Source organism: Sitophilus oryzae, unplaced genomic scaffold (genome assembly GCF_002938485.1).
Source record: "Sitophilus oryzae breed Bouriz unplaced genomic scaffold, Soryzae_2.0 scaffold_1297_pilon_pilon, whole genome shotgun sequence".
Lineage (NCBI taxonomy): Eukaryota > Metazoa > Arthropoda > Insecta > Coleoptera > Curculionidae > Sitophilus > Sitophilus oryzae.
In genome coordinates, this window is record NW_022145945.1 from 12222499 (window position 1) to 12294587 (window position 72089).

At 32.2% G+C, this 72089-nt stretch overlaps 1 protein-coding gene and 1 long non-coding RNA gene across 2 annotated transcripts; one reads left to right on the forward strand and one right to left on the reverse strand.

The window, feature by feature from the left end:
- The first annotated feature begins 2273 nt into the window (after positions 1–2273).
- Positions 2274–4342, forward strand: LOC115874452. The gene is made up of 2 exons (XR_004048850.1): positions 2274–2648; positions 4216–4342. It is a non-coding gene; the product is annotated as an uncharacterized LOC115874452 (long non-coding RNA).
- A 3820-nt stretch (positions 4343–8162) lies between these two features.
- LOC115874487 (facilitated trehalose transporter Tret1-like) lies at positions 8163–27236 on the reverse strand. The gene is made up of 3 exons (XM_030889637.1): positions 27207–27236; positions 19532–19870; positions 8163–9194 (listed from the first exon to the last, which is right to left on the reverse strand). Exons 1-3 carry the CDS (start codon positions 27234–27236, stop codon positions 8163–8165), a joined length of 1401 nt encoding a protein of 466 aa, XP_030745497.1.
- Between the last annotated feature and the right edge of the window lie 44853 nt (positions 27237–72089).

The window sequence follows — 72089 nt, forward strand, 5'->3', positions numbered from 1 at the left end:
CTCCCATTAAAGAAATTTCGAAAAGTGTTTATAGCATCCGTTTTCAAAGTAATTATTGCTATCTTCTGAGTTTAATTCAAGTTTTATTTACTCCAACCGGTGATAATTGTGAAAAAGTGGCATTAAAAACTTAAAAAGCTGTGCTGTGGACTGTGAACTGCAAAAACCATCGTGGATCGTGGCTAACGTCGGTTTTCAATGTTTCATAGGTGTCTCATACATGCGTCCTTATATAAAATAAAGTTTCTTGTATGCAACACACTGTATTTTATTTATAAAATTAAACGAAAATAATAATAAATTTGAATAAACAATATTTGGCGATATAATTCCGGAAAATTCTCTTATCAGAGTCAGAATCTTCAAAAATCATAATAATCTTTCAAAATCCAAACCGCTCTCATTAAAGAAATTCCGAAAAGTGTTTATAGCATCCATTTTCAAAGTAATATTTGCTATCTTGTGAGTTTAATTCAAGTTTTATTTACTCCAACCGGTGATAATTGTGAAAAAGTGGCATTAAAAACTTAATAAGCTGTGCTGTGAAGTGTGAACTGCAAAAACCATCGTGGATCGTGGCATAACGTCGGTTTCTAACAAAGAGAAATTAATAACTAAAGTGAGAGGGCTTGTGGAATAGAGCATTTCGTAGACAAGTTTATTTTGTCACCGCGCATCCCAGACGCGCATAGCGTCAAAAACGGAAGTTTTCAACTTTGCAAGTTAAACATTTGACAGGATTAATTAGATTGTCAGTAGCTTTTTCTATTTCTTAGTTCTAGAAGGAGATAACTAAAATCTGTTGATAATCGGAGCAAATCGGAGCAATAAATTGTTTTTGACTGAATGTGCCTGTTCTTTTAGCTTGTCAGAAGAGAACATTATTGTCATTATTGATTATTTCAGATTCAACGATTATTCGGCATTTTTGTAATTTTTGTTTTGTGGTTGAGACCCAGACAAAACGTTTCCTTTAAAGGTAAGTTATATCTCGGTAATTATTTTAACATACCTAATAGTAATAGTGAATGCACATAATAATCGTACATTGCTAATTTAATTTTTTTAATTTAAAACATCACATTCTTTTTTGATACCTATGGAACGACTAGGTATTATACCTGGTATTATTTCCAGTAATACAAATTATTTTCTTCAACTGCTAGGTTCTTGTTATAGAATAAAGACTATCAAAAACATACCTACGGGATACCTACTGATACTCTGTGCGAGCTCCCAACCGTGCTTCCCTGTTCACTTCCAACCAAGTTAGATAAAAAAGATACTGAAGATTGCAGCCTTGATTTGGAGTATGGCAAGGAGTATGGAGGTAAATAAATTATTATGTTTCTACACAGTATTTTATTTATAAGTTTTAATGTTTTAAAGTCTAATAATAAATTTTCGCTGTCAACAAAATAATCTAAAAAAACTACGAAGATCTCTTACTATAAATTTGAAAGATTAAGATTCGGTTCAAATATACATTTAGATTTTCGGCGCCAGTATATAGGTATGAATGCAACCTACTATATCGATAATGCGCTCATAGTTCGGGTTAGACGCCAAAGGCCGCGCCACTAACACAGCCTTCAAAAATTAACGTTGATCGGTCTCTCTTACTTTAGTTATTAGTGTTCTCTCTGGTTTCCAATGTTTCATAGGTATTTCATACATGCGTCCTTATATAAAATAAAGTTTCTTGTATGCAACACACTGTCTTGTATTTATAAAATTAAACGAAAATAATAATACATTTGAATAAACAACATTTGGCGATATAATTCCGGAAAAAGCCGAACCGCTCCGAAATGTTCAAAAGTTTTGGGTCGCGACCGTTGCAATAATAGCGCCAAACAGTGTTTACCTTGTCCTTATGGACACTTTCCAATCTAAACTTGTTTTAAGCTTGGAAATGTTTACTAGCAGACCTTGCAGTCAAACATTGTTCTTTTTAGAATCTCTTATAGTGTGAAGTTTATAAGATGCCAAAGCAGTTTAACAGTCGTTAAAAACTCATCGCAACTTTATTAGAATATTTTGAACGGGAAAGCAGTATTAATGGCCCTTTACTACTACCCTTGATTATGTATAAATAGATGTACAATGAGGGCTTAGTACAAGCCCGTCTTCTAGGTGGCGCCTTGCCCGTTCTGAATTTTTGTATTCCCCTACGATTTTCTTTGAGGGGAATCCGTTAAACCCGCCCATCGTTCAAAAATGGAAGGGCGCGAGGTCACATCTATTGGGCCACTTATTAGCCGTTTCACCCATGTTTTACGAAAATAGCTTTATCCTTGTTTGTTTCAACTGTGACAAGAAAAAAGGAAAAAAAGTTATATTCGCTTCTAAATTCGGCAGTTTTGTTGATCTTTCTCGACTTGTAATTTCGTTTCGTTTAGGTTATGTCTTATAAAAATAAATATTTATAAGCTTTTGAATTGAAATATACCTTAATGCATATCTGAGTAATTAAAAAATTCAGTTTTTTCGTCCCTCGCGAAGAAACATAAACAGTATTTGTGAAATTTGGATTAGAAACTATTATTTTATTAGTTTATTTTGTTGTGTTTAAGTGTTGTGTATTTGTACCTACTGGATAATATTTTCCAACATATTTAATTAAGCAAAAAGCATCTGTTTTACAGGTAAGTAAATACTGTTCATATTTATTTCTAAATTCATATAAATTTGTTTTAAATCACTCTTGGGAAAAATGTTATAGAGTCTGAGATAAGTTTAATAATAAACATTTGATAGATTGATAGATAGATTAAACGATAATGCCCAGTTTGCTTAAAAGTTTAAAAAAATACTGATTTTATGCTATAAATTGTTTCATTTCTCACTTTGCTTTTTTGGAATTGTCAGATATATTGTGTATTTTATAATTTTTCCGAGAATTTTTCTTAATAACTTGATAACGTAAAATATTTTTTATCTACAGTCAACCCTGTGTTTAGATAAAGCTTCATATCAGATTTCCTATTTTATATTTTCACTCAAATCATATTTTTTGTAAAATATGCTTGCAAAAGTAGCGTAAATTTGACAGGGAGGTATTTTTATAGATATACAGGATGATTCAAATATATATTTACTTTTAAAGTTATTAGTTATGAGCAAAGGTTATGAGTTTGTGAAAAGAAAGGCTATATTTTGTATTTTTGCTTGGTGGATTTGTTATTAAATTGTCATTCCAAAAAATACCATAATGTCGTAGTCGTAAGAGTTCATTTTGACCAAAGAATATATTTTGACCCTTTTTGGATTGAATTTTATTGTTTATATAATAAAATATATATTTAAAGCCCTCTCTTTCTAAGTTAAGTTAAAAATAGGTAATATCGACGTTTTTTACTGGAACTAATTTAAGTTAATAATTAATAATTATATAATTCATATAATTATATTAAAATAGACTAAATTGTTTATTATATACAGGATGAGTCAAAACTAGATATTATATTTTTCTTTGCTATTTCAAATGAAACACTGTATTTTATATCATAAATCAACAAAGCTTTTATGCAACTTTTGTTTTATTAAGATCTATATCCCAAATTAATAGTTATTAAATTGTTTTCAATTGTCTCTTTGCGAATAAACATGATTTTTTACGCAATTTTTATTAGTAGGTTTGTCGACAAAAGTGATGTATCTATTTATCAGCGACAAAAATTAAGAATTAGATGTTTAAAATAATTTTCTAATTATTTTTTTACTTGGCATCAGTAAATATGATTTATTTTATCGATGCAGCTGAAAATAATTATGTATTCTAAAAGAGGACATTACTGTATATACATCGATTATGGATTTAAAAATTATTTTTCAAAACAAAGTTGGAAAAAATTTTTGAGAAAAAATTGGAGTTCTGTTCGAAATAATCGAGAAAAACCCAACATCTAGTTTTGACGCCCCTAGTATATATCATGCATTATAGTTGATTATACTGCAATTTATTATACATACGTAGTTTTGTTTGGTGAAAATGAAACTTTCTAAAAGTATTCCCAATTAAAACATATTAAGAATTTCCTACATTATAATTTTGAAGACGTTTGAGTGGGCAGACAATTTGGTCTAAAATAATATGTCTAAAAAATTTAGCCTAAAATAATCAAAAACCACTTAACACATATAACTCGCTTTTAAAAAATCTAAAAGAAATAAGTTTGTTTATTATATTCATATTTTATTAAATTATTATAGGTGTGACTGCTAAGTGGTCGTACTCGCCACTTTAACCAAGCATTGGTGGGACCTTCAGAGATCATAATGCGAATTTCTTCATACCATGTAAATCTATATACATGTATTAATAAATGCGTTTGCTTTATTAAATTTTTTTTCTTATACGGTATGAGCGAAAAAAAAACGGCGTCTATTTGTTTAGGTACAAATGACATCGATATTCATTTCCAAACCACCTCTGAGGCCGTTTTTTTATCGTATGGTATATATTTACATATCCTTTATCCTTTAATTCCGATTTATTTCTAATAATTATAAAAATAAGATACCTGATTAATTCTTCCGAAATATTATAAAATGAGATATCACGAAAGAAATAAAGTTAATTATCTCGTTTGTTTAGGGAATTCCAAAAAAATAAAAAAAGGGTATAGAGAATCTTTAGAGACACAGTTCAAATGTTATTTTTGAGTATACTGGTTGCTTCAAAAAATGTGGCGGATACATGTTTATTAATGCAAAACTCCATTTTTATTTTATTATCGATTCTGCCTAAAATTCTATAACTTTTTTTTATAAATAACGTTAGTAAGTATTTACAATTTAAAAAAAAAGTAAAATTTTATTCCTATGTTACTTAACTGTCAGTTGTTTCCGAAGTTGGACTACACAAATTTGGTAGGAGTGTTTTACAGAGATGAAAAAAATAGCTATTTATGTAACTAGTACCTAAAATGATGTTTTTTAGGACGAATCATTACTGTTTGCGGACGAGGCGTTAGCCGAGTCCGAAATAGTAGATGAGTCCTAAAAAACATAATTTAGGTACGTGTTACATACACTATTTTTTGTCATACGCTTTTTACAGTTTTTTAGAACGCATATTTGCAAATTTTCCATATTTGAAATTATAATGTTTGAAAAAAGTTGGCTTATAAATTCATATCTTAGTAACGAGTTTGTTTATTTCATCGCATTTTGACATGTCATTCGAAATTTGTCACAAAATCACACAAATTCATCAACAATTTTAAAATGTTCCAAAATCCCGAACATATTGCTAATAAGGCCAAAGAAATCGTGTTGGATTTACTTCCTGTGAAGTCTCGTGCCATTTACCAGAAAGAATATGATGTTTTTAATGAATGGAAAGACAAAAATGGCGTATTCGTTGTAAATGAAGATGTATTGCTAAATTATTTCCACGAAAAAGTAAGTACCTAGGTACTTACTTTAAACAAATAACTTAGCTTTTGATATTGTTAGTATTTAATAATTTAATTATAAATATATGTATAATTTTATGTGATTTTTGTGACAAATTTCGAATGACAAAATAAAACAACCAAATAACGAATTTAGACATTTTAGTCCATAAAGGTTGCCATGACGACCTTTACGGCCTAGGCCGAAAAAGAAACATTTTACGGACTGAAATGAGTCCGTAAAATAGCTGTTTTTGGGAGCGTATGACAAAAAATATATTTATATGTAAAAATACTTGCAGTTAGATGCTACACTGTGTTCAAACATTTTTTTTGGCTGATCCGATATATATATATTATTATTTTTTCTAGTGATTTTACAAAACCTTTCAACATTTGTTAAGAAAGTATATTAAGTACACCTATACTCAACAGCTTGCAATCTGTTCTGAATTTTATCCTTCTTTTAATTCATTTACATTATAACAAGTTGCCATATGACAAAACAAAAATTATTTATTATTAAACATTAAGTAAAGTGATTTATTTAGTTATATGACATTCTTAATAGAAGTTGAAGGATTTTGTAAAATCTATCAGAAAGAATTATAATATATCGGGTGTTTTTCAAAAGTAGCTTGATTGATGTATTCAATTAGTTTCGGTCATTTCTTGTTTCACCGGAAATGACTACAACTTTGGTTTTTAAATGGTACCGTCGGTATTTTTTTACTTTATTTTGCAGAATATGGCATTCTCAATAGAATAATTCAATGTCAACTTTTGACTCTTTTACTTAAAAAATAGTATTTTAAAGTTCAATCTAGTAGAGTGCCATGATAATAAACAACATGTAACCGGTCGTAAAGATAACGACAGTTTGACTCGACATACGGAGTGTGTGGTACCAAATTATTTACCAAAATTAGGTACCAAAATTTATTAGGTATCAAAAATGCTTTTCCAAATATGCTAATGAGCCACTCTCGTTTCATTAAAAAAAATTGAGTTATGATTAAAATACGAAATGGGCATATTTCAACTGACCAGGAAAAGACACAAAAAATATTAGACGACCAAATCAATTTTTCCAAAGCTCCTTGATTAATCCTTGATTAAAAAATAATGGTTTTAACACAGCCATGACACTAGATTGAATTTTAAAATGCTATTTTTGATTTAATTGAAAATGTCAAAAGTTGACATATGATTGTTGATGTCACAAGTTGTCATTCTATTCAGAATGTCATTTTCTATCAAATAAAGTACCGTATGATCGAATAAAAACGGCGTCAGCAATGGCTATGAAATGAAAAGCGCTGTCATTTTATATGTAAATTTATATGAGAAATGTCATCGATGTTCATTTCATAGCCATCGCTGACGCCGTTTTTATTCGATCTTACGGTATAAAAAATACCGAGGGTACCATTTAAAAATCAAATGTATACATTTCCGGTGAAACAGGAAGTGACCGAAACTAACTGAATACGAATCAATCTCGATTTATGTTATATACCTACTAACATTCCCAATTTAGTTTTTTTCTCGGAATCTGAAAAAATAAAAAAGTTATAGAGGTGAACCACTTTAAAAAAAAACACTCAGTATAGGCTGTGTCATAGAGTCTGTGTGAAAGAGTCTGCAGATATTTTTTTAATTTTAAATACGTAGAATTAACCATTAATATATGTTGAACACCCTGTAGCATCTGCCTTAAATATCTACATAGTATCTAATATTTTTTCTTCATCAACAAATTGAAATATTAGAAAACTAGTTTTAGGTTACACCATTATACAAGGATTATACATAAAAAAGTAATAATTTTACGCAGGATCTAAAATAAAATAGGATGTTACATTTAAAAAAAAACATTATGTTAAATCCGTCATACTTTTTACAAAGTTACAGAGGTAGGTAGGTATAGTTTCATATATTATTTTAATTATCCATCTAGAAATAAAATATATACATATATACCTAATATAATAATTTAGTATTTAACAAGGGGCCATGAAAATCAAAATAAATATAAATCCATATCCAAAAATAAAAAATGTAAATAACGCTTTGAGGTAAAAATTCGGTTCAAAGCAGATAAGATATTTTATTCTTTACCGAGAATTAAATTCGAAGAATTCCTAGTCCCTACTTCTTTGCCAAATTCAATAGTCTCCGCCCCTTTTTACGTTTTAATTTCTGCCACCAGTTGGCAGCATCGACTTATACAGGCACATTGACTAACTATTAATATATAAACAAGGCTACTACCTACTTTACTAACCGATATCCCTTAAGTGCTGTTAAGGAGGTGAGTTTTGTTGATGTAAATAATAACTGTTTATATATTTATAATTAATTTATTTTTGTTTCCTAAAATATTTTGATTAAAAGAATAAAAATGTAAAATTAAAAGAATAAATATGTAAAAGTGGGCAACGCTGCGCCGGTCAAGCTTAATCACGTGACTAAAAGTTTATTTGGTATGAACTGTATATGCATACGTATATTCTGTTCACTTTTGACATAACAACCCATTTTATAATATATTATTGTCATTTTTATGTTTTTTAATTTGTCAAAAAGGACACCTTTCTGTATAATTTATTATCAGATAAATATTTGAGCAGGTAAATATATTATCATTTTATTGTCATTTGTATATTTTCTCATTTGATTTGTAATATCTCAGCTACGCTAGCAATACCTCTCTACTACATTTACGGATACCTTCCGTAGCTGTTTTTTCGCGGCGGGTCAGCTTCCTGTGTCAATATCTGTCAAATCTCGACCTCTGGTTTCTGGTACGCAACAGACAACAAAGCAAAGTCCACAAACTGAAATAAAAGCGTATAACCAGAAAGCTCCACATAACCCTAAGAGCTCTTGGAAATCTATAAAGGTCTTTACGCTGACGAAAGCACAAAAATAACTGAAACAAGTTGCTAGCGCTGTGCCTAGCCCTCGGTGTTCTAAGGAGAACAATTCGCTGACTAGTAACCAAGATATTGGGCTAATGCCCAAGGAAAATGCTACGGTGAACACTAGAGCACACAGAAGAGGAATCCAGTCTAGGTTAGGTACTGAAATAGAACTCGCGTCCTCGTAGTATGCGAAAGATCCAAAAGAAGCTAAAGCCAAAGACATTAACACGCTAGAGGCTACTAATAGAGGTAACCTTCCAGCGCTGTCTACTAGAAGACCGGAAAGTAAAGACGAGAGTAGTTGAACTATCGCAACTGCAACTGCAGCACTATGAGGGTTAGTTCCTCCGAAAGTCTCCTTGAACACCATGACAACATAAAAGTTAAAAGCGTTTGCCCCAGAAAATCGTTGAAAGAACATTAAGCCGCATGTAATCAATGCCGGTGTCCTTAAAACTTGAAGAAATAGTCTGGGGTTAGTGGGAATCTTCCTCGATATCACGTGAGCTTGTAGAAGCGATAACTCTAATTGGAGATCGGCGTTATCGCCTCTTAACCATCTCAAAGCCTTTTCCGCCTCAAGATCTTGCCCCTGAAGTACTAACCAACCAGGGCTTTCTGGGATTCGCCACATAGCCAGAACCATGGTAGTTGTGGCGAAGAATATGAGGCCTGCCAGTTGTCTCCAGTCGAGGAAAGCGCCTGCAGCCGAAGAGACTAGCACGCCGACGTGGCCGGAGATTTTTAGGAGCGCGCTCAGTCCTCCTCTGATTGACGGGGCTGCTATTTCACTGACGTAGACTTGGGCTGCCAGTTGGATTATAGCCACGAGAAAACCACTGATGAAGGCAGCAAAACACATCACCTGGAAATAACGGACTAATTTTAGTTTTAAAATATTTTCGTTTCCAGCGTATTAAGGTTTGGTTTGGTTTGGAGAACTGTCGATTTGTAATATATAATGTAAATTTCTCCATACACATACAGGCCGTCGACAGGTCTGAATCTGTAGATCGCTTGAATAATCGTACGTTCCCATCTTTTGACAAGCTGGAAGTTTTGTACTATTATTGATTTGTATAGGCAATTGCCCTGGCTGTGGAAAATTAAAAGTAAAGTTTATTCATACATTTTTTGTTCGCATTCCTTTCATAGACATAGATCCAGTAGACGTACTTTATGTCAATGATCGGAATTTTTAAATTTCAACTTGTTATTAATACGTTTTTGAAAAACAGTATTGTGAAGTTTCTTTTTATCTTTTTTTTTATCTATATTTTAATTTTTTTTAATAAGTTACGCATTAAGTTATATTTATTATTGCGTATATTAAGGTTGGATTTCTTCAAAAACGTCTCACAACCGACTGTATACAGGGTGTCTGAGTATTCCGTGGACATATAACTATTTTTAGAATCAAAATAAGTTCATTGGATACAATTTACCTCTATATAAAAGCGCTTTGTTTGTCCGCTAGAGGACATCAAACTTTAATAAAATAAACACATTTTTTTTGGGTGTCAGGTTTTGGGTGTCTATGTTTTGCTAAGTGCTTTAACATTTGGCTTTCACAAAAAAACAAGAAAAAGTACGGGAAGATTAAAAACTACCCCCCCCCCCTACATAAATTTTAGTATACATATTTTCCAACAGAACCGACGATCCATTTTCTTTTCCTAAAATAGCCCCTCTAGTATTTACTACATTTTTTGACTTCTGTAAAAAAAACGTCACCCCACATATTTTTTGAGGAAAAAAAAATTTTCCAAAGCTGATTTAAAAAAAATGTGTTTTGTCGTATCTATCTATGTCTAATCTATTATGCTCTAATTTATCTATTTTTGAATTTTTTGATGGATGCCCTCTAACGGATAAACGAAGCACGTTTGTATAAAGATAAATTATGTACAATTAATGTATTTTGATTCAATGAAACTGCCTGTATATTTTGTAGGTCTGCTGCGGAAAAATAAATTCTCCAAAATTTCTTTTCTAAAAAATTATGTGATGTGGCGTTTTTTACAAGAAACAATTTTTTTTATAGATGGGAAACGCCTGTTTATATGGGAAACGCATGTTGGTCTTGTCTGTACCCAGATCTTGTTTTTTTCGTCCATCGCCTTTTTCTTCATAATGTTCCTTAACATGCCGCAAATCGCTTCGGTATTTTCATTCGATGATGTTAGAAGGTTTCCGACGTTTACTCTAGAAATCTTCGTACCACACACTGTTTCTGCGTTTTCCCGTAAATCTTCGTGCGCGTGACACTCAAATAGTGTGTGGTTAGCCGAGTCTGACACCTCGCAATACCAGCATTAGGAAAGTCAGCCTTGCGGATCCTGTGCAGATACTCGCCAAATACTCCATGGCCAGTCATGGCTTGCGTGATGTAGTAGTCCGTGTTTGCTTGGTCGCATTTTATCCAATCTTTAATATTGGGTATGAAAGTCTTTGTCCATCCGCTATATGCTTCCCATCGTGTCTGCCATTGCTCTATGTTTCTGGCCTCTTTCCGGAAGGAAGTTCCATTTTTATATATTTGATTTCTTTCCAGGATCAGTAGACTGACTGGAGGTATCTTAGCAAGACACAGTACTGCTACTGTTGGACATGTGCAGTATGCCGATGCAACCCTGAGTGCTAACTTCCTATTTATCCTTTCTAGCATGTTTTCGTAATGCTTGAAGCGCATGGATCTGTCCTAGATCGGCGATGCGTAGAGTATGGTCGAATGAACTACCTAAGCGAGAAGTCTTCTTTTTTCCGCGCGAGGTCCTCCGATATTGGGAGTTATTCTCGTCAGATGCTGGATGATGCCAGTCGTTTTATCCCTGATTTCTGTGACGTGTGAAGTCATTTGCATGCCCGAGTCGAACCAAACCCCCATGTATTTAACCTTCTTTTGAGGTTTTATAACTAAATTATCCAGCTTTATGTTTAGATCTTTTGCCTTGCGTTGTCCAACGAGAATGACCAGCTCAGTTTTTTCGGGGGCCAGTTTGACGCCCATGCTTTCCAACTTATTTTTAATCGCTAGCGCAGCCGTCTGAATCTTTTCTTCGAGGATCGTGTAGGTGGATGCAGTTATTAAGAGGGCTGGATCGTCCGCGTAAGCTAAGATCGTGTTGCCCAGGCCTGTATCGGTTCTAAGTATCTGATCGTAAAATATATTCCAGAGGGTGGGTCCGAGGATCGAACCTTGAGGGACTCCACACGTCATTCTGTGTTTCCCGCCGTACTCTGTAATGACATATCTATGTGACAGGAACGACTGTACCATGCGTACAAGGTATGGGCTAATTCTCTTATGCTCTAATTGAGTTGCATTGCCGAGCCATGGAGCCGAATTGAACGCGTGCCTTATATCAAGGGTGAATAATGCCAAAAATCCTCTATGTCGGTAACTTTTGGTTTTAATTCGATCTACTTCGTTGACCACCATGTTTAATGCGTCAATGGTGGACTTCCCTTTCCTAAAGCCGAATTGATTAGGGTGAAGTTTGTTGCCTTCTTCTAGTTCTGATTCCAGTCTATCTCTTAATAGGCATTCTAGTAACTTTCCGCTGGAGTTGAGTAAACAGATTGGTCTATATTTTTTGGTATGGTCGTTCTCCCTTTTCGGTTTTTGGATAAGGACCAGCTTTGCAACTTTCCAAGGTTTTGGGAATTGGCCAAGCATAAGGCATTTATTCATGACTTCAGCTACGGCAGGCGTATCGTGCATGGTAGCGATTTTAATAATTTCTATCGGGATGGTGTCCGGACCAGGTGCTTTCCGATTTTTAAGCTTGCAGGCGGCTGTAAGTACTTCTTCCTGGAAGAACAAAGGAAGCACGTCTGTTGGTGGATTAACTGGCCATTTCATATTCGGCATACTCGGGAACAGCGTCGCAATCTGTTCTTCTATGATCCTTATAGCAAGAGGTGCTTGATAGTTTTTGCAGAATCTTTTCATCGTTAGTTGGTATGCTTTGCCCCACACGTCGGTGTCTAGCTCATCACATAGCTCTCGCCATTTTTGCTTTTTGCTTCTAAGAATTTCTAATTTTAGAGCTTTCTTAGCTAGTCTATACTCTTTTCTGGCACTTTCCACTTTAGCTGGGTCGTGTGCTTTAAGTCTTGTGAGAGTACGTCTACGCCTAATACTGCAGTCGTTCCTTTTGGTGATAATATCGTGGTTCCACCAGTATACCTGTTTTCTGCTTGGTTGCCTTTTATTTAGCAGAAATGTGTTTCCTAATTTTCTGAAACATTTATCCAGTCCTTCCGGCGAGGGACACTTCATCTTGAGGCCGTGTTCCAGGCTAATAATGTTGTATATTTAGTAGTCCGTTAGTGGTTATTCGCCAACCGTGCTTAGAGGTGTTGGTTTTAGTTCCCTGTGTATTTAGGACTACATCGAATCTAATGTATCGATGGAGAGAAAGGTTCTCGATGTTTTCGACTACACGCCAGTTTGTGATCTGATTACTAATTTTATTAGTAGCGATGGTAATATCTATAAGGGACTCTCCGTTTGCGTTCATAAATGTGGGGGTATGGCCTCGATTAATGACCACGAGGTCATTACTGGCTAACCATTCTTCCATTATTCTTCCTTTTTCATTTTCAACCCGAGAGCCAAAAAACAGAGACTTGGCGTTAAAATCGCCCGCAATGATGGCTTCTTTGTTCTTTGTTCGGACGATTGTTTCTATCTCGGTCAGTAGCTCTTTTATAAGTTCACTAGGCTTATTGGGCGAAAAGTAACATGAGAACATTAACATGTTAGTAAATTCAATACATACATACCCAGGACCAGGGATATAGTCCAAGAGGGAACACTTATTATCTAGGTTTGCCCGTAGAAAGCTATCACCGTTTTTGTCACAGATGTTGTTCTTTTTTGCAGTCACATTGGGTTCTTGTCCCACTATCAGATTAATGTTTTCGGAGTGCGCGTATTGGAGCAGCAGGTCGTATGCAGCTCCACGTCTGTCGATGTTTATTTCTAAGACCGAGAGAATATTGGATATGCTGGCTTCTTCACCGGCTTTGATGGTTGCGGCTTCAGAGGCGAAGCATTTGTTACAGATCTTGGCATTGTAGCCTTTTTACAAGAAACAAGAAATGTAGTAAATACTAGAGGGACCATTTTACGAAAAGAAAATCTAATGTCCGTGGAGTTGAAAAATATTTATACTAAAATTAATGTAAGGGTGGGGGTAGTTTTCACACTTTCCGTGCTTTATATTGATTTTTGTGTAAGCCAAATGTCAAAGCACTTAGCAAAACATAGACACCCAAAATTTCATTCAAATCGGAATAACGGTTCTTAAAATATCTGAAAAAATGTGTTTATTTTTTTTAAAGTTTGATGTCCTAGCGGATAAACGAAGCGCTTTTATATAGAGATAAATTGTGTCCGATGATCTTATTTTGATTCCAAAAATATCTAGTACTTCTATGTTCACGGAATATTGGGACACCCTATATAATTACACAACTAAATTTAATTCTCTATGAAGCAGTAAAATGGGCGAGCTTTTAGCCTCCAAATTTAATATTTCCCTTCTATATACGGGTACGTATATGAATAGCAATATATTCAATATCGGGTTATAAGTTAAATCAATAAATAGCATGCATGTAAATGAAGTTGTATATGAATGTATAATAATGATAATAATATTTTAAACATTATATTGTGAGTTAAAAGATCTGACCTGCTTTAATCCTTTTAAAGGAATTAACTTTATTTACATTTAATTGTACTCTGAAAACAAAATTAATTTCGTTATACTTAAATTTACTTAATAAGTTTATAATTCGTAATCCACCTTATCTACAGTCTACAGAGTAATCCATGGTCACGGTACGTTTATGGAGAACCGGTGATAATTTTTTGTTTAAATTTGGATTTTCGCATAAAGGTCTTCCCCTGCTCCATCTGTCTAAATTATTAGCAGCATTACCGCTTCATACTAAAAGTGGTAGCATCTTTGTTACTTTAAATGGGACACCCGGTATATTATTACATTTTTCGAAACTACTTTCATATCTCATCATTTTTCTATAGTACTAACCTATACTTATCTCTAATAGTATTCGAGACAAAAAATAAAACGTGAAAAATTCATAAAAACATGATGTTGAATGAATTGGTCATAGATAAATGAAACAAGTTTAGATTGGAAAGTGCCCATAAGGACAATGTAAACACTATTTGGCGCTATTCTTGCAACGGTCGCGACCCAAAACTTTTGAAAATTTCGGAGCGGTTCGGCTTTTTCCGGAATTATATCGCCAAATATTGTTTATTCAAATTTATTATTATTTTCGTTTAATTTTATAAATAAAATACAGTGTGTTGCATACAAGAAACTTTATTTTATATAAGGACGCATGTATGAGACACCTATGAAACATTGAAAACCGACGTTAGCCACGATCCACGATGGTTTTGCAGTTCACAGTCCACAGCACAGCTTTTTAAGTTTTTAATGCCACTTTTTCACAATTATCACCGGTTGGAGTAAATAAAACTTGAATTAAACTCAGAAGATAGCAATAATTACTTTGAAAATGGATGCTATAAACACTTTTCGAAATTTCTTTAATGGGAGCGGTTTAGATTTTGAAAGATTATTATGATTTTTGAAGATTCTGACTTTGATAAGAGAAAATTATTTTTGTTTTTGTTTGCCGTTGTTCTTAGCGACCGCTATAGCAGCGCCAGATCGCGTATAACGGTCGCGACCCAAAATAATTTCGCCACCCAAAATTTTTACGGGCTTTCCAATCTAAACTTGTTGCATTTATCTATGAAATTGGTTAAATAATAAATTTGTCATATTGAAGGCTGAAATTTGTTTTATAGGTTATGGAAAGTCGACATATTCATAAATAAATGCAACAAGTTTAGATTGGAAACCCCGTAAAAATTTTAGGTCGCGAAATTATTTTGGGTCGCGACCGTTATACGCGATCTGGCGCTGCTATAGCGGTCGCTAAGAACAACGGCAAACAAAAACAGAAATAATTTTCTCTTGTCAAAGTCAGAATCTTCAAAAATCATAATAATCTTTCAAAATCCAAACCGCTCTCATTAAAGAAATTCCGAAAAGTGTTTATAGCGTCCAAAAGTAATAATTGCTATCTTGTGAGTTTAATTCAAGTTTTATTTACTCCAACCGGTGATAATTGTGAAAAAGTGGCATTAAAAACTTAAAAAGCTGTGCTGTGAACTGTGAACTGCAAAAACCATCGTGGATCGTGGCATAACGTCGGTTTCCAATGTTTCATAGGTATTTCATATATGCGTCCTTATATAAAATAAAGTTTCTTGTATGCAACACACTGTCTTTTATTTATAAAATTAAACGAAAATAATAATAAACTTGAATAAACAATATTTGGCAATATAATTCCGGAAAAAGCGGAACTGCTCCGAAATTTTCAAAAGTTTTGGGTCGCGACCGTTGCAAGGATAGTGCCAAATAGTGTTTACATTGTCCTTATGGGCACTTTCCAATCTGAACTTGTTTCATTTATCTATGGACATATTCGATCTGTCTAAATCAACCGATTGGATATCAAGCAGAGAGATAAAAAAAATAGTTATTTCTGTTTGTTATAAAATTGCTCAAATTATTGTTATTTTAAATTCAAGCTTATGTATATTATCTAGAAAATTAAAACACAAATAAAATTGCTTATCAACGATATATCATGCTCCTATAACTAACTAAACTTTCTGGATTTTTCAGTTGGTTTGGTCTATTATGGTTGTTTCGTTTAAAGAAAATCGTTAACATAAAACATATTCAAACTTTATAAGTATCAATTAGACTTTACTTGCTAAATGTCTACAATTGTCATGATAACGACATTTTTAATAAATGAGATTATAATAATAGAATTATTAACTTCTTAGACCCTTCCGGATTCTTAAGTAGCGCTATTTAAAAATTACTTAATAATAACACAATAGGAACACAATATATCGTTCAAAAGCAATTTTTTAGTCTTTTGATTTTTTAAAATATATTTATATACAGGGTGCTACAAATTCGAGGTACGAGCATTGGTATCTCGGAAACCGTAAGAAATACGAAGATGGTTAAATTGGGGCAAAGTTGCGCTTTAGGATGTTCACCAAGATGCTATCAAAAAAGTTTTAAAAATTTCAAGGATTGCGGAGTTTTTTGGAAAAAACGGAATTTTTTGAAAATCAATTTTATTTTTTCCTGGCGTTACTTTTTAGAAAATCAAAAAACTAATTGCACATTCTCATGGCTACTTTATTAGGGCTATCTGATAGTATTTTTAGATTTTCAAATTAGCTGATAATTTGTGAGATACAGAGGCCAACTTAATTTTTTCAATACGGACCTGCATTTTTTATTTGAAGTTTTGAAAGAACTCGATATCCTGAGTACAATGAGATGCTACACTATCTTCGGCAATCTACGGTATCTTGGTAAACATCCTAAAGGGCAACTTTGCCCCAATTTAACCATCTGCGTATCTCTTACGGTTTCCGAGATACCAATGCTCGTACCTCGAATTTGTAGCGCCCTGTATAAGGTTGAATTTAAAATAAAAAGATTTGAGAGAGAGAGCAATTTTATAACAAACGGAAAGAAATATGTTTTTTGCTTTCCCTGTGTAATGTGTAATATATCAACTTTCTTTAACTCATAACCCAAATTTCAACTTTTAAACTGTTCAAATCATGATTTTACCAACGCTTATTCAAGATCATATTTTTGTCAATTTTACACATGTTTTATTTTTTATCTTATAAACTATTAAAGATATTAAATTGTGATGTATGAAAATAGTTTCTAAAAATGTAACAATATGCAGGGTGGTCTATTTAGAATAAGAAAGATGCTACAACTTTTCATATATGATGTGGCAACGTTGTAACACTGAAATTATTTTAGATATACCGGGTGTTGCATCGTCGAGCGGGACATAGAAAATCCCATATAAATTTTAATGGGGTGAGTTATTGGCTTCCCTAGTTATTTTAGAGAATAATTCTATTTAGGTTTATTGAAGAGCACTAAAACCCACATTCAAAAGAATAACTTTAGATATTTTTGATTAGCCCGTTTACGAGTTATCGCCGACTTCTTTTTAAATATTTCTTTCTCCTTTCTTATGGCCCTGTATTTACTTATGAGAACCTGTCAAGGAAAAAGATAACTGTCAAATGAAGTTGTCATTTCAGAAATTTATCTATTTAGTGCTTTATTATTATTATTAAAAACTCATACCTACATCGAAAATATTAGCCATGAATTACACTACCGAAGAAAAAGTATTGATGATTAAATGGTATTATCAAGGAAATAGTTATCAAAAGGTGTCGGACATGTTTGCTGCTCTGTATCCGAATAGACCGATACCTGGAAAATCTAGAATCGCAAGGAATATCCAGAGATTTGAGACCAAAAAGGTACCCTAATAAATAACTGCAGATGTGAAGCAAGGCAGGAACAAAGAGAAGATGCAAGAAATGATACCGACTTGGAAGTTTTATTGTGCCTGGAAGAGAACGATGGAAAGATCAGCACAAGGAAACTTGAGGATGAAATAGGAATAGATCACACTACAGCGTTTCGAATTTTGAAACGACATAAATACTATTCCTTCAAATATGAAAAGCACCAAGAGCTACGAGATGGGGACGAAATACGGCGGCAGGCGTTTTGTTTTGATATGATGGAAAGAGCAAACACGGATAGGGAATTTTTAAAAAACATATGTTTTACTGACGAATGCATGTTTACCTTAAATAATGAACCCAATGTTCAAAATTATCGATATTGGAACAAAGAAAACCAACACAGGTTTGTCGAAACAAGGATGCAATATCCACAGAAAGTAAATGTTTGGGCAGGGATATTCGGACACAATATTATCGGGCCATTATTTCTTACGCGAGATTTAAATACAGAATATTATTTGGAACTACTCGAAAATCATATTTTACCTGCTTTACATGATGACGCTAGGGAAAATCAGGAAGTTTGGTACCAAATGGATGGCTGCCCGGCACATAGTACCCTGGCTGTTCGGGAATATTTAGACAATAGTTTTAACGGAAACGTTATTGGCCTAAATCATACAGTAAATTGGCCAGCAAGGTTTCCTGATATTTCGCCAAATGATTTCTCTCTCTGGGCCATTTAAAAAACAGGATATACAAGGATAAAAAATACCCAAATCTAGACGAGTTAAAAAATGCTATTTCTGCCGAATGCAATAGAATTTCAGTTTACCAGCGAATGTAAGAAGAGAATTTTATAATCGCCTGGGTCATTGTCTAGCAGTCGATGGAGGAATATTTGAACATCTTCTTAAATCCTAAAGTTCTAACAATTTAATAGTACTTAAATTACTAAGTTATTGAATATTGTAATAATACTATAATTAACCTTGTAATTGATTACTTTATTTTATTTTAATTCATATTAATTTGTATTTATAAATACATCTTTAAGATTTCCGATGTAGGAATGAGTTTTCAATAATAATAAAGCACTAAATAGGTAAATTTCTGAAATGACGACTTCATTTGACAGTTATCTTTTACCTTGACTGGTGCTCATAAGTAAATACAGGGCCATAAAAAAGGAGAAATATTTAAAAATAAATCGGCGATAACTCATAAACGAGCTAATCAAAAATATCTAAAGTTATTCTTTTGGATGTGGGTTTTAGTGCTCTTCAATAAACTTAAATAGAATTATTCTCTAAAATAATTAGGGAAGCCAATAACGGACCCCATTAAAATTTACATGGAATTTCCTATGTCCCGTCCGACGATGCAACACCCGGTATGGAGCAGGTGCCTTTATGTAAAAATATAGGATTAGGAATTAGGATTAGAAAATTAAGGATTAGGGAAGAAAAATATAAAATTTGCCCTAGAACTATGAAATTTTGCACATAGTTCCGTTAAATCGCGTAATTGAACACTAAAAACAATTTTTGTTATTTACCCTAAAAACAAGTTTGTATATTTTTTCTAAAAATCAGTTCGAAGCGTATGAAATTTTCGCACCGACTCCACCGAAATAACTTAGTTTCGATAGTTCCTGTCGCACAGTGGAGCAACAGTCAATACGCAACCAGCAACACACTACTTGTTTTCTTAGACCATGTTTCTAGGTGAAAAAATGTATACTATAAAAAGTGCTACTTTACCTCAATGCTTACGGCAAATACCGTCATGATCCAACACAACGACAAGGGAAACCCAGCAATCAACAAGGTCCTCTTCCTACCCCATTTGACGGCTAACCCTCCGCATGGGGCTCCGAATAGTGCTCCTAGAAGGCTCAAAGATGCTAGCCAGCTGGCTTGCTGACCATTAACGCTAAAAGCGTCTGATTCTCGTTGCTGTAACGAAGCAATGGCCGGGGAACTGTAGCCCTTACCCAGCCCTGAGGCCAATGGTCCTAGAGAAACGGCAAGGGAGGCCAATATTTGGCCTAGGTATTCTGGTTGGCCGGTAATGAAGAGTTGACGACTGGGGCCCGCCAGCTGAAAAAGAAAAGAATAAGTTCGTGAAAAGAAAAAACAGTGTTTTATCGTTGATTGGAACAATTGAGAAGATACGCAATATAATGGGCAAATTTGTGACAAGGCTGATATGATTTCCCCTTACGTCTTCAGTGCAACAGGGTATTTCCCATCCTCCTCTGTCACCAGTTCTTCCTCCGAGGGTACACACCCTTCCACGGTTGGAGTTTGGCCCTCCGTGCCGCTCTTCACAGTCGAGGAGGTTGCCTCCGGCTTAGGAACCCGTGAGGTGGAGGCTGCAGGATCTGTCTCCATTTTCTCCGCGTCTTTAACTTGGTCTCTCCTTAGACCTGATACCGGTGTTGTCCCGTATCTATAATAGAGGATATGTCTTTCTTTATCTATTGCCTCCTTGGATTTGAGGTCAATTCCTATTGTGAGGACCTGACCATTACCCTCCTCCCTCGAGTTGATGACTCGCCAACTCGATGTCCTTACATTGAAGTTCTGACCTTGGATAAGGCTCAGCAGGTAGATGGTGTCTTTCCCTTTGCTCCTCGGCAGAAAGACCGTTATTGCCGCCCCTTTAGAGATGTTTTCTCCCTTCACTGCAACCAGTTCCGGCCCTTGCCAATTTTTAAGCTTAGGTGCGATTTCCACCAACCAATTCGTCGATTCTTGAGATACACAATCTATGAGGATCATGCCCACCCGAAAGTGTATCCCCGCAAAACGCAGCTGACCCACATTTTGTAGATCGTTGTGTTGCGATCCGGTCGCCATTACTTCGTCTAGTATAGCCTCTTCTAGAGTCGTTTGCTGGTCGGTGGTCAGAGCAACCTCTGGGAAATCCTTTGGCAGCACCGCCATTTTCACTTGTCCAGCCATAGCGGCAAAGCTGGTGATACGACCCTGCTTGCCTCCCGGTTTTGGACGGTTTGGTTTGCTCGCTCCCTCTCTTGCCCTTTGATGGAGATGAATCAGATTGTTTCTTGGTTTCTTTATTTTCCCCTTTTCGGAGGAGTGTTTTCGCTTTTGTTTCCTCTGGAGCAAGTCCTTCGTGGAGCAGTCTGCTCCCAAGTTATATTAAACATATGAACCATCTGAGAATCCTTTAAGACCACCTTTAATTTAGCTAATTTTCCTACAACTGAGAACTCTGCAAAATTCCATTTACTCAGGACATAATTTCAGGTAACTGTAAAGATATGGAATTGTTATAAGTTGTTGTTGTCTTTTTTAGATTCATGAATGGATTGGTAACAAGTTAGATCCTTTACAATATGGATGGAAGAAAGATCAAAAATGCAATCTAACACCTATTCAATCAACAGAAGATGTTGCGCCTCCTGACCTACCAAAATTATTTGAATGCAATTGCAAAGAGAGTCAGTGTTCTAAAAATTGCTCTTGTAGAAAACTGGGTTTTGCTTGTTCTTGAAAGTGTGGTCAGTGCTACGGAATCAGTTGCACAAACTTTTGTATTTTAGTTGACGCTAAAATGACGTCCAAGATGACGTTATAGTAGATTTTATTTAATAACTTTAATTTAATAATAATTTTTTAACAATAATATTTTATTTAATAAATCATTTTTAAACGTTATTTTTAATCGTTTTAATGCTTAAATTTATACTTGGTTTATCTATTTTAACACTATAATGTTAACGCCAAAAATTATAGCGGATTGGTTTAAAAAAACTGGAAAATTTATAAACCGTATAGTAAAAATTTGCTCTATCTCTATTACTATTTATTTTAGAGAAAAAAAAAGATTAAATGTAAAATTCTAAATTTAATTCTCTACAAAAAACATATCTTTATTTTTTTCGAAAAAAGTTATCCAAACGGAGATATTTAAAAAAAAAAGAAAAAATCCAAGATGGCGGCCATTTTTTTTAAACTTCCTCCGCTGGGACCGAAGGAGATCATTATCTACATATTCCCGTTGAGATTGGTTGCGGTTACTAATTTTTTCCACCTTTACATATAATACTCGGCTACGTTTACTGGCCTATATGGTTTTAACCAAAGGTTTTAACTCAAGTTTTGCTATTTTTATCTATAATAGCATACGCTTTCAATTCTCACAATTGATATAAACTAAAGTATAAACTATATTATTTAAATGTGACACTCTATTAGCTTAACCCCTACCCCATGTATCCGCCTCTGTATATTGTAGATATGAAATATTTTTTTTATAATTGTTACGTCTGGTATTGTTGAAAGAATGTATTTAATGCTCTATATCAACATAAACTTTGCATCTCAAAGCAACTGTTTTTATCAGATGTAATCCTGCTACAAAACTAAAATACACTGTATAAAGAACAGGCGTAAAATATTGCATGCTCTTTTTCCTTGTACCTTCACCACTTCTCATTGAAAAACATTTCTCCGTGAAGTACATACATGCTACAAATTGCGGTAAAATATAGAACGGTTCTATGAAGCGCTTTCATACAAACGATGTTTTGTGTCACTCTAGAATTCCTCCCTAATGGCCGACGTCCAAAACTGGGGCTATGGCTGTGCTCCTGCTGCAAAACCGTTTTGTTAAAAGTTTTATTGATGGCCCTGTTTGGCCTAAAGCTCGATTTATTATCGATCGCTTTTGCTCTATCTCTCTGTTATACTCTAAATCCAGTTTTGCTGAGTTGTGACCTGATATTTTTCATTGCTGCTCTAATTATTAATTATTATGAATTCATTTATCGTTACGAAAAATGTTACTTTTATATAACCAGGATATTAAAATCAATATGATGATATGGTAAAAACTTTGGAGACGAACACTTAACCATCAATCACGGGAACACAAATGTAAATTTACTTTTCGACGACACTTCTATCAACAGATGACTGAACAGAAAGAAATTGAGTGATCCAGTAAAGTACGTAATGATACGTATGGATTATAGATGTACGTATGGATTAGAAGCTACCTGTCGAGAAAAAGGCAGAAAACTAGAATTAATCGATTTAATATCGTCTAATTTTATTTGTATATGAATGTAACCACAACAATTCAAGGATTATGAATTACTGCTACTCAAACTTCTCTTTAACTTCGACAGTGACTCACTCACCGTCATCAAAATTCTAAGGTACTTCTATAGAAGTGTTCAAACTTTAAATTTTGAATTTTAGGTAGCATTAAGCTTATAATGGAAGGAATAAATGGAAAATCTCAAGATATCCTTATGGATTAAAAGTTAGCTGTCTAGCCGCTACCGGTGAGTGACGGTGACGGTGAGTGTGAGTGAGTCATCTGACTTTCCGGCGATGGCAATAGGAGAACCGGTGATTGTTTTGAAAGCTTGGATTTTTATATAAAGGCAAAAGCTCCATCTATATAAAATATTATAATATTAATGTAACGCTGGTAATTATGTAACGCTGATAATTATCAGTTAACAGTGTTGCCGGATCATTTGAAAAGTGATAGCACCTTTGTTATTTTAAATGGAACACCTAGTATATTATTACATTTTTAGAAACTTTTATATCTCATAATTTTTGTATTGTACTAACCTATACCTTTCTCTTATAGTTTTCGAGATAAAAATAAAATATGTGTAAAATTGACGAAAACATGAATAAGCATTGGTAAAATCAGGAATTGAAACATTTTTAATTAAAGCTGAAATTTGGGTTATATCGAAACACAATTCGTTAGAAAACTAGAATTAATCAATTTGATATTATCTGACTATTATTTATACAATAATTCAGAGTTTATGAATTTTTGCTAGTCAAACTTAAAATCAATACAATATTATTTTGAATGCTATATTACGCGAGAAAAAATAAGGGGATAACCTACAAAAAAAGAAATGAGATCCCATCAAAAACATAGAATGTAAAAAAGTCTCGCTTATGTAAAGCCGAGTCAGTTTATTTTATTTAGTTTCTCTTTAAACACCTATTCAACAATTTTGTTATAAATTGTTAGTAAGGTTAGTATCAGTATCAGACATTTTTTTACATTTTTTGTAACAGTCATAACAAAATTAGGAAAGTACCAACTTCCACGCATCGACAATCAATACAAGCTTAATCAATTTATGTTTTTTCAATTCTATTGAGTATAATTTTAGTTATGCAGAAATAACACTGTTTAGTGCAGATACCAATCGTGAAAATATTAATTATACCCATTATAATTGTGTAAGTGCAGGCAGTAAAACAAAGAATAATACTGTATTTTATACATAGATACAAAATGAATGAAGCTAAAAATTGCTGAGAAGAACTAGTAGTGGAGGGATATTCGGGATTGAGCACTGTTTAACAGTTTAGGGCTTCGATCGACAACTTTATCCATCAAAACTAAAAATTCTCGAAAATAAACACAATATAAATAAATATACACAATGAGCTTTCAAATCACATAGTCCATTTCATATACATTAGCGTCACTAGCAATTTATCCTGGGGTGGGCTTGAGGGGCCTGGGGGGGCCTGGGGTTGAGCCTAGGGGGGCCTAAGGCTTTTGTTTTTTTTTCAATTAAAAATAATTTAAAAAAACACATTTTTTGAATAAAACGTTTACATGAGTAGATTGAATCTCTATCAATAAATTTCATAGACTTGGTTATCAAACCGTGTTCCCATAGATTACTAATTTTTTAAAAAAATAAAAATTGACACATTTTTTGAACACAACAAAATAATATTAACTGAACAAAACTAGAAAACGTCATTTTTACTGCATCACAAGCAAATAAAAATTAATACGTAGCCAAGAGTCATAATTCAGGATTTCTCTGGGGGGGCCCGGCACCCCCGGGCACCCCTGTAGTTACGCCAATGTTCATATACTTCGCCAGACTATTAGCCTTATCCCAAAGAATATCCTTATCGTAAATTGATTAACACTGAGTCAGAAACATGTGCACAAAAATAGTCGTAGACATGAACACAATAATTGACAGATTTCATATGGAATGCCAAACATTTATTTTGTTCCTAAAGTTTAGAATTCGGTTCCAATTTAATGTAATTATAATTATTATATAAATATATAACACTTTTAGACTCTCTAAACACTTTTAAAGCCCCCACAGACGCTCAGCTATTTGCTGCAGGCGGACTGTGCAGGCCAGTTTGCGCAGTTTAACCTGTAGTGTGTGTTTAGCCTGTCGCACACACACGCAATTTTATAGTACAGTTTTATCAAAAATAAAATGACTGGCGCAATCACGTTAGCAAATTTGTTCTATGTAAAATGGGTCTCGCGATTCTCATTTTAATTTGTTTGGTGCTATAAAAGTTGAAAAACATGATTGATTTAACTACTTAAGAGTGGTCAAGAAAACACTACTACAGTATGATGCCTATCATGCATATACCAAAAGACTTTCTGAGTTTGAGCGAGTTTTTGAGCGACGTTTTGCTTGCGGTGGATGAGATAAATGTCGTGTAAAGTTGCTATACTGATTAGTTTTAAGACTCTATTTCACTAGTCCGAAAAAGTAGCAAAATAAGCGTTCGGCATTTAACGTTTTACGTAAAACTGGCTAGGTACTTTTACACAAATGAAGAAGGAAATTAAAGATAAAGGATCATACTATATCCGTAATGTAGGACATTTTTAGACAACTTCTTTATTTTTAAGATTTTGATGGTCAAACATCAACAAAATATTCCTTATGTTTGGACTAAATTTTTTCGAAAATAAAAACATAATTTAAAATCCCGTTACAATACGGAAATAGATTGAAGTTTTGTGATTACAGTGATATATAATTTATATTGTTTTGTAACAAATTGCTCGCTATTTTATAATAAAATAGTGAGTAAATACTGAAGGTAAATGCTGAAGCTTTGCAAACCTTAATCAAAGCACGTGTGTTTGGAATTTTGGGTGTGGCTTAACACGACAGAATCGGGCTAAGCCTTAGGCAGATTTCTGAAATATATACAGGGTGTTTCAAAACAAATGCGAAAAACTTCAGGGGGTGATTCCTTGTTCAAAATAAAGGGTAGTTTGCTTCATAAAGGTTGGGTCAAAAGTCAACCATTAGGGAGATATCGCGGTACAAAGATGGCGGAAAAATAATGTTCTTATTTTTTATCTTGAAAACGAAAAGAGATAGACTAATGAAATTTTATGGAAGCATTACTGTTATGAAAACACACTTTCTGATAATTTTTTCACTTTTTTAAAATGAGTGGAAGGGGTTGAAATAAACTACCCCTATCATTCTTGTTAACACCTATTCAACAATTTTGTTATAAATTGTTAGTAAGGTTAGTATCAGTATCAGACATTTTTTTGTACATTTTTTGTAACAGTCATAACAAAATTAGGAAAGTACCAACTTCCACGCATCGACAATCAATACAAGCTTAATCAATTTATGTTTTTCAATTCTATTGAGTATAATTTTAGTTATGCAGAAATAACACTGTTTAGTGCAGATACCAATCGTGAAAATATTAATTATACCCATTATAATTGTGTAAGTGCAGGCAGTAAAACAAAGAATAATACTGTATTTTATACATAGATACAAAATGAATGAAGCAAAAATTGCTGAGAAGAACTAGTAGTGGAGGGATATTCGGGATTGAGCACTGTTTAACAGTTTAGGGCTTCGATCGACAACTTTATCCATCAAAACTAAAAAATTCTCGAAAATAAACACAATATAAATAAATATACACAATGAGCTTTCAAATCACATAGTCCATTTCCCCATATACATTAGCGTCACTAGCAATTTATCCTGGGTGGGCTTGAGGGGCCTGGGGGCCTGGGGTTGAGCCTAGGGGGGCCTAAGGCTTTTGTTTTTTTTTCAATTAAAAATAATTTAAAAAAACACATTTTTTGAATAAAACGTTTACATGAGTAGATTGAATCTCTATCAATAAATTTCATCCCGATAAAAAAGTTTCTAAATAAACTAAACTATCAAAATTATTTTTTTTTGCATGTGTTTGATGAGATTTTTCTTTAAATTTCATTAACAAGAATGATAGGGGTAGTTTATTTCAACCCCTTCCACTCATTTTAAAAAAGTGAAAAAATTACCAGAAAGTGTGTTTTCATAACAGTAATGCTTCCGTAAAATTTCATTAGTCTATCTCTTTTCGTTTTCAAGATAAAAAATAAAAACATAATTTTTCCGCCATCTTTGTACCGCTATATCTCCCTAATGGTTGACTTTTGACCCAACGTTTATAAAGCAAACTACCCTTTATTTTGAACAAGGAATCACCCCCTGAAGTTTTTCGCATTTGTTTTGAAACACCCTGTATATGTATATTATATTTCCTTCGGTCACACACCCGTTTTACCCGACCCCTTAGAGCGATCCGAAAGTACAGCGTAATAGACTCTTAATACTTCGCTTGCTCGCGGCTGCTCCGCACCCATTGTTTTTCTTTCATGGGTGCTGGGGCACCTGGAGCACCCGAGCAGTCGGCGCCCCCGGTATGTTTATTCTAATTTATGTCAGTGTCAGTCTCCACAGGCACCTCATACAAAAATAATATTCTCCTTCTTTTAGGTTGTATTAAAAAGAATGTTATCGACTGTTAAAAGCTCTGTTTCTAAAAAAATCTACGCCTATATTTTATATTCAGATTAAATAAAATTAAACATAGGGTTAATTTTATTTGTTTAAAAGAATTAGTAATTTATTAGCCACTCAAAAATATGACACAAAAGAAAATAATAACCCACCCTACATCAAGAAGGTGCTTGAGAAGATTATTTTTTATTCGTATAGGAGCAATGATGTATAGCGATTTTATCGGCATAAAACTCGTTTCATTTTGTTCAGTGCCGTGTCCGATACGAAGGTTTTGATTAGTTTCCCGTCAAAAACCCTATTCATCAATTCGACGAAGCGTTCGTCCAAATTTGCTGACGGTTTGATTGGTTCTAATGATCTCACGCTTGACCTATATTATCCATTGCTTATATCTCTTTAATGTTTGATGAATTGGGCTAGATAGAAGATAACCTTGTCCTAATTTTTATCTGTATATTATATGTCCTATGATGAGTATGCTAAATATTATTTTCCTTAAAATAATGTCTACAGGGTTGGCCATTCACGGCCATGGCACGTTAGACGTTTATGGGGAACTAGTAAAAGGATTTTTTTGAAAATTTGGATTTTTGCATAAAGGCACCTGCATTACAGTGTTGCAGCTTCATACTAAAAGTGGTAACATCTTTGCTATTTTAAATAGAACACCCGGTATATTATTATATTTTTGAAAACTACTTTCATATCTCATAATTTTTATATTATACTAACTTATGCCTATCTAGATAGCTTTCGAGATAAAAAATAAACGTGTAAAATTGACAAAAACATGGTGAAAAAAACTACCTGTCAAAAAATTTGTATAGCCCAAAAGTCAAATTTAGTGATTACCACAGCCAGTCGGGCATCTGTAACTCCTAGAATAAAAAACTTGAGAATTTTGTTAAAGTGCAGACCTAAAGTATGTACCAGGATGTATTTCTGGAAAATATTTTAACTTCTATAGGGTGGCTCAAAAAAGTGTGAGTGGATCTGGATGATTTTTTTTAAATGGAACACCCTGTCTATTATTGCATTTTTGGCTTCCTTTCAGATTATTTTACATAATCCTAAGATATGAGTAAATCTATTTCGATAGTTTCAGAGATATTAAAAAATAAATCAAAAATATATATTTTTCATTTTATTTATTTTTAAAAAAAATATTAAAAATATAAGAACTGTTCTGAAATCAAAACTATATTAGATGTTTACTTTAGATGCTCTGTTCTTACTTTGCTATAAATATGGTAATCGTAAATCATACAGGATGTTCAATATTTTACACCAAACTTTCAAAAATATTAAATAATTTTTATTGTTTTTTTTTAAATGGAACACCCTGTATATTATTTTTTTATTTGATGGAGAATTAAAAAATGAACATTTTTTGTATTTAAAGTATTTCAAAATTTTTAATAGTTTTCCGGATACACGCAGTTTTATTTCACATGACGCTTTCAATGGTAAAATACGAGAGAAAAATCATTGAGTGGCTTTGATAAAAATTTACTGTGGAAAATGCCATATGAAATACAAAACCGAGAATATCTGCGAAACCGTTAAAAATTTTGAAATACTCTAAATGCAAAAAATGTTCATTTTTTAATTCTCCACCTATTAAAAAAATGATATACAGGGTGTTCCAATTAAAAAAAATCATCCCGATCCACTCACACTTTTTTGAGCCACGCTATAAATGTTAAAATATTTTCCTGAAATACATCCTAGTACATACTTTAGATTTGCATTTGAACAAAATTCCCAAGTTTGATATTCTAGGAGCTACAGATGCCCGACGTACTATTGCCGGACCCTGTATAGAAAAGACATGTGGCCATCTATTTCAAAAATTAAATTGTTCAAATGTCATATAATAATGGCGGTAGCTGTCATGGAATTGAGCTATTAAAAAATTATTACCAATCATTTTTTTCAAATGGAAACCCACATTTTTTATTTCTCTAGGGAAAAGGTTTTCCAATTCGTTATTTTTTGAGTATACATGTTCCTATACCTAAAATAAAACGTTTTTAACTTTTCGAAGATTTAGTTTGAAAACGTATATTTTTCTTGATTTTATCTAGCTTCCTTTGACATTAAGTGTCAAACAGTCAGACAATTTATTTCCCTTTGTTAGAAAACGAATTATTTAAATTTCCTATATTATAAATACTGCCTACCTTATGAGTTTAAAAAGTGTATTTATAAAAATATATCTTGTATTTTCTTTAGTGATATCTAATAGTTGATATTATTAATACTATACCTTAAATAAATAATTATTGTAATTTTGTTTACGGGCCTTGTCTCGATCAAAAATCTAAGAGACAGTTACAGAAAGTACAGAATTCATGTATTCGCCTAATATACGGATTAAGATCGAGAGACCATGTTACATATAAACTAGATATGTTGAATTGGCTAAATATTGAAGACAGACAAAAGTTACATTTTGCATGTTTTTACACAGAATTTTGCGGAATGGTTTTCCTGAGTATTTAACTAATAAACTTAAATTTCGATACTCTAACTATGCTATAAGGCAGTGTAATAATATGGAAATTCCGAAACATCGCACGGCGCTATATCAGCGTTCTTTCTCCTACCTGGCAACCAAGATGTACAATTCCAACTTGAATCTATACTCCCTTGATTTAAAGACGTTCACTTTCAAAACAAAATTAAAAACTTATATGTTGAGCGGATATAGAATTACACAATAATTTGATTTATTAATTTTTGTATCCTTTACGGAACAATTTTCATTTTATACTGTTTTTGCTTTAACTTATTAAGTTGTTGATTTTTCTTTATCTAAAGTATATTGTTAATTTTCATTTTTCTTACTAATTCTTTTTTCTTTGAATGTTATTTTTTAAGAATGTATTATATTATTTACTTTTTTTATATGCTCGGTTAACTTAACAGCTCTGCTGAATTTCGCCGAGTAAAAAATAAAGACGTTATTTATTTATTTATTTATTTATTTATGATCGAAAAAATACAGCGCAAAGCTGGCATGGAAATGATGATCGATAACATATTGCTTTTTGAACAAAGTGTCACAATATCTCTGACAATATGACATGGTCAGATCTATCATAGATAAAAGAAAATATCTTCTTGCAGATCTATTGTTTTACATCACTTGACGTTATAGGAAGGTTATAGGCTACTGGTTAAAATCAAGAAAAATATACGCTTTAAAACTAAATCTTAAATAACTTAAAAATAATTTATTTTAGATACAGGAACATGTATAGTCCAAAAGTAACAAATTGAAAAGCCTTTTCACTAGTGAAATAGAAAAAGTGGGTTTCCATTTGAAAAAAATGATTTATGATAACTTTTTAATCGCTCAATTCCACGACATTCGAACAATTTCATTTTTGAAACAGATAGCCAATAGCCACATGTCTTCTCTTTATGGCACAGTGACTGTGGTAATCACTAAATTTGAGGTTTAGACTATACACATATTTTTGACAGGCAGTTTATTTCATCCAAAAATTTTAAATATTTTTTTTCTCAAAAACGGTTAATGTTAGATATAAATTATTTAATATCAAAATTTATAAAATTTTACTGTGAATTTAAGTATATAATAAAAAATGGGAGCACCCATTTAAAATAAGAAAGTTGTCAATTTCCGGATGCGTCGCCATATTTAAAATATTTTTAATCGATAGATCTCGTTGTGAAACAATGATGTGCAAAAAATCTCCGATCTAAATATTGTAGTTCTCTAGAAACTTCTAATGTACTCTCACACTATTTTTTACTTGAAAAAATTACGTGATATATGGCGAAACCACCTCTTTCTCCCACGTGAGGTTTAGTGAGATTTGGTTTGACCCCTCCCCTCTTTAATCCCTTACGTAATTAATCGACGCTCCCTATCGTTGTCAGAAAAGAAAAATCAAAATTTATTTATAAAAAAAACAACTAGGTACCTCTTGTTTTTTTTTGTTTTTGTTCATTTATACCCTTACAATATATAATTTTTTCAAATGAAAGAGAAAATTCTTTTTGTTACAATGTAAAATGCTGTAGAGAGAAACTACTATTTCTTTTTGAAAGAGTATGCAAATACAGTTTACTACTGTTGTATATCGCCCGTAAAGTTCGAAATTTGTAGTGTTTGAAAGGGTTCTCTCGTAGTATTATGCTTTATAGAAATGATAAAACTTCTTTAACTGCCATTGCCGAGTTGCTAAAACTGTAGATTCTATAATAAAAAGTATAACAAGTTTATTTGTGAATGTTATTTTGATTATCTTTAAGTCTATCAAATAGAGTTTGAGTTGTTGTTAAAACATTTTAATTTAACTGTAAGAAAACATATTTGGCATAGGTATTGTTGAGAAATTGAACAAAAAAAATTAAATTACTTATTTTTGCACATCACTTATATTGTACAAATGATTAAATATTGTAAAACCCAAACCCAATCAAAGAAAACAAAAAAAAAAGAATAATGAGATGCGTGAACAGGTATTGCAAATTTACCGACGATTAAGTTCTTTTAATTAACTTAGTTTAGGTACCTGAATAATTAGAACATTTTGTTATCAACCTATTGATCTTTTGTTTACCTAATAGATAAAGCTCTGAGGAAACTAGAGATGAACAACAAATCGCAAACTGCGACTCAATCGCAGCGATTTTAAAATCGCAATCGCAACCTGCGATTGGCTCTCATAGGAAACTGCGACTGCGATTTCTTCTATTTGTGAGTTTCACTTTACGCAGCCAATATTACTATAGTTGCGATTTGAGATTTTGTTGCGATTTCTTCTATTTGCGAGTTTTAATTTAGGTAACTAATAATACTATAGTTGCGAGTTACGTGTTGCGACTTTGTTGCGAGTTTCGATTTTGCTGCGATTGTTATTTTGTAAACTAGGACCGTGATAACATTCTACCTGCGAGTTAGAATTTTTAGGACTTGCGATTTGCGATTTTGTTGCGAATGTAATTTTGTCGCCCATTGAAGCATTTTATTGTAAACTGCGATTTAATTTTTAAGTGATTTTTATTAACTTTTTTTAACTGTTAAGGTATGGCTATATACACAGGCAATTATATCCCTAGTACAATATTTAAATATTAGAATAGGAATCACAGGTTACAATCATAGCGATTTAAAAATCGCAATTGCAGTTTCAATTGCGATTGGAAAATCGCAGTTTTATTCATCTCTAGAGGAAACAAAGCTTGTGTACCTAAGGCTATAATTTGGTATCGATTGTTTCTGTAGCAGAAAAATCGATTTTGGGTGGCCGAATGGCATATTTTATATATGCACGGTTGGCCGAATGGCCATTAAAGCATATCGCGCACTTCTGCTAAGCGCGCCGAAAAACCGTGCAATGGATTAAGTTTATGTTATACAACGGTATATAATTCATATATATTTCAATCAACGGATTGAAAGAATTGGGAAGATATGCAACCTAATGGGCGAATTCGTGACAAGGCTGATTTGATTGCTCCTTACGTCTCAACTGTACGGTGGAGACACCAATCGTTCTGCGGTCAACGCATATAACACTTATTATATTCGCGTCCAGTCCGAATGTATTATCTTGATTTTTCTATAGTACCGTCCCTGCGTGCACAATTTTAAAGCTATATGCTAAATTCCCTCCCGTTGCTAGTCTAGGTGGCGGCGCCGGCTCTGGCGCGGCGGTCGGTATTCATTCGTCTATCGTGCACGGTGCAGTGCGGATCGCAGCTCTCCGATTTCTTCGTCGTAGATCGATGAAGTCATTTTGTTTATTCTCTACTCATTTTGGATATTACTATGTAATATACGGTGTTCTACAGCTAGGTAGAACATAAGAAAAAATATGTAAGTATTGTATAATATTTATTTTTAGAGAAAAACGAAGTGGACGTAAATAACGGAATATTAGAATTAGATAAAAGAAGAAAATAATAAGAATATCATATACATATATCGGACTGTTGTACTCTCCGTGAGACAAAGTTTCGTACTTACAGAGAATGCCCTTCTTTTCGTGAGAGGGATTCTTATTATATGAGGTTCTAGATCTCGCAATCAACAGAGTACTATAAATGCCGAAGTTTTTTATCTCCCAGCAATGAAATAAGGTATAGAAATAATTGAAATCTTGAAATGTGAAAATTGGAGACAATGGGATAGAGAATGTCATAATATGTAACAGACTTTTGTTTCCCTAGTGAAACAAAATTTTGTACTTTTAGAAAATGCCTATCTCTGTGTAAGAGGGATTTCTTTTTTTTATGAGATTTTAGATCTCGCTCTCAAGAGAATATTATTTATATATTTAGGTGCCAAATGTTTGTATCTCCCAGTGAGACAAAATTTCGTACTTTTAGAGAATGCCCATCTCCGTGTGGGAGGGATTTCTTTTATACGTTATCGATAGCCTTATCGAAAAATTAATTACACGTATTACATGTAAGTGTTTTAGAATATTTATTTTTAGACGAATATTGGATGGAAATAAATAGAAGTACATCCCGAAATGTGGGGATTAGAGGAAAGGAGAAAATAAAGGGATGAGGAATATTGTATAAACACGGACTGTTCTTCTCCCAGTGTTTTTTTCATAGCGAGACAAAGGTTAGTACTTTTAGAGAATCCTCTACTCCGTGTGAGAGGGACTCCTTTTTTAAGATATTCCAGATCTCGCTATCGAGGTAATATTATAATAACCGAAGTGTTGTTGTCTCAATGATACAAAATTTTGTAATTTTGTGAATGCCCTTCTCCGTGTGAAAGGGATACCTTTATAAATGACGTTCTCGGTCTCGCTATCGTAGAAGTAGATTTCACAAAAGAATTTCAAGTGACAAATCTAAAAATTTTAGACCCTCAAAAAAAACAGGAAAACTCCTCCAGACATTATATTTATAAGGCTGTACGTTCAAAAAGCAGGACAGTCGCTATTTAAGTGTCACTATCTCATAACAGATCGAACACAAGCTCAGCAACTAGGAAGAAGAAAATAACCAAATCTAGCGATTTGTGCAGTTTGTTGGGGGAAGGGCAATCCAAAGAGACTACAGAACATTTGACTCTTCGATGATGATACATTCTTCTTCGGGAGACGAACTCAGTCTTAGCCAATGACCTGGCTTCAGCACAGAACAAGGTCCAACTTTTATATCTGCTAAGCGGCGAAAACTACTTGAGAAAATATTTTAACTCCCTAATTTACCAAGGAGCCATGGCATGTCGCCTATCCTCTCCTGTGTCATAATTGTTAAGATGAAGTCCAGCATATTTTCGAAGTCAAACTCTTAAAAAAATTATTTGGGTTATAAAATTTAACAATAGTCGTCATAGACTCAATATTCTTTTAAAGGAAGAGAAAAATATTCATAAATATATCATGGAACAAATATGGACGGTTGTTATAGATACCGGACGCATAGTCCTAATGTGGTTGACGGTATCTTGTACAAAAGGCATCAACTATTAAAAAGTAAGGCCTTTTAAATATTAAGCAATGGGTTAGAAATACCTTAAAAAATATATATCGGTTAAACCTCACTATAGTCGAGTTATCCACGCAGTTCTACATTGAGACAGGGATTTCTATCGACACGATGAGTTAACTGGTTTATAAAGTATAATTGAACAATTTTGGCAGAATCCTTTATGGAAGTGTCATCTTATGGCTTTCTGTCTCTGCTTAGTATGCATATATGTATATGTTAAATTGTCACAGTTTAATAAATCCATGTATTGATGGCCGTTAAATTGGTTTCATTTTGGTTGCATTCAATAAACATATTTATAATTTCAGCTATTTTTGTCTCAAAAAAATGCTTTCTGCACCGCATTCATTAATTTGCAACCATCAGTTGTTTAAACATCTACGTATAGAAAAATCAAGATAATACATTCGGACTGGACGCGAATATAATTATACGATCAAACGACTTACCTGAAGTGAAGTTCGATCGTAATTATATGAGGCGTCCAGTCCGAATGTATTATCTTCCCACCCTTCCCGTGTTTTGCCCCATGGTCGCTTTGAATTAATGAATAAATCTTTGAAAATGAATACCGACCGCCGCGCCAGGGCCGGCGCCGCCACCTAGACTAGCAACGGGAGGGAATTTAGCTTATAGCTTTAAAATTGTGCACGCAGGGACGGTACTACGTATAGAAAAATCAAGATAATACATTTGGACTGGACGCCTCATATAATTACGATCGAACTTCACTTCAGGTAAGTTCGTTTGGCATATCGAAGACGGTGTGGAACTGGAAGCGACAGTGTTGCCATATTAAGATGTGTACTATGAGAGTCTATTACGCTGTACTGTACGGGTCGCTATTAGGGGTCGGGTAAAGCGAGTGTGTGGGCGAAGGAAATATATATTATATTTCAGAAATCTGCTTAGCCCGATTATCGGCTTAGCCCGATTTAGCCCGATCCTGTCTATTGTAATGAAGTCCGTTAATTTTTTTTATTTAACCTGTTAAATGCTAGGCATGAACATATATAAAACACGGCACGATAGCGCGGCGTGAAAGTACTTCACTAGTACACCGAAGGGCCCGGGTTCGATCCTGCCTTGGGACCTAACTTTTATTTTTTTTATCGTTAATATTCTCATGGTAAATGTTTAAATATTTGTTTTTTTATCACCAGGACGGATAGCGTTTGTGAATTTATGAACCATACTGTATATAAGTAGAATTTGATATGTTCATTTGTTTTGAAGGATTATGGTAAAAAATAATTCTTAGACAAGCTTAGTATGGTTTATTTTTATTTTTAGAACTGTTATGATAGTCTAAAACTGAAAAATACTTTTAATATTAAAAATTATTTGCTGATAAAATTGTGTTAAATATTTCGTCGATTTGCATGGAGACGTTCAAGTTTTTTTTTGGTACAAACAGCAAATGGTTTTTTGTAGGATCGACGGGTAAAAACCGTTTTTTTACTGTAAGGAATCTTGATGGGAGGTAGGACGATGGTATCCGAACGTGGTTCGTGGTTCCCGACGGGAAAGATTATTTAAGCGACGGGAGCGCGAAAATGGGGTTTTTCTTCCTGTTGGGACTAAGTACCGGTGATCTTTACTGAGTAAACTTCGTGAGTTTAAGTCAATTCTAATCCGTTATTTTTTTATCAGCGCTGCTGTAAAAAACCGAATTCTTGAGTTTTAAAGTAAAAGTACCGTATCTCCGTTTTTGATTTTAAATAAGTATAAATCGTGGTCGCAGAGATTTGATTTAAAAATAAGTCTAAACCATATTTCTGATTTATGAGTTTAGATAGTTAAAAACCGAGCATTTAAGTTTTTTTTATACCTGACCGTGAATAGCCAAGCAGACCGTTTCATTTTGATCTGACGGCGATTTTCTTAAGTTTTCTTTATACCTGACCGTGAATAATTAGTGTGACCGGATTCCGGGCTGCTGTAGGCGATTCAGTAAACCAGACCGTTTCGTTTGATCCGACGCCGATTTACTTAAAAAAAAGGTAATCACATTCTTTCTTTTTTTTTGTAACCGCCAGATACCCTACCAGAGTTCTAGTAATCACAAATTTTAGTTTCAGCACAGTAGAGTTTTTTTTATTTTTATGGTATAAAATTCCTTTACGTAGGAGGAGTTAATTAAGGTTCCTCTTTTATTTTACAATAATAATAATATTTCTTATATATCTGACTTATTTAAAGATGCCTGTGAATATGTATTGCTAGTATTTCTCTATTATAATATATATTTACAGGTTTTAATTTAAATCATATGAACTTAATTATTTGCTATTGTAATTAATTGATTTAATTTTTTTAGTGTTATATTTTGCAATATTTCCTGTTATAATATTTTCTTCATATTTGATTTATTTGAAGATATTGGATTTATATTTGATTTATTTAAAGATGCATGTGAATATGTATTGCTAGTATTTTTCTATTATAATATTTCTTTACAGGTTTGAATTTAAATCATATGAACTTAATTATTTGCTATTGTAATTAACTGATTTAATTTCTCTGTGTTAGATTTTGATATTTCATGTTTTAGTATTTTCTTCATATTTTATTTATTTGAAGAGATTGGATTCATAATTAATTTAATTTATTAATTAATTACTTAATTATTTGCTATTGTAATTAACTGATTTAATTTCTGTGTGTTAGATTTTGCGATATTTTTTTGTTTTAGTATTTTCTTCATATTTTATTTATTTGAAGATATTGGATTCATGATTAATTTATTTAAATAAACCTCGTTATGGAATATATTCGACTTTAACTGGCTTTTACCCCATTTCCCTGGATTCTCCACTGTAGAAAAGCTACCCGTATTGGCCCAGGTGGTCTCTCAAACACTTTAAATTTTGGGAGTGGCGCCCGAGAACAAACAGACCGACTGTTAGGCGTTAGTAATAGCTCTCTAGAAAAAAAGACTGTTACACTATTAAGCCACACCCAAAATTCCCGACACACGTGCTTTGATTAAGGTTTGTAGAGCTTCAGCATTTACCATAAAATATCGAGCAATTTGTTACAAAACTATAGGGGGGGGGGGTTTAAGCCGCCACTGGTGTCTGTCATGTATCAGTACTACAATACAGTATGTGGTGTGCCTATATCAAAAGCTCTTCGTAGGGTCGACGGTTTGTCTAAATTGTTACGTTTTTGTCAAATGTCACTTAGCTGCTTGTACAAAAGTCTCCTTTAAGTTATTTTTCGTATTATATGTGTTCAGGCTAGCTAAGACATTTTTGTTAGATTATAATAATTGTTTATAGTTTAAAGTTACTCTACTCTGTTAACAAAGTTGAAGAAATTTCGCATTATAAAAACCTTATTAAGGTACCTTACCTTTAAGATGATAAAAGATCCTACTTTATATTCGTAAAATTATAACTTTAACTTAACTATTACCACTGGGAATTTTGATCGTAAAACTATATAGCTGTCGCAGACGTCTGTCTATCTAAACAATGTAAGTTTAGGGCAGTGTCGTCCACTGTTATGAATATTAGATTTAAGAACATGAAAATTGTATTGTACGCCTATGGCTATTTTTGAAGTGAGACATTATTTAAGAGACTGGAACGTGGTTCTAGGGAGGGTACGCTTTACGCGTCCAGAGTACGCACGACGCGTCGAAAGACGCCATCCGCATATCGACAGTTTTTTCTTTGGCTTATATAATATTGTTACGAGAAATTTTAAACGTTGTTATTTTAAGTATTATTAATAAGTTTCACTTGTGTTATATTTGTCTACAATATAAGTGTGTAAAAGTTATCGTTGTTGAATGTTATTTCAACTGGTCCTTCGACAGTCCAACTACCAGAATCATCCAGATTTTGGTTCTCCGCTAAGATACATTTTGGTCCTACAAGCCAGAAACATTTTGGTCTTACGAGCCCCAACCAATATGTGATATTCAAAGTTAAGGATACTTATTACTTGTAAATGAAATAACTTATTTGATGTTATTTTTTAACTTGGATAGGTATTATACAGGGTGAGTCTTAAATAAGTGCAAATATTTTTAGGGGTAGTATTTTTTGGTTTAGTTGCTTTTTATGCAACGCCAAACCAGTCTCGCACATCAGTGCCTAACTTCAGAGGTTTTTTTCCGTATTGTAATGGAATTTTAAATTATGTCTTTATTTTCGATAAAATTTAGTCCAAACATAAAGAATATTTTATTGATGTTTGACCATCAAAATATTAAAAATCGTTGTCTAAAAATTTGCTACAATATGGATATAGTATAATCCTTTTTCTTTAATTTCCTTCTTCATTTGAGTAAAAATACCTAGCCAGTTTTACATAAAACGTTAAATGCCGAACGATTAATTTGCTACTTTTTCGGACTAGTGAAATGGACTCTCAAGGCTTCGAACTTCGAATGCTCCTTCAAATATTTCCTCTCATTCGTTCTAAGCAGTAATAAAAATATGGATATTTAATAGCTCTATAGAAGAAATATATCTATGACCATCTTGATCAATCTTCAGTCCCGGCCTGACTGAGTTCTGGCTAATTTGGCTGCTGGCTTCTAGCCTAGTGTAGACTTATTTTTATTTACGATTACCAAAATTACTGGTGTAGGAAGACAATTTACGCTTTTAGTATTAATAAGAATAATATTCTCCTGACGAGAACCTTTTATTTAAAAACATGGTGGATAATATGCCAGTCTAAGGATTAAAGAACATTCTATTTAAAATTGCAGATTTTAAGGGTAGACTAGAGGGATTTGGGGCCTTTTGCTATTCCTGTCGTGCCTGTAAATCTCGGGCTGTGATTAAATCTCGATTTGTACAATACGGTTCCTGCTCGCTTAATCATGACATATTTCTCCTTCCGTTTCTGTTTATCCTCCGGCCAAGAAAAAAAGAATTCTAATAAACTGTATGTTAATCGATGATATTACAGGAAAATGTCTGGGCATTTTGCCACTGAAATAGAGAAAAAAACTGATTATTGTATATTATTATTTTAACTGGGGGCATGACCCCTTCAAGTCAAACACAGCCGAATCATCCTTTTAATCCCAAAATGTTAAAAAACTAGAATTAATCGTCTGATTTTATTTATACAGGGTGAGTCTTAAAAAGCAAATATTTCCAGGGCTGGTAATTCTCCATAAAAGAAACATATTTTCTCTTTACCGTTTTTTCAAATAAGTTCAAAATAACAGAATTATTTTACTTTGAAAATTTTCAATAAAATAATTTTTTGGTTAAATTTTGAGAACCACTGGATCTTTTCTGGGTTTTCATTTTTGTAAATTTAATTTACTACCTATGTTGCCATATTATCAAGAAATTATGTTTTTTTTAACTAAAAACTAAAAAAGATCCAACATTTTTTTTTAAAAATTAAATATTTTCAATTATTTGTTTCGCGAAAAGAACCTTATAATCGTGTTCCTGGGGTTGAAATATACTACCCATAAAAATATATGCATATAATTTATTTGAGACTCATCATTAATTCGACAATGATTCACTCACCGTCATCGTCATGAAAATTTTAAGGTAGGTACTTAGCAGTTCCACAAATTTGACTATGCACTCTCTCAAAAAATATAATAATTAAAAATTCAAAATGAAACCCGAAATCATACTTAATCGAAAAATAGAAACAATTAAACAGAAATAGGTATTTGTTCACATACTAACATTAGAAAATAAAATCAATAACAGTTGATAAAAAACCATTGTGAACCAATTCGCAATATTAATATTAATATCGCAGTATCAAAATATCACTAGAACTAAAAAAGAAAATTATGTATTTGTACCTTATTTTTTGATTTTTAGTAATTTTAGTTAGTTAAAAATTATATTCTATTTTTTTATTACGATTAGTAGCTTGGTAGGTAGATTTTGCCAACCGCATTTGAAACAAACTGGCTCGACTTTGGGGGAGGGGTAGCTCCCTATCCCCCCCCCCCCCCTCCTTGTGCCCGACCCTGCAGCCTGTCCCAGATTTAGTTTAACTCTGGGCCGCTTCGCCCCGATCATCTGAGTCACTTACAGCGCAGCGGATGTGTATTATATATATTAATATTATTATTAATTAGTTCTTTCCTGTTACACTCTATCTATAAAATACAAAAAATGACATACAATTTAACCTCTTGCTCTCGAGTATCGGTCAAATTTGATATTTAAGTAATTAATGGTTAAAAATGGATTTATTGGTCGAATTAAAAAACATATTTTGAATTATCTAGAATCTGTTTCTCGAGGTAGAAATCAGAAAAAAAAAACCTGATGTTCCTCTTGTCGGTGAAGTAGCGGTCATTTATTTGTTTACATTTATGGAATGAATAATCAATTAAGTGTGTCTAAGAAATAATTGTGAGAAAATGAACCAGAAGTGGTGCACAATATTAATGATTCTCTGTTTTATCATAAATACATAATTAAATTGAGAATCTTACATCCTGTAACATAGTAACATTATTTGCACAATGCTAATGGAAAAATATTGATACTTTATACCTACTTGTATAATAGTTCCTCTTGTGTCAGTTACAGATCAAATCAAATAGAAAATATCACAAAAAATAATATTAATAAATTCATAAAGTTAAAAATAATACTAAATAAATTAAAAGTTATAAATTAAATTTATTTTTATGGAATTGAAATAAATAGCATTTGGATTATGTTGAATGCGCTACTGTATTTCTCTCACATTTTTCTCCGTAATATGATGAAATTCCTCTGGATGGTAAAAGCAAAATTGAAAGAGGAATATTATTTTGATTATTTATCATTTTTATTACGTGAGGTATGGTAGCATTGGATCAATACTAGAAGGAAGAAACTCCGGAATATTTTTGAATAAAATCTTGTTTATTACGGAAAGGCACGAAGTTTATATAGCATAGTATATTATATATATATATGTTACAGTGAAAGTCGGAAATTCAGTGATTGTTAACATTCACTAGGAAATGCTAACAATTACGCATTGGACCAGTGAATGTGGTATTTTAAAGAGATTTGTCGACTTTTCCTAGTAATTTCTAACATTCACTAGTGAAAGTAACATTTACTAAAGGTCACCAGTAAAAGTTATTCTATTGTATGTACAGGACGAGTATAGAGAGGAAGAATGTTGGTGGAAGTTAGAACAAATAAAACTTTTAAGAATATTGGATCACCTCAGTATAGTATATTTATTAAAAATTGTAGAAAATAACGACATAACCTTCTAAATATTAAAAGCGATAGTAAACGTTTTAAGGCGTACAAAAGAATAAAAAAACATTCATAAACATAAGATTACTTATTGGTACAAGGTTTTTTTAATAAATTTTTTCATCGTGGATAAAATAACAGGAAAAATAACGTCGGAAACCGGGGGGGGGGGGTGTTAAAGATACAGGATCGGTTAAATGGAGGCAAAGTTGCACAATTTGATGCTCAATAAAATGCCGTATTGCAATTTTATTTTTTTTTGCATAAAATATTCTGGTGATGGAATTTTCTGTATGAAACGTCGGCAAATATCAAAGTGACTATAATATAGTGTTTTAAGAGCGATGACAGATTGAAAAAAAAATCAGGTCTGTATTTAAAAAAATAAGTTGATGATGGTCGTCAGAAGCCGAAACGTCAGAGTCAATATTTAATCACACCGAGTTAAAGAGCAGAAAAAGGGGCCATAAAAATGTGTTTTTCATTTTAAGTTATCTTAACAAATAAAGCCAGAAAATAATGGAAAACAAAATTGAAAATTCCGTTTTTGTTTCGAATATATTCGGAAGTATTCGGAATTTTTCAAAATGCAATACGGCATTTTATTGAGCATCAAATTGCGTAACTGTGCCTCCATTTAACCGATCCTGTATCTCTTACCCGAAATCCCAATGATGAGCGTCGAATTCGAGCTACCCCTACAAATACCCAGGTCACGAAATACAGAGATTGGAGAGAACAATCAAACGCACTAAATACAGCGCAGAATAGGTTTGGGTTGGACTGCTTTTGGGAAATTACGAGAGACATTTAAAAGCGATATAACCATATGTCTGAAAAGAAAAGTATACGAACAATGTGTGTTGCCGGTGATGACATTTGGAGCAACAACTCTGAAACTAACAAAAAAGTCAGCAGAAAAACTAAAGTTGCCCAGGCAATAGAGAGAGCCATGCTTCGAATCACTGAAAGGGACAAAATACCAAATAATAGCATCAGACATAGAATTAAGGTCAATAGTGATGGGCAAAACTGTTATTTTTAGATAACAGTTGAAACTGTTATAGTTATTTATAAAAAAACAGCTTAAAATAACAGCTTAAAAATAACAGGTTTATTTATTTTACTGCTAAATATCTGAAAGTGTATGAGGCGGTCACCGCCAGGCGTATTAACGCAGTTACAAATTGCAACAATGACGTGCTCGGTGGTAGTATTTCCAGGGTGTCAAAACATTTCTAAATATCGATTGTTATCTAAAATACCTCTCTAAAAACGGTGGTTGTTTACAAATAAGCGCAGTTTACAAATTGCGATATAAAAAAAATATATACATTCTATATAACGGATATATAACTATACTATAACTATACATTCCGTATATATAACTATACTATATATATACACCCTGTACACTGCTACGCAATTCAGGATCTACGCGGATCGAGGGGCAGGGCGTAGGTAGATCGGATGTATAGTATATGCCCCTACGCCCTGCTCCTCGATCCGCGTAGATCCTGAATTGCGTAGCAGTGTACAGGGTATATATATATATATATATATATATATATATATATATATATATATATATATATATATATATATATATATATATATATATATATATATATATATATATATATATATATATATATATATATATATATATATATATATATATATATATACTACTATATATAACTATACATTCCGATCTACCTACGCCCTGCCCCTCGATCCGCGTAGATCCTGAATTGCGTAGCAGTGTACAGGGTGCATCTCACTCGACGGGCGAGAAGCTTTTAGTTATGATTTTACCATTTGCGGTCAAAAAATAGCAATATAAGAAAATGTGTAGTATATTCTTCATAAATAAACCAACTACACACTAGAGTTCGAATTAATTTTACACTTAAACTAGCGTGTACCCGCGACTTCGTTCGCGTCGAATTGATAATTTCTAATGGTGATGATAAAGCAAAACAAGAATTTCCATTAACATGCAAACTGGATAAAATTTTCTCACATTTGCCAAAAATAAGCTTTAAACGTCGAGCAGTTTAAGCAGAATCGTGGTTATTGAATTACTCAACTTTTTGGAACACCCTGTATGATTTTTTAAAAAATTTCAAAATATGTAAAAAAAACAAAATAAATTATGCGAGTCTAGGCGTTTTCCCGAAAGACTAACCGTTTTTTAAATAACAAATATTGTAATATTTGAGGGGCGTTTTCACCCTGTTGGAATTTGAGATTCGAGAAACCCCTCCTTATCGAACCTCAACCCCACAGTCAATCCGTTTGCCAAAAATCAGCTTTAAACGTCCAGCAGTTTAAGCAGAATAGTGATTACTCAATGGTCATATTTTATGAAACACCCTGTATATATTTTTAAAAAATCTTAAAATATGTAAAACAACATAATAAAATATACGTGTTTTAAGAGTTTTTCTGAAAAACTCACCGGTTTTTAAATAAAAAATATACTAATATTTGAGGGTAGTTTCACCCCCTTAGAATTCGAGTTTCGAAAAATCCCTTCTTATCGAACCTCTACACCCTAAAGTCAATCCGTTTTCCAAAAATCGGCTTTTTACGTGAATGGCTTTAAGCAGGATCGTGATTAATCAATGACCAGATTTTTCAAAACATCCTGTATACATTGTTAAAAAATCTTAAAATATTATTCTGAAAATTTTTCAAAATTCCGAAATAACATGTTTTCCATCCATACTACTTGTTTTGTGGAATTGCTTCGAGCAGCATAGAATTTCGTAGCGGTGCTGAGCGCCGACTTCGTTTTTCGTTTCACGAGCGGCCGATCTCTATGTGTCGTTATTTTATATCAGTTATTATTTTTTAGAAGTAGTAACGGTTGCGTTATGTTATTTATAAATAATTGTTATAAAATAACAGATAGTTAAATAACTACCCATCACTAAAGGTCAAAGATATATTGGAACAAATAACCAAAATGAGATGGAAATGGGTAGGTTATATGGCGAGAACATCGAATGACAAGTGGACTAAAAGAATACTGGAATGGCAGCCACCAGAAGATAAACGGAATAGAGGTAGACCACCGACGCGTTGGAGCGATGATATTAAACGAATATCTGGAAATTGGATAATGACGGCCCAGAACCGCGAAACATGGAGGAACTTAGAGGAGGTCTATGGTCCAGCAGTGGACAGTGACGGCTATGCGATGATGATGATGATGATATTTATCCAGTATCTTTTGAAACTATTTGGTACAGGTTTTCTTCTATTGGTCTTCCGGTACCGATAAGAACTGGTCTATTCTGGTTCCTGTACCGGTTTTGTAAAAGAAGATACTAGTAAAGAAATATTTTAGAAATACAGGTATAACGGAGGACAGAACATGCTTTTATACGGTGGAGATCGGATATCTCGTGAGTAACAGTCGATTTGTATTCGCTAAGTCGATACACTGTTACGGTTGAGGACCGCAGTTCGAAATCGGCGTAAATAAAGTAAGCCCCATACAAACTATATCTACCAGTAAAACGATTTAATTAAAATACTTGAAAATCATTTTCTAGTGTCTATTAGAAAACGTTTATTTTAAATTTAATTATACAGGGTGCTACAAATTTGAGGTACGAGAATTGGTATCTCGGAAACCGTAATAGATACGAAGATAGTTAAATTGGGGCAAAGTTGCGTCTTGGGATGTTCACTAAGATGCCATTAAAAACGTTTTAAAAATTCCAAGGATTGCTGAGTTTTTGGGAAAAAAAACGGATTTTTTTGGAAAATCGATTTTATTTTTTCCTGTCATTCTCATAGCCACTTTATTAGGGCTATCTGATATTACTTTTCGATTTTCAAATTAGCTGATAATTTGTGAGATACAGAGGCCAACTTAATTTTTTTAGATACGAACCTGCATTTTTTACTTCAGGTTTTGAAAGAACTCGGTCTTTTGAGTATATGCCACACTTGATACTTTTTTTTGGGTACTTTAACAACAACGAAACTATTTAAATATTATTTAAAATAGTTTCAAGTACGACTCTGGTTTTTTTTAATTATTTAATCTGATTATATTCATTGCAACAATATTGATCAGCGCTAATTAACATTGAATAAGGAAAATTGAGCAAATTCAAAGATTCAAATAAATAATATCCAGGTCAGCAATTTAAAGATATTATTTTTAACTTTTTTTATTGTGAATTTGGAATCTCAGTGTACGATCTAATAATATTCATAACAATAATCGTAGTTATTATAAATAAATCAACTTCTATAAACTAGTTTTTAATGCTCTACATGTTCGAAAGGGTTACCACCCTCCCTAATGGACAAATTAATTTTTTGTTCAATCTTATTTGTAGCTCTTTGAACATAACTTCTTGTTATAGTTCCGAATGCATTTTGTACTCTCTATTGTAAATGTTGAAATGTATTGATTTCACTTTTACAAATGACGCCAAGTAATACCCCTTTAGTTATTGTATTTGATATTCCGTATTCAATGTTTTACCCCATGTTATTGTTAAGTTTGAAAGTTTATCAATATTGTAACGATGAATAGATTAAATCTTAAAAAAAAACAGAGCCGGACTTGAAATTAGTTTAAATAAATTATGTTAAAATGTCCGAAACAAAAAAAAATATTAATTGTGGCATATCATTGTATTCAGGAGACCGAGTTCTTTCAAAATCTGAAATAAAAAATGCAGGTTCGTATTTAAAAAAATTAAGATGGCCACTGTATCTCACAAATTATCAGCTAATTTTAAAATCTAGAAATACTATCAGATAGCCCTAATAAAGTGGCAATGAGAATGTGTAATTAGTTTTTTGATTTCCTAAAAAGTAACGCCAAGAAAAAATAAAAGTGTTTTTCAAAAAAATCCGTTTTTTCCAAAAAACTCAGCAATCCTTGAAATTATAAAAAAAAATTAATTGCATCTTGGTGAACATCCTAAAGTGCAACTTTGCCCCAATTTAACCATGTTCGTATCTATTACGGTTACCGAGATACCAATGCTCGTACCTCGAATTTGTAGCACTCTGTATAAAAGCATAAAAATCGTTTACAAAACGGTCTATATATTTTTAAGATTTTGTTAGATATTGTTAATATTATATGAAAAATATATATATAAAAGTTGTTTCAGCATATTAATAACCGTTTTATGAGTTTTATATCTACAGTTTTTATCTAAGGCACGTAAAAGTGTTGGAAGTCTCTTAAACTTTACAAAGAATAAAAGAGAAAATATAAAAAATATCGTGGTAGTTGTGCGAGAGTAAGATAACATTTTAAAACCTTTGAGTTTTCAGAGGTCTAATAAAGTATATTAGTTTTAGTTAATTAACAATTTGTGACTGTTGATTTATTATATATGTTTTTATAACGCCCACTTACTATAAAATATTTATTAATGGTTTTATTTTTTTATAATCCCCTGATCTCATTTACTATCGACATACTTTAAATGAAAACACATACAGGGTCCGGCAATAGTGCGTCGGGCATCTTTAGCTTCTAGAATAAAAAACTTGGAAATTTTGTTTAAGTGCCAACCTAAAGTATTTACGAGGATCTATTTCAGGAAAATATTTTAACTTATATAGGATGGCCCAAAAAAGTGTCAGTGTATCTGGATGCTTTTTATTAAATGGAATACCCTGTATATTATTGTATTTTTGGCTTCCTTTCTGATAACTTTACATAATCCTAAGATACGAATAAATATATTTTGATAGTTTCAGAGATATTAATAAATAAATAAAAAATATATATTTCTCAACCTTTCTTAAAAAAATATTACAAATACAAGAACTGTCCTGAAATCAAAACTATATTAGGTACTTACTTTAGATTGTCTATACTTACTTGATAGTAATATCGTAATCTTAAATCATACAGGGTACTCAAAATTCTACGTTAAACTTAATAAAATATATAATCATTTTTCTTTGTTTCTTTAAATGGGACACTCTGTATATTATTATTTTATTAAATGAAGAATTAGAAAATGAACATTTTTAATATTTAAAGTATTTCAAAATTTTTAATGGTTTCGTAGATATACGCAGTATTATTTCATCATCTTTCAATGGTAAAATATGAGAGAAAAATCATTGGGTGGCTTTGATAATCATTTACTGTGGAAAATGCCATATCGTCCCATTGCTGCCAAAAGTCACTAACTTACTTTTTATTACTTCCGAGAAAAACGCGTCTAAAGATGAATTGCATTGCATAAAGATGTTATAGTTAGTAACTATTCGGTATTAAAATACAACATAGAAAACATAACCAGAAATCGTAGTTAATGACTTTCTCAATCGATTCTCCGCTTCAAAATATTGTTGCGGACCAGTGCCGTGTGAACTCAGCCTTAGGTCTGGCCACTCGCCTATGACTCATACGCCCAGCGATGCTGAAGTTCTAAGAACGAATAAGAATTCACTAGACAAATCTGGATTGTCTGTTTCTCTCCTATATAAGCAGACGCCGGGGCCTAAGGAAGACAGAGATAAATAACCGATCGACGCGTACAGTTACAATCGCCGCGCTAATTCAAAATAAATTTCTGTTAGATAAATAATTAGATAAATTGTAAATAAGTTATAAATAGTTCTTTAAGTCTTTTAATCGTTATTGTTTTTGTTAATTAGTGTTAAATAAATTGTGTTTAAATAAATTGTGACTTTCTATCCATACGGACCCGAAGAAAAATGTAACAATATAGTTAGTAATTCAATTTTCAGGTTGTTCGGAAAAATGTTAGTTAGTGACTTTTGGCAGCAATAGGACGATATGAAAGATAAAACCGCGAATATCTGCGAAATCGTTAAACTCTAAATACAAAAAATGTTTATTTTTTAATTCTCCATCTATTGAATATAGAGGATCTTACATTAAAAAAAAACGAAGAAAAATTATTTTATATTTTAGAAAGTTTGGCGTAGAATTTTGAACATCCTGTATGATTTGCCATTACAGTTGGGGGTTAGAATCTTTGGTGTTACACAGCAAAATAAAACAGTAAATCACTACAATACACCAAAACACTTTTACTTTTACACTGGACGCGCGTTTCGCTAACCATGTTAGCATCATCAGCAGATGATTCAGACTAATATAATACTATATTTGCGATTACCATATTTATAGTAAAGTAAGTACAGACTATCTAAAGTAAATACCTAATATAGTTTTGATTTCAGGGGAGTTCTTGTATTTTTAATAATTTTTTAAGAAAAGCTGACAAATATATATTTTTTATTTATTTATTAATATCTCTGAAGCTATCGAGATATATTTACTCATAAATTAGGATTATGTAAAGTGATCTGAAAGGAAGCCAAAAAGGCAAGATAATTGTCTGTAGTGATAATGTCTGTAGATAATTGGATTCAGCATAAAATTCTGCATACATATTTATATACTATTTTTATTTGAAGCACTCTGCGGTGTTGCCATTCTATTTCCTATATACTGAAAAGTGGTTAAAAACTCGAGTGAATATAACTTTACTTACTGCTATATTTTCCTAATCACCAAGGATAACGAAATAAATCCGCCAAGAAAAATTTACATTATCCTTTATAGAGCTTTTTTATGGGGTCACCAAAATCGGAATATTTAGAATGCTATATCTCTATTTAAAGTGCAGAATTAAAAGGTGAACAATTTTTTGTATTTAAAGGGTTCCTAATTTTTTTAGCAGATATTCGCTGTATTACATATGGAGTTTTCAAAGGTAAAAACCAGACACCATTAGATTTTGTATTGTATTTATTTTATTTTTATTTTATTTTACTCAAACTTAATGTTAAACGTATCGGGAATTGTGTTCCCAGACAATATATCGTTACAAATGATGAACATAAACGTGAATGGCGAGGGGCTTCCACCATCAATGTAAAAAAGTTTAAACTCACTCACTCTCAACCTAATCTTTGGTACCCTAAATTTGATGCTATTAATCAGACCACAGTCAGTATATTTTAAATTATTAAGAATTTTATATATAAAGGTGACAGCCTGTGTCCTTCTCCTAGAGGCCAGCGAAGTTAACTGAAATGTTTCCAACATTGATCTGTAAGATATCGTTGCTGGATACATGCTGTTTCTTTTAATGTAAATATAACGGAGGAAACGTTTTTGAACTTTCTCAAGCTCGTTACTGTGAGTGTAACAATTGGGAGACCAGTAGGTACGTATTGATTAAGAGTGGGTCCCAGGTAGGACCCTCCATATTGTGGCTCAGTTTCTACAAGCTCTTTAATAGAAAAAGAGCATTAAAGTTCACCCTCAAGAGCCAGCCTTTTAACATAGACCGTTATCTGAGGGTTCGTTAGGTCCGAGGTTAGGTCTGATAAGTCTAGTGTGAGTTTGCCAAACATCTCAAACCTGGTTCTGCCCCCAGCGGGGCGGGTACACATAACGTGCACATACACATACACATCACATGTATTGTTTCGTCATCTTCTATACAGAGTCGGCATTCGGCGTCTTCCACCAGTCCCATCCTCTGTAGGTGTGATCTCAGCCGGCTGTGGCCCGTGTATTATTATACTGCAGTGAGGGTACGCGTTCCATTCCTACCAGCCTTTAGGAGTTCTGCTGTTCTACGTTTGGATGGCCCTGCTAGGATTTTCTTGGCATGTTCCATTCCGAGATTGTCATTCCAGTCCCGGAAAGTCGCACCCCTAACCTATTCACAGAGACTGTTTCTTGCGAAATTTTTTGGCCATATAAAAGATACCCTGTATAGTATAATGTAAATTTGTCTTTGCAGATTTATTCGGCTATTCTTGGTGCTTAGGAAAATATAACTGAGTGTTAATAAAGCATATTCACTCTAATTTTTTGTCATTTTTTGGATATAATGTTTTTAACCAAAGTTTTAGCAAATAAGAAATAGAATGGGAACAACGCAGAGTGCTTCAAATAAAAACAGTGTACTATAGCAGAATTTTATGCTGAATCCAATTATCTACAGAAAATGGGAAATGCAATTTAAAAAACTTAACTTTATATAATATATATCATAACTTTTTTACGTAACACCCTGTATACAACAAAATATTTTTAGGATATATCCCTTCGACAACAACAACAATATTAGACTTCTTCGCATTAATGAAAATTTTACAATTACCTGTATGCAAGATTAATTTAAATGATAAACCGAGTGTAAAATAAATTAATTACCAACATAGCTATAAAATAGTTGATTTTTCTGCATCCTTTGTAGAAAAAAAAACAATTTTGAAAGATATTCAGTAACAAACATTTTTAATTTCAAACCTGCAATATTGAACGCGTTTTAACAAAAAGTTAAATTCTATCGATGAATGCCTTTTTTTTAATTAATTACATATTAAATTTTTAGAGGCAAACAACAAAATGCAAGTTTTATTAATAATCAATTTGTATAATAAAAAACAGTATTACTTATCAAAGTATCAAAATATTATCTGTAAAAATTTAAATATTTCTTAAATAATATCACCTTAGTGACAAGTTTTTTAAATTTTATTAGGTTAGGTTAGGTTGCTGGGGTTTAGGATCATGTTTGATCCCTCACTCGGAGGCCTTGGGCCCATTGCGATACCCCTGTATTGTTTTACCAAACCTTCCTCTTATTTTATCTTTACGTCAAAGCACTTCCAGCTCTTTGCAAAGTTTTCGATATCGCTGATGTTGGTTTCTGCTGCTTCCTCTAGTCCCTCCAAAAAACCTAGCCCTAAAGTTTTAAAGCGTCGGTATTCCAGTGCCAGACAGTGGCACAGCAGTTTGCAGTCAAGTAATCCGGACACGGCTATTATTCGAGCATTTTAAAACATTTGTCCAACCCTGAAATCCGGGCGAAATCCGGGCAAAAATCATACGCGAAATCTCAGAATTTTCCAATCTGGACAAGCAGAAACGTTTACATTTTGTTTATGAACTGAGTCTGTATTGGATTCTAGAGCGGATTAAACCTAAATCAAACGTTTAAAATCATAAGATTCTTACACTCGCCAAATATCTTGATTATGGAAATAAACTCGTCAAATTGCGGAACAAATTATGGTTTCAAAATCTGCTGTATTTGACATGAACAAAAAGAATAAAATATGGACTTTTATCTTTATATCATAATAATTTCAAAAGCCCGGTAGGAATACCATTATCGATGCTGTATATTAAAGGCAAATAAAAAGAAGAATAAAACAAGTTTAAACTTGAACTATAGTATATCCAATGGGGGGATCCGTGACAGTGACACTTGTGTCTACCATATTAAATCACAGGTAAATTGTATTCTCTGCATATTTTTTTGGAGATCATCTGTCGATATCTTCCCTGAATCGTTGGACAAAAACTATATCATTGCACAACTGACTTATACAACAATGACATGATTACGTACCTATTTCATCAGAAATTTCACGAACGAAAACAGAATTTTTAGCAAGTTGTGGATTGTTAGATAAACTAAAGTTAAGGCACAAAAAACGTTTTTTGTGCCTTGTAATGATATGTGGCCAGAAATGTCGCCGCTGTGATTCCGTTTCAGGAAAAATTTAGATCTGTTGTTCTAGATATGACAATATGCAAAGAACAAGTATACAGCGCAGATGAGGTTATCAAGATGAAAAATCAGTAATCCATATTAAAAGATCGAAAGACCGATTAACTGTTTATATCGTGCTGCAACGCAGCGAGGAATAAGTTTTTTATGGGAAACTAGTATTTATCTACATTCATCGGTACGAAAAACGGCAACCGTAAAATTTTCATGTAGTTTTTTAAACAAAGTTTGATATATTTACTGTCCTCCATTCACGCAGTTGTGCAGCTCTTAACTGTTCAAGAACGCGATACTCTCACTCCATTCAATTGAGTCATAAAGTTCAGAAATGTTCCGCGCCATATGGAGGCACCAGACTATCGCGCACAGCTCCTTTCAGAACCGTTCTGAGTAGCCCAGGGCGTAAAGCTCTCGAACTTGAAATTCGCGAATGGAGGACTGCAATTGTGTTCTAGTGAACGGATTTTGATGATTTTTTAAGCAATTTGAAGCTAAATTATTTGATTTTCTGGTGTCTTTTCTGACTTTCTGTGTTTCTAAATCAAAAAAGAAAGTTACCATCTGTTAATTATACGGGGGAAAACAAAGTATTGATATTTTGGTGAAAGTTTGAAACAGTTTGTTAACATATTACACAGGGTGTTTCAAACTCTCACCAAAATATCAACATTTTGTTTTCCCTCGTATTTTAATTTAGAAAAAGACAATAAAAAATCAAATAATTTAGCTACAAATTGCTTAAAAAATCATCAAAATCGGCCCATTAGAACAAAATATATTAAACTTTTTAAAATACCTCTAAATTTTAACGTGCCCGTTTTTGTTCCGGTGAGTGTATAATTTAAATTAATAAACGATATTCTTGACAATTTTAGAGTTGTTTTCTTCCCTAAGAAATACATTTAAGTAGTTCCAGTAATCCGGATACCCCGATAATCCGTGGGCAGGCCGGAACGATATCTGCTCGGACTACGGTAAAGTTATACTGCACTCACATTTTTTTGGAAATATAATAATGTTACATTTTACGACAATTTTATGCAATTACTTATTTATTTAAGTCAGCATTTAATTTTCATAAAATCCAAATAATGAATTTAATTTTATGCACTTAAAGTTGTTATGTTTTGCAGTAAACTAACAATAAATTAATTTATAGGAGACTTGATATTTAATTATAACAAATATTATAGCCCTAATGGTACAAGCGTAGGTCGTATAAAAGGCGTAAATTTTACATAATTAATTTTAGGAGAGAGTTTCGCAAGTTTAATTTGTCTTGTGTTTGGTTTAACTGGTTTAACTCCCTAGTTGTAAGAGTTTTACTTTAAATTGTCCAATGTCTAATCCTCCATGTTGCTATTTCAGTCGGGTCTGATGATTTATGAAGGCGGACCTTTTAGAAACGTCTGACTCGCTTAAATTAAAACTAAGTTTAAGTAGAACGACCCGAAACTTGTTCTTGATAAGTTGTTCATCAATTTAGACATAAAAAGTATTTCAATTTTAACCTTGCTCTATTTTATTGACCGTTTTCCTTGTTAATATGAAATGGATTGTAAGTTTTGTCAGAGTAATATAATAATAATTTGTATGAGTAGTAATATAACAAAACCGATTTGATCTACAATATAAACAGTTAGAGATTATAAATATTTCAAAGAACAACAAAACAAATATTTATTTTACATTTTTGAAGAAAATATTTATTTGTATTTTAGTAATGAGCATGCATTTTTAGTTAAATAAAATCTATATTATGCTGCGACCGCACATGCCACTACCGAGGGCTCGTCATCGAACTTTGCTTTTCCGTCCACACATGCGGGCATCGCCAAGTTCTTTTTTTCAAATTCTATAATGTAAATATGTGGCCAAATCTCAGAAATTACTAAACACTATCCTTTAAGAAGTTATTTTTTCCACAAATAATATTGATAAAATAGATTTAAAAAAGAATTAAAAAAAAAGAATATGGTTATCGTATCCAAATAGATTATAACGATATTACGATGCGGATAGGATATTTTAAAATGGTATATAAAACAAGAACAAAAAATTACTAAACACTATCCTTTAAAAAGTTATTTTTTCCACAAATAATATTGATAAAATAGATTTAAAAAAGAATAAAAAAAAAGAATATGGTTATCGTATCCAAATAGATTATAACGATATTACGATGCGGATAGGATATTTTAAAATGGTATATAAAACAAGAACAAAAAATTCATATTATAGAGAAATAATAAATAATAGGTAACTTCATAAATAATAGTATAAAACCTTATACTATTATAATATAGATAATGTTACGTTTTTCGTCGGTTCCGTGTGGATAGAAAGTCACAATTTATTTAAACACTATTTATTTAACACTAATTAACAAAAACAATAACGATAAAAGACTTATAGAACTATTTACAAACGATTTATAACTAAGAATTTATTTTGAATTTTAGCGCGTCAACTGCACTAGTATATTTATAACTGCCCCCTCTAGGCCACAGCCGCCGGCTTTTATACCTACAGCTAAAAGAACTCTAGAATAGTCCATAGATCGTTAGGTGCATAGAGAAGGTTTCGATTGTTCTCGTATGTACTACTCCATTCCAGTGGAACTCGTTTCTTCTCGAATCTTCGAATGAATAATTACGGTGTCTATTCTTTAATGCGATGTTAAGGTCATCCGAGGGCGGGCTATATAGTTAGGTTAGGTCGAGTCCACACCGGTCCGCAACAATAATATAGATTAAAAAACAGTAAAAAAAATAATATGTGTCTCCTACCCAAATATATTATAAATTTAATTTACGATGCGGATATGATATTTTAAATTGGTATACAATAAATAATAATAAATTTAACAATTAAAGTTTTTTATTGATAATGCTTTACTAGGATGCTTTACGAAATAATAATATAAAAACTATAAATAATACTTATTATTTCAAATTAACTTAAAGTTTCTTATTTATAATGCTTTAGGAGGAGCAAATTTATTTGATTTTATACATAGGATATAGAGGGTATCCCAGAAATAAGTGCAAGTATTTTAACTGGTAGTATAGTTCAACCTCAGAAGCACGCCTATGAGTTATTTTTCGCGAAAAAAAAATAGAAAATTCGGAATTTTTTGAATTTTTTTTGGAAATTTTTAGAGTTTTTATTCAAAAAACATAATTTCTTGGTAATATGGCAACATAGGCAGTAGATTAAATTTACGTGAAAGAAAATCCAGAAAAGATCCAGTGGTTCACAAAATTTTAGCAAACAATTATTTTTTTTTGGAAATTTTCAGTAAGAAGTAAAATAACTCCGTTATTTTGGACGTATTTAAAAAATGATAAAGAGAAAATATGTTTCTTTTATCGAGATCTACCATCCCTTAAAATACTTGCACTTATTTCTGGGACACCCTATATAGGTTTGGTGCATTATCCGCCGATACTGCCACCATCGGAGAATACCGTAAACAACCGACTAAACAAATACATGGAATGCCGAGAAGAATTGTCCTGGCTGCGTCAAGGTGGGGGTACTCTGTGATGGGTGCCAGGCCACAGCAATGTGGTAAGCAATCAAATAGCAGACAGACTCGTTAAAGAGGGGGCCAGGGGAGAGGCTGTGGCAGATGACCCACTACTTGTGACGATCAACACACTGAAAGAAGCTATAGGAACTACCATCAAGGCCAAGCAGCAAGAGACGTGGCAACACCGCACCGTGAGGACTGCGTTACAGCGCGAAGACTATGGCCAGTGGTAGATAGCAAAAAGACAAAACAACTACTAGAGCACAAAAAGAACTTAGTACGCATAATTGTTGGTGTTATTACTGGAAACTGCCCCACAGACAGGAGTATACCTCGTGAGATGGAAGATTTCCAACGACAACTTCTGCAGGGAATGCGGAGAGGAAGAAGAAGTCATAGAATACCTGTTGTGCCACTGTCCGGCACTGGAATACCGGCGCTTTAAAACTTTAGGGCAGGGTTTTTTGGAGGGACTAGAGGAAAGCAGAAGCCTTTTGCAAAGCAAACAGCTCTTTGCAAATTTTGCAAAGAGCTGGAAGTACATTAACGCAAAGAAAGAATGAGAGGAAGGTTTGGTAAAACAATATAGGGGTATCGCAATGTACCCAAGACTTCCGAGTAAGGGATGAAACATGATCCGAAACCCCAGCAGCCTAACCTAACCTAACCCATTAACAACAATGTCACAAGTTTCGTGCTGCACATTCAACTTTTTGCAGGAAATTAAATGCTTAATGCTTTCGATTGGCGAAAATTAAATGCTTTCGATTGGCGAAAATAAACATCCAGCAATTTTTCGCTCAAGAAAATTCGTTGGAAATAGCCGAATATTTCAGGAAAAACTATGAAACCTCGCACACGTCATTAAATTTTACTTTATCGTCGTTATAACTTATTTGGATCGTATATTTAATCGAAAGGAAATAGAAGGAAAAATATTGAATGTTATTTTGCGATTTTAAACTTTTTTTATTTAAGTTAATGGTAATATAAAAAGCCTATTAAAAATAATAATGTAAATCATAAAGGCTTTTTTGTTAAATTTTGCCACCTTTGTTGCGAGATGTGGAATATCTATACGTAATCTCCCCCCCCCTTTTTTCCTTGTAGAATGTAGAATGTTTAGGAGGGGGCTTAATCACTGCGACCTTACAGATCTATTGCGTGTTCCCCTTTCTGAGTTATAGCCGGCTATAACTCATACACTCTTAGGGCTTTGACAAAAGCCAGTATCTGAGACGGCTCCACATAGGCTAGTTCTCCATTTTTGACATCAGCCGTACCCAAATACGTTTAAAATAAAATATACGGAGGGTACCGCTTAAATTCCTGTCCCGATATTGAAGAATGGCTATAGAATTTCAATGCATTTCCTACATAAGTCTATCCTTGTGTTGTAGGAGGTTTGACTAAACAAGGATGAACTTATGTCTTGAAACCATTCGACTCGAATGGTTTCAATACTTATATACTTATACACTTACTTATACTTATATACTTCAATACTTATACACGACCTTCAATACTGGGACGTAAATCCTCTCATTGCTCTTATGGTATCAGGCCGTCGTATATTTTATTTAAACGTATTTGGCCGTACCAAAGTTTATGGCACGAACGATTGTCGTATCGGCGCACTCAGTGATAAAGTGTTCTGGTGTTTCTCCATTTTCCCCACAGAATCTGCATTCGGCGTTGCTTCTCAGTTTCAATCTCCTGAGGTGTTCGTTGAGGAGAAAATGTCCTGTTAGAAACCCCCTGACAATCCGTGAAAAGGTTGTTCTTACTTAAATCAAAGAAAATCTTTGATTTTTTTCTTATCCTTTTCCTTAATAAATGTTATGATAATTTTATTATTTATTTTAGTAACATTTATTGGTTTTAAATATATTTAGATTAGCATTATTGAGAAAAAAATACCTGATTTTTTATTATAAAAAAATATATATTTTTTAATTAAAACAATGATTAATTTGCGTTTATGGAGTTCTTTTCTTCAAATTCTATAATGTAAATATATTGCCAAATCCCATAAATTACTAAACACTATCCTTTAAGAAGTTATTTTTTCCACAAATAATATTGATAAAATAGATTTAAAAAAGAATAAAAAAAAAGGATATGGTTATCGTATCCAAATAGATTATAACGATATTACGATGCGGATAGGATATTTTAAAATGGTATATAAAAGAACAAAAAATTCATATTATAGAGAAGTAATAAATAATAAGTAATTTCATAAATAATAGTATAAAACCTCTAAATAATACTTGTTATTTCAAATTATATTAAAGTTTTATTTAATTTTATACTATAGATAAAAGTCAATATGTCTGTAGTAAATTCTATAGGCTTGGTGCATTATTCGCTGGTGCTGCCACTATTGAAGAATACCGTAAACAGCCGACAAAACAAATACACGGGTTTAAATCGCGAGTACACAAAAAATTTTATACTATTATTTGAAAAGTATTAATCGGATAATTTGTGAAAGTTCTAAAACAAAAATTAAAAATGTATCTTTTGATATCTTGAGAAAGTCCAACGTGTATATAGTTTATTATTGAAGCTATTAAAACTTTTAGATTGGTAATAATACGCCGGCGCCTGCTGCTTAAACTACAGTAGCGATCATAGTTTTATGCACTGGTTTTGCTAGTTGGGATATAACTAGAGCTATACCGGGTGCGTCTCAAAAATGGTTCATAGGGGTGAACTTTTTTATTTCTTCAGAAAAAAAACTAGATTTGGTATGTTAGTATATGACATAAATTGGGATTGATTGACGTATTCAATTGTTTTTGGTCACTTCCTGTTTCAACGGAAATGACTACAACTTTTGATTTTTTTTAAATGGCACCCTTGGTATTTTTTTACTTTGTTCGATAGAAAATGACATTCTGAATAGAATGACATATCATGTCAGCTTTTGACATTCTCGCTTAAGAAAAAATAGCATTTTAAAATTCAATCTAGAGTGCCATGGCTGTTAAAAACACTAATTCTTAATCAAGGAGCCTTGGAAAAATAGATTTGATCGTCTAATGTTTTTAGTGTCTTGTCCTGGCCGGTTAAAAATGCCCAAATCGTATTTTTAATCATATCTCAATTTTTTCAAATGGAACGAGGGTGGCTCATTAGAATATTTGGAAAAAGCATTATTTTACGAATAATTTGATACCACACACTTGGTATTTCGAGTAAAATTTTCGTTAAGAACCGCAAGTTACAATTTCAAATAAATGTCAAATAAACCATATGCGAAAATGTCAAAAGTTCACATATGACATGTCATTCTATTCAGAGTGTTATTTTCTATCGAATAAAGTAAAAAATACTGAGGGTGCCATTAAAAAATCAAAAGTTGTAGTCATTTCCGGTGAAACAGGAAGTGATCATAAACAATTGAATACGTCAATCAATTCTAATTTATGTCATATACTAAAATACCAAATCTTGTTTTTTAACTAAAAAAATAAAAAAGTTATAGGGGTGAGCCACTTTTGAGACGCACCCGGTATAGACTGTAACGACATAGTTAAAGGTACATCATTATAATTTTAGAACACATACATAAAAAATTTAAGCCTCCAGTTGATTAAAAAGAAGCATACCTACTATTAATATTGATTAAATTATATTTTATCGTCGATTGAAAGAATTGAGAAGATACGTAGCCGAATGGCAAGGCTGATTTGATTTCTCCTTATTCTTCAAGTGCTGTACGGTGGAGACACCAATCGCTCTGCGGTCAACAAATAAAATACTTATTTCTCTAATTCGGCCAGCGAAGGCATATCAAAGACGGTGTGGATCTGAAAGCGACAGTGTTGTCATATTAATAAGTGTAATATCTGTAATACGTTTGACGAAAATATTTTGGATGAAAAATCCGTGTTTATGTATTGGAAATTTATTCGTGTTAAACATAGAATAAACAACAAAAATAAAAATTCTTTTATAGCTACTGAATATGTCGTATGACCGAAAAAAGTCGTTTAGTTGACTTGGAAATGACGATTATTGACATTTACCATAATATTTCACATATGAAAGAACAGCGACCTTCATTTCCAGCCAACTCTGCCACCGTTCTTTGTTCAATCATATAATATTATATTAAATTGTTTAATGATAGAAAATCCGTATTATTAATATATATTAACGTACTGTACCCAAAATCCGTAAATCTATAGATTATTCAGTAGTTCTGGCAACACTGTCTCCGGCAACCACTCACTCTGTCGACTGAAAGCAGAACTGCGGTAGAGTATTCTTTATTCGCTGCGATGAAAACGACTGAGTGTAATTAGCGCACAGCGGCGCGATGTAGAGCTAAACTAAATCTCGGAATTCTCGGACAGGCTGACGGTAACGCCAGCTACATCTCGGACAGGGTTTTTGCCACGAAATTGAGCACTTTGTTAACTCACTTATTTCGTGGAACTGCCTGAATCCACTTTTTATTTTTTTAATCAAATCGGTATGATAAAGCTGAGAAGCTGTAAAATGTTTTGGGAGAGTGTTATTACTATTGAGTGATATTGCACCCAACAAACACGCAATTACGCTTTCCCGTTCGTGTTAGGTTAGATTAGCGTTTTTCGGTAATTTTATTATCATTTGAAATTGTCATAACATAACGCGTCTCTCAGTTTGGGTTCTTTTTCACTTACTATTTTTTAATATTATTTCAATGCGATCAACAATAACGTTAACAGCGTGAAATTCAGAGCAAGAAAGTTCTGCCGTACATAGCGCTTCTGTCGAAATTTTTAAAATCAACTGAAATGCACCAAGCTTATAAAAACAATGCATTATAAGCCTTGTCTTCGTTTATTTTAGAGAACCTTGACAAACTAACTTTTTTATTTTTAAAATTTAGTTATTCTATTAAATTATTTTAAACAACACTATCAGATAAATCTCGAATTATAATAGAATTTTAATAGTCCGAGACGAATTTTAATATCTACTGTGGTGTATATTTTGTAAACCCCCGCCTCGTCATTAATATGGATGGTAAACTGAAATAAAAATAAACTTAAAAAATAAAAATCAAAAATTATTTTTAAGGATACTTTATCAAAATATCTTCAAAAATATATTTTTATAATTCAATTAAATAATGAGGAGAAATTGCCAGTCATACTAAAATGCTGGTTTTATCGTTAATCTTTGTTATTAATAGCAATGTCACAAGTTTCGAGCTGCACATTCAACTTTTAGCAGGAAATTAAATGCTTAAAATGTTTCGACTGGCGAAAATCAATATCCAGCATTTTTCCGCTTAAGAAAATTCAGTGAAAATAGAGGAATATTCGAGGGAAAACTATAAAACCTTGCACGCCTCATCAAATTTCAGTTTATCACATTAAAACTTATTTGGATCGTAGATTTAATCGAAAGGAAATAAAGGGAAAAATACGTAATGTAATATATTGAACAATGCATTTTTGTTAAGTCTTAAAATTTTCAATTCACTCTATACGTATCAGATAAATTCTATTATTGGCTGTAATAATCAATAGAAATATTAATAATATCATATTATCGAAAAAAAAAACGACGTCAGAGACGGCTGGGGAATGACAATCGATCGTAATTTTAGCTAGGTCCATCTCTAGACGTCATTTACTAAAAATTGACATAATATATAAACATAAATTATCATTATTTATAGAAAGGTTAAAAAGGATAGAACGCTTTCAGACATGCAAATCTATTTGGTTCCTTTTGATCGTATAGTACCTATGATTGCAAATATGTAAATATATTTTTTTATGCAAATGTGCGTCAAATACAGAGCAAATAATGAGCAAAATTAAGACACATTAGAACACTTAGCCATTATTTGTAAGGACATATGTTATAAAAATTCAATTATTTCAACTTGTTACAATTATTTTTTGAATTTCTATGTAAGAGATCATATTACAGTGGCGGCTCGTGAGTATATAGGAAAGTGAGGCTACACGAGGTTAATAATATTATTTAAATACAAATAAATTTTCTCACCTCTGAAGTATTATTCTGCGACGAGTTGTCTTTTTTTTAATGGTATGAAAACTATTAGGTTTAGTACCAAGATAAAGTTCTATTGCCTACCTTGCCTGTTATTATTGAATATTGTGCAAATTTTTTTGACTTTTTAATATTTGTCTTTTTTCAGTTTCATTTCGTTTTAGAAAAGAGTTTCAAGTACAGAAATAATAACGGTATGAATAGGAATCATTTTAAAGAAAACACTAAAATTCAACTCCTCTCAAAAAATCTATCACGTCCTCCTTATAACGTCTAACGTGCCATCGCCCTTAATCACCCTATATAATTTACCAGAAAAAGTATTTCATTTTGCGTTTATAGAGTTTTTGAAGTTTTTAACTTAATGTTAATATTCATAATTCCTTAAGAAGAGCAAATTTTATTTGATATGTATACTGTAGTAATAAGGCGTTTGCAGTAAAACCAAGTAATAACAAATCCTGTATTATTTAAAAAGAGTTTTAAAAAACTACATCTTATTGTGGTGTATATTTTGTAAATCCTCGTAATTTGATATGGATAATGTACTGAAATATAATTATTTAAAAAATAAAACGGAAAAAAGTTTACTTCATAAAAATATCTTTAAAATATATATTTTTATAATTAAATTATAAAAAGATAACAGAAACTGTCAGTCTTATTAAAATGCTGGTTTTATAATTAATTTTTGTTATTAATAGAGATGTCACAAGTTTCTTGCTTCAGACTTTCAACTTTTAGCAGGACATTAAATGCTTAAAATCTCTCGACTGGCGATTCCTGAAATTTTCCTCTTCTCCTGTCAATAAAATTTATTTGATATAATAATGATGATATATAATTATTCACACTTTTTTTTTAATATAATTGCATTTTCAGGACAGCGTGTAAGTGTATTTTTATATGAATTAACTATATTGAACTTTAGCGCAGTCTTAGTTATTTTGCTTAGATATTAACAGTTTATTGGAAGATAGTAATGTAAGTTATAATTTGAGCCAGTATATTTTAATAATTTTGGGTTTGAATGTGAATTTTAACTTTATCCAGAAAAAAAGGCAATACCTCTACATTTCCTTTTGATTATAACAAAATTATGTAATTTGAAAAATGTAAATATGTCGGCAAATTTCAGAAGTTCGTAAACATTTCCCCTTAAGAAATCTTCGATAAAAACTACTGGATAAAAGAGTATGTCTATCATATCCTAATATATTATAAATATAATTTATGATTTTAGTTGGAATATTTTAATTGGTATACAAAACAAGAACAAGAAATGTATATCATTCAAATAAGTAATAAATTATAATATTTTAAGGTGCCCGGTGGCGTAGAGGTACAGGCTCTCGTCAACCAATCTCAAGGTGTGGGTTCGAATCCTATACCCGGCATTTCATCAGCCGACTATTTTTATTAAAATAAAAATAGTTTGGGTACCTAGGTCGACTCAGCCCTAAATGAGTACTTGGGATTCACAATCCTGAGGTAATAATAGGGGGTTGAAGCGTAGTGCTAGCCACATTACTTTCCTTGTATACCGAACGGCTCTAGTATAGCAAGCTGTACCTTGCTACTCCCAAGGCGTTAAACGCTATATACGGGAGCTATTATTATATTAATAAATTATAATATAATTGCTATAGATAATATGTGTTGTGTACTAAGGCCCTCGCGACCGCAATGGATAACTAATAATAGTGGGTCCCAGGTGGGTAGTAAGTAAGTAAATGGTGGTAAGTTAGTAAATAAAATACAATTATATGTAAGGGTTTATGTTATGTAATCTCAATAAGGGGGGGGGGGATGCAAAACACTGTAAACTTAACATGTATTTAAGATGTTAACATTTAACGAGTTACAATTTTTTTATATTTGTTTTAAGTTGCAATATTAACAGGCTTTTTTCTGTTTATTAACTTAAAACTACTATTAGGAAAAATAGTAAAACAGCCTTCAGATATGTAAAGAAGAATTCTAAAAGCTTATTCCAGCCACCCAAAAAAGTTGTATTTTGTGGAGCTAGGTGTTTTTATTAAATAAAATAAAGAGTTTTTGGTCAATTTATGATACGATTTATGATCTGAACTATATTTTACGCTGTCAAATGCCACAATTCCGCAAAGCATTGATTCTGATATAGCGGTCATCTAGAGCAGTAGTTTTGCGTTTTCTACCACTACCCTCTATTCCGGGTATCCTTATTTCGGCAGTTTGTCTTAAACAAGGACTATATGACATTACGACAATAGTGATCAAAGCCACCTTGTCATATTCAAAAATAATGCGTTGAAGCATGTGTTGACATGAGCTGTCAGTGATGATGTTTATTCACATGGCCAACTTCAGACTTCAGAACTTCAGAAATATATTAACAATAGTGTATATATTATCATCAAGTTTTGATAAAACAATTCAAACGAAAGAGCATGTGTGATATATTTTCGAATATATCACATATAGTTCATATCAAACAAACTTTTAGTCACATGGTTAAGCTTGACCGGTACAGCGTTGCCTACTTTTATATATTTTCTTTTAATCAAAATATTTTAGGAAACGAAAATAAATTATTTATAAATATATAAACAGTTATTATTTATATCAACAAAACTCATCTTCTTAACGGCACTTAAGGGACATGAAAGACCATTAGTACAGCTTTCCCGTTAAAAATATTCTAGTAAAGTTGCGATGAGTTTTTTACGGCTATTAACCTATTGTGTATACACTTCGCACTAAAAGAAATTCTAAAAAGAACAATGGTCGACTGTAAGGTATGATAGTTAACATTTTTAAGCTTAAAGTATCACAACACAATTTACTTAAACCATAAACTTGTAATGCAAAAATAAAGTGTCAAAACGAATGACAATGTCAGGAAATAAATAAATAAATGTGGCAACTTGACATTTTTTATAGCAGAGCTACAACCAATTCCCAGCTGGAAAGTTCAATTCCAGTTAATCAGCCCGGCGCCGGCGCCAAATATGTCCATGGTTGGCAACAATGAATTTAAAAATTGTGCCCTCGATTACGCAACTAAAAGTTTAATTATAATTTATACCAGAAATAATAATATTATAACTTATACCAGAAACTGTGATATTTGACACCAGTATGACATTTTTGATATTACTTATTTAAACTTAAAAACTATTTAAATTGTTATTTAATGATTGTCTAAAAGTAGGACAAAATATAATGGTAACACTGAACCCACATATCTACTTTTATTTAGAAATTTATGTTGGTTAGTTTAATGAATGCATATTTAATAACATTTATTTTAGGACTCTTTTAGTATTCCAATACCTAAATATATCGATTGGAATATCTCCTAATAATATAAACCATAAATATTTATGGTACATTAATCGAAATAGATATTTAAGCTGCATTTAATATAAAGTAAACTTTACGAGACGCCGAGTTTTATTCGTACATAAAATGAAATTAGTGCTATCAATTTGATTGAAACTAAATTTAAGGGCATTCGAGGCATTAAAACAGCACTTTTCTGGCTTAAATACCCATTGAGTTTAATTTGGAAAATTATATTGTTAGTAAAGTCTGGCTTATTTATTAAATGAGCTGTAAAATTATTCGTTTCAGGAAAAATTCATTAAAACTGTAAACACAAAAACGAGCACAAAAACTACATGCTGGTCTGTTGAAAAATGAAATTTCTTAATTTTAGTTTAAATTAAAAATTAATAATAAATAAACAATTAATATAGTATTATATTTTTATTAAAAAAAACGTGAACAAAACTTTAAAATATATTATTATTGTTATTTTTGTTAACATAAAATTTTTTATATAAAGTATTCTAAACCAAAAGCGTAGTTCAAGGGTTAGTAAAAATTTCATCTCAAGTCAAATGTTATCAATCTTTTACAAAATACATTATTAATTCAAGAGCATTATTTCATTTTATATTGAACCCCGTTCAAAGAAATAATAGACAAATTAATGTAAAACATTAATAATAATATGTGTGTAATAATATTGATATGTGTGTAATAATATTGTATATTGTGTATAATATTATTATATCATACGATCGAAAAAAAAACGGCGTCAGCGATTGCTATGAAATGAAGATCGCTGTCATTTTATATTGAAAATTATATGGGGAATGTTATCGATCGTCATTTCCAAGCCAACTGGACACCGTTTTTTTATCATACGGTATAATTTTTAATCAGAAAATATATAGATAGTCAGTATTTAAATATATTATTTACTTTGTTAAAGACTCTTTTAAATTGATCAACAATAAATGAGAAAAGAAGAAAATGCATATACAAATATGTAATGTGATATTGTATATTTAATGTGATTACTTAGTGTATATTATCGTAATATGTTTATTGACAATTTATTAATAAACACAAATTTCATAGAAATTTTATATAGGAAAGCATATTTTAAATATTTTTTACAGTTGGGGGTTGGAATCTTTGGTGTTAATCAGCAAAATAAAACACTAAATTACCACAATACACCAAAACTAAGTACTCCTGAAACGAAGAGCATTATTCCTTCCCTAACATTGTAAGTAAAAATTGTTATATTCCTTCCGTACATATAACAATTTTTACTTACAATGTTAGTAGGAAATTTTTAATAGAAAACCCAAACAACAAAAACAAAAATGGGCGTATCATATTCAAATGAGTAATGAGGCAGTTCTTTTTTTTTAAAGTTATTGAAATTTATTACCAAACAACAAAAACATTACTAAAACAAAAACGTGCATCTCATATTGAAATGAGTAATGGAAATACTATTTTCAGTTATTTTTGTACCCTTACTTATTAAAGTTTATTAGAACAAAATTTTATAAATCTATTTTTGTATTTTGTATAAAAATGTCTATTTTTTTTGAACTACGAGTTAAATATTTGATATTATTTATTTTAAGGTATTTTAAAAACATGAGGTGAATAAATTGAATTATTTTAAAGAAACTATGGATTGGTCTATGGAATTTATATCGGAGAAATATATTAAAATGTTTACTATCATCAATAATTAACAAAGTTAATTACACATTTACATATAAGTTGCCCAGAATAACTTATTTTAATTTATCATAGTGCTAGGAAAATATGTTTTTGTGCTTCTTATTCAAATATATAACAATATTATTAACCAAGTACATAAGATATTTTTAATAGAAATACAATATTAGTACACAAAATGCATATCAAATACAAATAAATAATGCAACTATTTTCAGTAACAGTAAATGATACTAAAATCTATTGCCAAAATTAATTATTTATATACGAGTATAATTTTTATATTATAATTTAATTTTATTTAACAGCCTCTGCTGAGCAAGTTTAACTATATTTCCTTTTTTTAAGCTACTCTCAAAACGACTACTCTCTCTAGCTTACCCTATGCGTATACTGCAACATAGGTTCTGTTGTCGTTTGTGTCTCGCCGTCCGGCTACATGGCACGCAGCGTCGGCTGCGGTGATCGCGTATCGTCTGGACGACGTTTGGCACGTGCCAAATCGCCGACCCTCGAACACTGCCGACTGGGATCCAGTCTGGATGCGCCGTCGTCCTACCAAGACCCAGCGTATCGACCTCGATGGAGAAAAGAAGATGGAAGTCAGTCGTTTGGACTGGTTTTGGAATACTATCAAATTTGCTGTTTTTCACAGATTAGATTTTATGAAATAGACTGTCTATTTTTACTGACAGCGTTTTTAATTTTGTGATTTTAATCTTCCGTCACATGTGGTTATTATATTGTGTGAACTAAACTAAATTCTAAAATTACTGAGCTTATATACCAGAGCAAGACATTTACCTTTGACGAAGTTGAGTAATGTCGAGCGTGAGATTGTCCACTGGAGATGCTGGTATTAATACCTTTTATAACCGGTTACTATATTAGTTGAAGTTTTAATAATTGCGCTGCTATAAATGCTATTATTCTTTTATATAAAGCCGCTTTTCTAAATTTACACTTTATCCATGAGGTTCCCTATGGTTAGAACCACTTTATGTTGTGTTACACATGGTCTGCAATAGCTGACATTGTTTCACCATTTCGTATCTTTTTTATGTTCGTTTGGTCGCACATTTATAGGACGGTTTTGTCTCTCTAGTAGTTCACCGGCATTTACGAAGTACCTGGTAGAAACACTCTTTCTCTTAAACTAAACGTTCTCTAACCCAGTGTGAGTACATATTATCAAAGTAAAACCTCTGAAGGCGGGTAAGGGGACAAATAACTCGCAATCTTCAAAGATCGGATCACAATCAAACAAAGATGTTTATTTAAATTTAAATGCTTCAAAAAAAGCAGGGGGGCGACATGTTTCGGGACTAAAACAATTCCCATCATCAGGCCCAGAAAGCTGAAACAATTACAATCAGAACAATAGAAAATTCCAATAGTCAAACAGAGGTCAAAACTATAAAATACGATCACAAAACAAATTAAAAAGTTATTTTTTTTAAAAGGTTAAAAAGTTATTTCTATCACAATAATTGTTCAATCACAGATAACAATATAGTAAGCTCGATTTGAAAATTAAAACAACTAAACTAAAATCATAAGGTGAGGGGAGCCGTATAATCCACTATAATTAGATTAATTGACAGAAAAAACAAACAAGGCAATAATCACATCATACCTCAATGCACAATTCAAAGAAATTTACTTAAACATTAGTCAAATGTATTTTGAGGGATAATTCTTTTCATTTTTTGTATTAGTCATGTTAGTTAAGAATTATGATTATTTTAATTTGTATATGTAGATATTTAATTTTGTAGGATAAATTTTTTAGTTATGTTAGTTAGGAGTAAGTTAAGAATTATGTTTATTTTTATTAATTTGTATATGTAGAATTTCAATTTATATATTGTAGAAAATTAATTTTTATTTTAGTTTAATTTTTAGAAATTTAATTTTTATTTTAATTTATATATGTAGAAAATTATTTTTATTTTAATTTAATTAAATGTAAGAGTACAACTTGTATTTTCAAATAAAACACTGGATTTCTCTCATAACTCCTTTATTACATCGTAGTACTCAGGATTACGACACAAACATGTCCTTCGTGCGAGCGCCGGGTACCGACTGACTGCGGCGGGCGCCTCACTCACAATCTTATCTCCCGTAACATACTATCGCCTCTGTCATAAAAACCATGCATTATGAATAATACATTCTGACATATACATAAACCATAATTTGTTAATCATAACAATACACTATATAAACAAGGTACTCATAAAAATCATAAACTTGTGTTCTTTAAAATAAAAGCATACTCACACAAACGTCAACCTAGGAAGTACCACCACTCGGAAGAAATAAAAATAGAGAGTTGTTACCATTCACATATCTCTCTCATTGTAATTACAAATTGTATAACTTTTCAAAAGGGAAACCTTTCGTTGTAATACCAAATAAATGTCTATATCATAATTTTCAGACAATCTTATTTCAATTTTATATTTTCTTTTTTGACGAGAATAATCGTTCGTCGTATAAGAATGTTTCTGTGATAATGTAAAATTAAAATTAAAAAAGCGGTACTCTGCATCCATACTTTTATAGTTTTTTAAAAAAAGCTCTTGAACTCTTTCTCTTGTTTTGATTATTCCGACCTTGTTTTTGTTCAGATGCTTCTTAGAATTCTTCCAGACTTAATACACTTTTAAGTCTATACTGTTTGTGTATTGGAATAATTTTTAATGACGTTATTATCTATATAAATATATGGAATATGGAATCTTTAAGTGAGAGAGAGGGAGAAAATCTTCCTCAGGCTGACGCACACATGAATCTGGCTTGCAATTCGAATCTTTGATACATTATTTAGTGGCCCAAGCTAGTGGATTCCCATCAATTCTTACACTCGTCGATAAATTCATTATTTGTTAAGTCTTAAGTTTTGAAAGTTATAAAATGTATTTTTTGAAGGTTTTACTTCAATAGGTAGCTAGCTAATATCAGGTTGGGATTGCTAATTGAAGATTGATTATGATTATTATGTAATGTTAGTTGAAACGTTAACTAACGGTTTAATAGACGTGTCTGTAATATAAAACTAAAGTGTTTTGGTAGTAGTTATATTTAGACATTTTAAATACATTTTCTTATTTGTTTTTTTGCTTCAGACGACAATTTTTTTTAATGGTTATGGAAATTTGTTTAGAGTAAGAAATGTAAAGAACCACTGACAAGTTACAAAATTCATGTTAGAAATATTTCTGTTTTATGAAAAAATGTCCAGGCTTCTTCAAGAAATGGACCTGTCACAAAGGCCAAGACAACACAGATTTATCAGTAAGACGGCGCCGGCGCGGCGGCGGCGGCGATTCTTTTAAATAACCTATTTAAAGGGACCGAATGCGAAGCACATGCTATTATCATGAATATATTATTCATTATCAACGTTATTAATCATCATAATAGAAAATATTATTATAGAAAAAGATAAAATATTACTATTATAGAAAAGATTAAGTTTTATTTTAATAATACTAATATAATAATTGGAAATATTTTTTACCAAAGGCAACAATGCATTCGAGATAAAAAACGAAGTCTGACAACGCCATATTCCTATTCTGTTCGAGGAAAGGTTCGACGTCCAGCGGCGTTTATCAGCAAGAGGAAATAAGTGACATAATCTGAATAATACTTAATCTGTGGTAAAGATTGTTTAAGGCGAGTTCTGTTAACTGATGTCCTTCCAATGCGGCGTTGGCCCACAAATTCATTTAGCGTGCGGCAGCGGTCCGATTCGTATGCGTCCCTGCCTTGGTAATCCATTTTCTGGATTATGTTCCGCGTAGACGGAAGAATTTCTAATGCGGCCGACAGTCGAGTCGCCTTGAACTTGTCCCGCAGAGGCGAGACACTTCGGGCTGTTTTGGACGTAGACATTCAAAGCAATAAATTACCAAACCGCTTCTTTTGTAAAAGTGTCAATGTTTTGTATTGCTCAGAGTGAAAAGAGCTTGAAATTGCTTTAGAGTGAAAAATCTAAACGGTGGTCATTTTATGATTGATATTTTGTAGGTAATATATCACATTAAATCTCTTAATGGTGATATATTATGTGTTTATTATTGACTGTTAAACATTCTTCGGTAAAATTGTGGAAAAGAAAACGTAATATATTATATTTTGTTGATATGGCTGTTACCCTATCCACTGCGACCTTTCCACATCTATTATGGTCTATTTCTGATCTCTAGGCTCTAGTCACATTCTCCAGTAGTGGTTCTTTCAACTAGTCCAATAACTTGAAGACTGAATATGACTTATCATTACTTAGTAAAAAAAATGTCAGGCTTTTCCATTTAAAGGTTGATTCTCACTATACCTTCCATATCAGCTCCCTTCCGTTTCCCTTCCGTTAAAATAAAATATTATATCATGTAAATGAATAGGACAATGCCTACTATCCGTTCCGTTTCCCTTCCGTTCCATATCCTTTCCTTCCATACATTTTTTTGGCGGACGGACTGAAGTGTAACGGGAACAGCTTTGTCAAGTTCTTACATTTGTAGCAGCTCTGTTAAAATGTTGCTAATATTTATTTATTATTTCACCTCTTAATTAAATCTATTACATTTTTCAAAAGATACAAATTTTTTAAATAAAACTTTTGTAATGATGTAAATTGTACAATAAAAAGTATGGAACTGTTATGGAACGGAAGCTTACGTATAGCGTCAATACAATAAAAAAATACGGAACGGATATGGAATGGAAACGGAAGGTATAGAGAGAATCAACCTTAACACGGAATGTGCTATATCGTTTCTTCTTTCCATTGGATTTAAT

Bases quoted from the DNA above. Each gene is read 5' to 3' on its own strand.
- LOC115874487 (XM_030889637.1), bottom strand. From the start codon at position 27,236: ATGGGTGCGGAGCAGCCGCGAGCAAGCGAA. The intron at 19,871-27,206 runs GTATTAAGAGTC...TTTCTTTTTCAG, and splicing joins AGCAGCCGCGAGCAAGCGAA to CTGGCGGGCCCCAGTCGTCA. The intron at 9,195-19,531 runs GTAAAGTAGCAC...CGTTATTTCCAG, and splicing joins TATTTGCCGTAAGCATTGAG to GTGATGTGTTTTGCTGCCTT.